The sequence below is a fragment of the Prenolepis imparis genome, unplaced genomic scaffold, assembly GCF_030444845.1.
Source record: "Prenolepis imparis isolate NDT839.2.m4 unplaced genomic scaffold, iyPreImpa1.0 SCAF_61, whole genome shotgun sequence".
In the NCBI taxonomy this organism is placed as follows: Eukaryota; Metazoa; Arthropoda; class Insecta; order Hymenoptera; family Formicidae; genus Prenolepis; species Prenolepis imparis.
Window position 1 is genome coordinate 111,405 of NW_028141219.1, and position 72,089 is coordinate 183,493.

The window sequence follows — 72,089 nt, forward strand, 5'->3', positions numbered from 1 at the left end:
ATGCGGGGGCTCCTCGCAAGCGAGTCCGTATTCGTCCCTTGTCCACGGCGACGGTGGCGTTGACTGTGGTCGGGGGGGGGAAGGATCGGCCCACCTATGCCTCGGTTCTGTCCGAGGCAAAGGAGTGGATCGACCTTAAGAAGATTGGCATCTCGGGGATGGGGATGTGTCGAACGGTAACCGGGGGTTCGCTAATGCAAATACCCAGTCAGGATGCGTTTGCCAAGGCGGACCAGCTTGCTGGTCGGCTGAGGCAGATCTTCGACGGGTCTCGATACGTCTGGATATCACGTCCGGTACGACTGGAGGAGGTGCGTCTAAAGGGTGTCATGGCCTTTTCTTCTCGCGAGGACATCCTGAGGGAGGCTGCTGACGTCGAGAATGCGATTTTGGGAACATCCGGGCTGGGTTAGTCCGAGGTACCCCAAAAACTGACGTCAGCACAATTTGGTTACGCTGCCCCGCTAAGGTGGCGCGCAAGTTGGTGGCGAAGGAAAGGCTTCGTGTGGTGTAGTCGGAACTGGCAGTAGTTCCGTTGGCCCGCCGCCCCATACAATGCTACCGTTGCTTAGAGTTTGGACACGCGGCCCTGAGATACAGTTCCCTCATCTGGATCGAGGGGACTGTTATCGCTGCGGCAAGGTGGGGCATAGGGCTGCCGGCTGTTCGGCGCCGCCACACTGCGTTGTCTGCGCGGGCAGGGGCAAACTTGCCAATCACAGGTTGGGCTTAGGGGTGTGTGCCAAGTTGGCCGCCCTTCCAAAAAGGCACGGTGAGGAGCGGATGGGTGCCGCTTCTCAAGATAAAAGACAGGCCTCGGGACGCCCGGATGGGGGTTCTTGCGAGGGCACATCCACCGAGGGAGAAGAGCAGGGGGATATGGAGGTGAACCCGGTGGACGTGGGTCTGCCTCCCTCTCCCATACTCGGTATGTAATGTTTCGTCTAATGTTATGGGGGCTGCGGCCTATGTTGACGGCTTCGGCCGGTCTGTATGGTCTGGTTACGCCCTTCGTTAGTTGGTCCATTTTTGTACGTGGTTATTTATTTATTTAATGTGGATAAGGACTGCGGCCTATCTGACTCGCCTCGCGGGTATGTTAGGTCCGGTTACGTCCTTTTAATGAGGTGGCGTTCGTTATCGTCGTTGTCCAGTGGTGGTCCTTGGACCATTAGTTGGATGCAGGGGTGATTGGCATAATTGCCGGTCATCCCTGCTCCCATTGTCTATGTGTAGGGAACATGGAGGATGCGGCCACTCTGGTCGGCTAAGGCCGGCATGCGTGGTTTCGGTTACACCTTGTGACGTGACGGTTTTACGCCCGTCACAGGGCCGGAACGGCCCGGCCGAGAAAGGATCGAGAGGGAGGAAACGAATTTTGGGTCGGCGAGCGACGAACTTTTCTTCGTCGACTCGCCTTTAGTTAGTTAAGTCCCGTAGGTTTACCGAGTGGAAGTGAGTGGTCGGAGAAGGCTCTAATGTATCAAAGGGAGCAGCCATCGTGGGATGGCGGAATTTGCAGCAAGAGTGGACGACCTGGGTGGAAGCGGTGCGCTCGGGGACGCCGGATAACACGATCAAGTAAGGTATTTATTGTCAAATAAATAGAATAAATACGCAAGGACCCGTTACTGCCGGATACGTTTTACAGCCTCGGATAGCGGACGGAACTAAGCGGAGCAGCACATAAAAAGGTACCGACATCTCGAGACAGGGATGGCTACTCCAGTGGGGCCGCCGGCATCGTCCCGAAGAAAGCGGAACCGTCGGAGACTGATCACCTCTCGGCGGGTTCCCCAGCAAGTCGACAGCCATTAAAGAAGGAGAGAAGCAGTTATTCGGAACGTGCAGCGAGCAGCTACATTATCCGCACCAACATTCCGAAAAGTACCGAGAGCAGTTCCGAAAATACCGGGGCCACGAGGCCCACAAGGATCGACTATCGTCGACAGAGGATCAAGGATCGATTATAGGCGGCGCGCGCAGCGCCACCGACGCCGGCTACCGGCGTGCCGTGAGTCGTACACTGTTCGACGAGACTGCGGCGTGCGAACCACGTGAGACACTGACGGACCTCCATATATTGTAAGGCCACCACTTTCGAAATCTCGGTAAGAGCGAACTCGGCGGGGACTCGCGTCTCTAGTAACACGGCAAAAATTGTTACCTAGGTTATTGTTAATTACTTTCGTTACCGAGCACTCGGGAGTGTGCAAAACGTGAGGCCCGTACCGAGATTCGCCATTAATGTAAGAATTGCGCCGCCTCTCTCTCTCCGTGGAGAGTCGTACCGAGTCGACAGTCCAGAATTTTGTGTATAAATGTTAGTCTAATTATTTATCGAGTTTCGTCTCTCTGATTGTCTTGTATCGAGTATTTGAGTCTTGTAATTTGGGAGATGTCTTTCTCCCTCGCCTCCTCGATTGAAATATAATACGGGAAATATAATATGTTCCCCTTGGTAGCGATAAATATCAGACCACAATTGTTTTGTAATACCTCGAGTGTCGAGGATCTACCGAGTCACGAGGCCGTAAATGAATAATATCAAGCATTAATCCATTTTCTTATACGAAATATATTTTCTTAATTTTTATTGAAAGATTCCGAGTTGCTGATTTAATGACTCTCCTTCTCTCCGAAGCCCCGAGTACGATTCCCCGCATTAAGAATCCCGCCCCTTTGCCAATTAAGAAACTGAGTTACCGAGCTTAAGCCGTCACTATCGTAGAATTAATTATCGTTATTTTGAGTGGTGCGGCCTGACCGTACCTGGCGCCTAAGCAATCTGTCGAATTTTTGTGTATAGAGATACCGAGAAAAGTGACGAAGTTGCGCGGCACTAGGAAGAAAAGTCCGTTGCAAATTTGGCGCCCAACGTGGGGCCCAAGGGAAAATTATTTTTAACTTCGGTTAATTAAGAAATTTGAGACTTGGCTTAAGCGACGGAGATAAGGAGAGGAGTCAGGAGAGAGATAGGAGATTTCTTTGCGTTGGCTATCGCCATCACACGGCCGTTCCGTATTTCCCAAACATTTTTCGTTTGCCTTATTATTTCCTCAAGATTTTTTTCTGTTATCTATGTGTATTTCCCGCCTGTATTTATTGATATATTTTGAGCTGGGAAAAAGATTTTCCTGTGAGACGGTTCTTGCCGAGACGAGTAAACCCCGAATTTAGAGTGCCATCGCGTATACATTGTTTCTCCCTCGAGGCGGAGAACCGCTGCGCGGGCTCGAGCACGCATTCCATTGAAGCTCGCGCGCGGCACGGTAAACACCGCGTATCAGTTACATACAATAATGTTGTGTATCCTTATACGTTTCCTTTGCGACTCGGTGTGTGATATAGATTATTCGGGTAAAACCTTTGCGGTGTCGGAGATTGTATAGATGTCGCACAGTGGTGCCATATACGTGAATCACGGAAAAAAATTATATAATTTATTAACTTTTAGAGATCGGGCTTTTTTGATGATTTTAATAGTTTTCAATTGCACACATATCAATATTGTTATATGAGAAGAAATAAAACATCAATATAGATCTGATAAAAATTAGTTATATAATATATTTTTATTTAATTAGTGATGACCAATCTAAACGCGTGTTCAAAACAAAAAAAAATATATTTTATAACAAAAGAGATATTTTATAATATCTTTGAACTGAGCCTACTAGCCCCGGTCTCCTCTAGTCTTCTCGTTATGCATTTATATTCAAATAAAACAAATATAAACATTTTTCCATTTTTTATTATAAATATAAATAATCGCACTAAATCGCAATTGTAATTAATTGCATACGATAATATAGTATGATTTTAAATTTATATAAATTTCTGATTGAAGGGAAATGTAGATAAATGGTGAGATTTATTCAATGATCAAGATTAGTAAGGGGATTTACGATTTTATAATATTATTCTTTGCATAAAAAAAATCCGATTTAAAAACGAAATAAATACGCTTTTATAAAGTTATTATGTCAAATTTGTGAATTCCGTACAATAATTTTCAATATAAGATCTTCAAAAAATTGTAGGAATATATGGAATAAAAGCATAAAAATTTCATATTCGATGATACTTTAAAATTTTCTTCGGAACGACTCTAATGATGTCCACAGTTTTATAAGCGTTGGACCGCTAACAATGCGAGTTCATACGATTAACAACGCCAAACTCATAAGTCTCGAATCTTCAAATGTATGCATGATGATGATCGAATCGACGTTACACCGTATGTTCGATCTCGATCCATGCATTGATGTATCTTTTGATCGATTGGTTAAAATTACCGAGACAGTCGATGTTAAATTTACACAATTTTCAAATATCGCGTCCAATGTAACGAGAATCCTAAAGAAGTATCAAATGTAATACGCGCTAGCGACGCCTTCAATAAACATCAACTCATCGATTGTGAGCTGGCAGCTTTCATTTTTAGTCCATAATATGTAAGAAAAAATATATAAATAAAGAGTTTTTAAAGTCTAAATTATGATGTAATTTTTGCATGCATTTCCATTCTCCATCTTTCTCCCACCCGTAAGCAGCTCTCATACATAACTTGTTGCGGGGTCCTTGCGGGGTCTGACGTCATACGGGGAAGGGGAAACGCCAGGCTAGAGATTGAGAGGTAGCGTGAGAGAGAAGAAAGAGATAGCGCATGTGAAGGAGAGATATGTCGCGGCGAGGTACACGAAAGAGTGACAGATAGCGCGAGACTAGGAACCGTGAGAGAGATAGCGCGAGAGAGAAGAAAGAGATAGCGCGAGGTGCATGCAAAGGAGATTTTTTTTTAAAATATTTTTTTCCAATATTAATAATAATAATTCTTTTATAATAATATTCTTAATATAAATGGGAGGAAGGAGAGGAATTATTCTAAAGTAAAATATGTGTTTTTATGTTTAAAATAATTTTTTTTTTATTCATAAAATAGGTATGTGTAATATTTATAATTTTGTGTGTGTGTGTGTGTGTGTGTGTGTGTGTGTGCGTGTGTGTGTGCGTATGAATATGTGTGTATGTGAATTTAAAATTTAAAATATAAGAATATATAAGAATATAATAATATAATATGAATATAATATAAAAATATAAAAAATATAATAATATAATATGAATATATAAGAAAAATACAAATAATAAGATAAATAGATAAACAATATAAATTTAAAATACAAAATATAAAAATTTTTAATGCGTCGGCGGCAAGCGGTTGAGCAGCGGCTGCGAGGTGGTGGGGCGGTGGCAGCGAGGCGGTAGAGGACCATTATGGGACAGCAAGGGATCCCTTCTGCATAACAGAAAATTTTTTTTTATTAATTTATAAATATTTTAATTTATTTAAATAAATACTTACAAGTATTACATACTACCTCCATGACAGGTTAGGGAGAATATGGTTCCTCAATATCTCGGTCTGAAAAATTATAATGGTTCCTCAATATCTTGGTCCGAAAAATCATAATCCGATGATTCGCATAATGCCGATGGTGATGGCATATCCATTCGACCAATATATGGGTCCTCAGATCCTTTAAAGTAAACCACACAGCTTTTATAACGACGTCGAAAGCATTTGATATTGTTGTGTGCTCTGAAGCATTTAGATAAACAAATTATTGCTGTCCATAAAGGAAAGTGTCTAACAATTTTTAATAAATTGCTGCCAACTTGAGGACACCAGTATGGATTCGGTTTTTCGCCAGTATCACTTGGTTTACTTTCAATTTGTATAGATTGCAAAAAACTTGTTATTTTCATACCGCATTTATCATCTAAATCATCTATCAAATCTTCATTTGTAAAGTCTGTATCATAATTAGTATCATAATTAGTATCATACATTTTATCGTTTTTTATTAATTGGATTAATCTTCGTTGTGCAGTAAGGCATCTAATTTGTTCGTCGGTAATTTCCTCTTCAGTATCTGATGCGCATACAATTAAAATGTCACGACAAATCTGACGAAATTGATATTAAGCCTATTGACTCAGACAGTAATATAGAAGATACTAGCGCTAACTTAAGTTTTACCTATCTTAATAAAATGGAAAATTGGAGAAGTAAAAATAATAGTCCAAAGAAGCGTGGAAAATATTTAACTGTGTGCCCGGACATTGAAAATATTCATCTAAAACCAAAATTCACAACCTCAGTACCCTTATTAAAAAATGGTAACACTTTAGCACCGGTAGTTCTTGGAAAAAATTCTACTATGCTTATTAATACATGCCCTTTTGATGCAATTGCTCAGACGTTACTAGTCGGTTATTATGATTGGACAAACTTCCATTGTTATGTAGAAGAAGCTCAAAGTGACATGTTCCAGTTTATTAAAAAATTATCGACATGTGGACTTTCCACAAAAATATATAAAGAAAGAGCACTAATATTAAATAAGTTTATCACTCCTGTACATGGAACTATGAATTGCTGCTATAATATCTGTAATTTAGTTGCAAAACATTTATTAAAGGACGAATTCTCCTTAAGCATAAATGTAACTTGTCAGAATTGCCAACACGCACAAAATAACAACTTTAATATTATAGATATTAATGTCAAGCCCTTTTATAAAGAAAATATGCGCGCTTTACAACATTCGATAAATGAAAAATATATTTACAAGAACAAAAGATGTATTCGTTGTGACGGAGAAAACATAGAATGTTCAGTTATTTGTGGTCAACTGCTTTTTATTGATATAGAGTGTTTACAATCGACACATCTAGCAAGAAACTTAAATATATCAGATTGGGAAGGAACATTCACATTGAGCCACGTACCCGTAGATCTCCTATTTCATGATTGCATGTATAAATTGCTTTCCGTTATAGAGTATCAAGGCACATCAGATGCAGAAAGTGTAGGGCATTATATTGCAAACATACGCAGGCTGACAGAAAAATGGGAAGTTCATAATGATCTCTGTAGAGATAAAAAGCCGCTACTGGCATCACAAAGAATGATGTTACAAAAAAGAAATTATCTTTATTAATATATATTAAAATATAAAACACACTATTATTATACATATGTGCCACATCTTAATTATTCATTTTAAGTTTGTTTAATGTCTATGAAACAAAAATAGTTTTAAAGTTTAAAAGGAAAAAAATTAAAAAACCTAAAAAAAAATAAAAAAAATAAAAAAATATATGTAAAGTTTTAACATATTATTTACATTTTAATATATTTATATATATTTACACTTCACAATTTACACACACACACACACACACACACACACACACGTTTTTATTTTACTATGTCAAAGCATTTACATTTAAGTTTTTGTTATTTAGTTCCGCAGAAGTAAAAAATGATTAACTAATAAGACATAAATTTTTAATCAAAGAATATTCATTTTTCAATTTTATTTTGAGTTTAATTAAAGTTTAATTTTAGTTTGAGTTCAGTTTGAGAATTTTAATTTAAGTTTAAATTTAGTTTAATTTTAGTTTGAGTTCAGTTTGAGAATTTTAATTTGAGTTTAATTTTAATTTGAGGTCAGATTGAGAATTTTATTTCAATTTAATATTTTAGTTCAATTTTAGTTTGAGTTCAGATTGAGAATTTTATTTCAGTTTAATTTTTTAGTTCAATTTTAGTTTGAGTTCAGATTGAGAATTTTATTTCAGTTTAATTTTAGTTTAATTTTATATCAAACCTGCAACTTATTTTTTTTACATCTATACCGTAGATTTGATATAAAAGATTCCGCAATTAAATATACAAACGATTAGAAGGCAACATCCGCTTCACAATTCAAATATCTTTAAAAATAAAAAAGTTAGCTCTTACCCCTACATTTAGAATCCGGTACTTCCACCCCCGTAGGGATACAAACGAAACGAAAAGCGGTACAAACGGGTACAAACGATTACGAAACAGCACCCGTTTACAGAATTAAAATATCTCTCAAAATAACAGTTGGCTCTTACCCCTATTTTAAAAATTTGGTATTTCCATCCCCGTGAGGGTACAAACGAAACGAGAGGCGGTACAAACGGGTACAAATGATGCTGAATCGAACTGCATCAAAAAAATTACGTTATCTTAAAGTGGGGTGCTGGCGATTTTTCAACCCTTAATAACTTTGGGGTACAAACGAAATCAAAGACGGTACAAACGGGTGCAAACGAAGCGTAATCGAATGCTTTTTAAAAAAATCCATTTTCTTAAAGTCAGATGCCAAGTTCACATAGGTGAGTAATACAGGCCAATCTTAACCACTCGGGGCCGGCGCAAGACCTCCTGCTACAATACATGGCGCAGGAGAACTGTGGCCTAGGGATCCTCTCGGAGCCGTACAATGCCCGAGAGGGTCCCAGGTGGGCCGTTAGTTTGGATGGCACGGCGGCCATCACGTGGAGAGGAGCCACAAACTCTTCCCCAATGGCGACGCATACCAGGGGGAAAGGATTCGTGGCAGTGACCTGGGGGCTCATCGCAGTCATATCTGTCTACCTTTCACCGAGTCTGTCGCACGAGGAATACGCGCGCAGATTGTGAAGGGTGGGCAAATCTTTTTAACTTTTTTTTTTTAATAATAAAATGCTATTATGACACACAATAAATACGATTAATGGATTAATACGTCTATTTTATTTTATTTTACAAAAATGAATCTTTTTATTTACGTTCTTTCTCTCTAGACACTCTACTTGTGGATTTGAACCCGCAATGTTGACGTTACGTGTCTGGTACTTAGCCGCTGGACCACGCGCTCTTCGAAAAAACGTTCTATTCCATTTGCTTATAACGCGCTCAAAATTTTCATTTTAGGTTTTCTCGTAAACGCTTGAGTATTGCAACTTATCCTTTTACCCAATATTACTCGACATCAATATCTATCGCTACAACGAGTTTCGTTCAAATCGATTGGTATCACGTCGTAGCCTCCCCTTGTAAGAAGGGCGTACTGGAAGAATTGGACGACACAAGCTCCGCTGGGTCATGGGCACCCTGGAGGCTGCGTGCGAAGCCTCCATGCCCAGGACCAAGTTCCGGCCACCAAAGAAAGCCTACTGGTGGTCGGAACAGATAGCGGAGCTACGACAAAGATTGGTCCGAGCCAAAAGACGGGCCAACCGATGCCGCAACCAGGAAGGACACGAAGAGGCATGGGAAGATTATAGGTCCCTCAGGGACGAACTCAGACTGGAGATCAGGGCAGCGAAAACGAAGTCATGGGGAGAACTGCTCTCCTCTCTAGACAGAGATCCATGGGGGCGCCCCTATAAGCTAGTGCTTGGCAAGCTTAAACAGGTGGCGTCCCCGGTCACAGAGACCATGGATCCGCTCTTCGTCCGACGGGTCATTGATACCCTGTTTCCAATAATGGAGGATGGTTACAATGACCCAATCCCCGAGAGGAATATAGAATGGGACGAGGAGCTGATGCACGTCTCTAGAGGAGAGCTGCGGGATGTCGTCAGGAAAATCAAGAGCGCCAAGGCGCCCGGACCTGACGGCATCCCAGGAAGGACATGGCGCCTTGCTCACAAGGATCTCCAGGATGATATGAGGAACCTTTATACCTCATGTCTCAGGGAAGGCAAATTCCCCCCAGTATGGAAGGAGGCAAACATAGTCCTCCTTCCGAAAGAGGGCAAGCCGCGGGACCAGCCCTCCGCATACCGGCCGATATGCCTTTTAGACGAGGCGGGCAAAGTCCTTGAAAGGATTGTTTGCGACCGCCTCGTCTGGCACTTGACTCGGGAGGGCCCGAACCTCAATAATGATCAGTACGGATTCCGGGTTGGGCGCTCGACAATTGACGCAGTCAAGAGAGTGCGCTCAATCGCGGGATCCGTCATGGAGGAGGGCGGGGTGTTGGTGGCGGTGTCATTGGATATCTCCAATGCCTTTAACACCCTGCCCTGGCGTCGGGTAGGGGTAGCGCTGGAACATCACCGAGTGCCCCCCTACCTGATAGCCATGGTTCGGGATTATTTCCGGGGTAGGAAAGTCTTCTGCTACGACCGGGATGCGGAGAGGACGGAACGAAGTATGTCGTGTGTGTTCCACAGGGATCCGTGTTGGGTCCGCTCCTGTGGAACATCACATACGACGGGGTTCTGCGAACTGCCCTCCCCTCCGGCTGTCATGTCGTCTGCTATGCAGACAACACTGTTGACTCCTAGCCGGAGGGAGAAACTGGGGGGAAGCAATAGTAAGGGCCAACTGGGCCACGGGAAGGGTGATAAACACCATAAGGACGGTAGGGCTCATGGTGGCGCCCCCTAAAACAGAGGCAGCCTTTTTCCACAACGGAAAACATGGGGCGCCACCAAGAGCCCGAATAAGGGTAATGGACACCCCGATCGAGGTGGGGGCCCACATTAAATACTTGGGCCTCCACCTGGACAGTCGGTGGACGTTCGGCGAGCATTTCAGACGAATCTCCCCCAAAGTAGAAAGGGCGGCCATGGCCTTGGGCCGCCTACTACCAAACCTTGGGGGACCGGCAGAAAATGTTCGTCGACTGTATGCTGGTACCGTGCACGCCATGCTCATGTACGGTGCCCCCGTTTGGGCGGAAAAGGTGGGGGCCACTCGACGCCTGCGTGACGCCTTAAGGCAATTGCAGCGCCGGGCGGCCAACCGCATATGCCGGGGGTACCGGACAGTGAGCTGGACGGCAGTGGGGGTGCTCTCCGGAGTGCCCCCTGCGGAGCTCCTGGCCCGCATGTACTCAGAGGTATACTCCAGGATAAAGGAGCTACAGCGGGCAGGAGTTCTCATCACCGACGGTATCAGACGTACAGTGAGGGGACAAGCCAGACGAGTCCTCATAGACAGATGGCGGGGCATGCTGGAGGATTCCACCCCAGCTTGCCCGGCCAGAGGACCGTCGAGGCTATTAGACCTCATCTCGTCCACTGGCTGGACAGATCCAGAGGAGGGGTGTCCTACAGGATGACCCAGGTATTCACCGGACATGTCATGTCGAAAAAGTCATGTCGCAGAAGGAGGAGAAGACGGAAAGGGAGAGGAAAAAGAGCGGGAGAAGGGGGAGACTTGTTCTCTTCCCTGAATCCCGGGACGACCCCTCCTGGCTGCCCAGGCGAAGAGGTCGCTGTGGTGGAGGCCGGGGGAGGGTCGGGCCCCGTCTCGCCCTAGATAGTACTGGGGTGGGATAAGGTCACCGGGGGGGAGTGCTGGACGTTTAAGTCTGGCGCTCTGCTCCCGGAGACCTCGAGGGAGGGATAAGGGCGGATTCCCACGGCGTAAGTCCTGGGGAGTCGCCCGAACCTCGAGGAGGGCCCTCCGGCTGACGGTCGGATCCGCTGCACCTTGTGGGGGACGGAGGGGGCCGCGGCCGAAGGGCGGGGGGCCGGGGCTCGAGCGGGAACACTCGAGCCCCGACCCCGCCCCCCAATACCAATGGGAGGGCGTGACGTGGAGCCGGTGTCCGCTCCGCGTCACAACCCGGTGGTATCCGCACGATGACGGACGGGGAGATGTCTTGGCCGCAAGGTTAAGGCATCTCCCTGGAGAAGGCTGGGCGGGGGGGCGTCCGGACGGCATGGGATACCAGCATCCCGGGCGCCCCCCAACCAACGCCCGAGAAGGACACCCGCTGGGGTTTTAGTGCGGTAATATTCTGTGATTTATCACGGGGAAAACTTCGGTTTTTCTTGGGATAAGCAGAATGAGTCCCACATAACCCATGTTCTCATCCCGGAGGCATGGGTACCTATAAAAGGTTTCCCCAGCGAGTAAAAAAAGGCGCGAAGCGACATCCCGGAAGTTATGCGAGAGCAGTTTCCGGGGTGTCGTCGCAAGCGCAAGGTTGCCACCGGTGGGGTTTAGTCGGTAAGAGTCCGGCACTACCCGAAGCCTCCCCCGAGGAAGAGGGTGTTCTATGCAGGATTCGAAAAAAAAACAAGATAGATAGATAGATAAATAGATAGATCCCCTCACAGGCATCTTAGACGAGTCTAAGATGTACGGGCATTAGCGCGCCCGAGATACCGGAGCTTAGATGAAGGAAAACACCGAAAAAACACCCGGAGTGGAGACTCCGTTAGTCTGGTAAGAGAATCTCCTAAGGGAAGAAAAACCCTGACAGAAAACCAATGTTTCAGAAACCATGATGGAAAAGAAACAAGAGAAGACTGCCTTAGAGTCACGGATGCTTAAGGACCGGGGGGTATTGTCCCGGCCACCTCCTCGTCGTCATCAGACGTCGAGCCATCTGGTACTTTGCCAGCGAGGGTGCCAGAGGAAGTGGCTATCGCTCAAAGCGCTGTGGAAGAGCAGCAACCCCGAAGTGCGGCACTACGGTGTTTGGCGGACAGCGGGAAGATTCCCTTTGTTGTTCTGGAAAGGCTCGCGGTTCATATGGGGAAGAAGTCGCCGCTTCCCGGACCGTCGACGGATATTTCACCATCGGTGAGCCAGGATGAGGAGGCTCCGATGGTGATTTCGTCCGACACGTTTCCGTAGCCAGTAGTGGAGAAACAAGCGGATAAGGGTGAGTACAACCTCCACTCTATTAAAAAAACGCGGTCGTTCGGCTAAGACCGGTGATTATGTTGGCATTGCCGAAGCCAAGGAGCGGCTTAACGTTGCCAAGAAAGAGGAGATCCTGCTTAAAGAGATTGAGAGGATTTTGGATCCGTCCACTGGTCCCGTCCTCTCCGCTGTGAGCCGGGGGAATATTCCATCTCGGGAGACGTTTCGCGGGGGTCTTGCGAACGTCTCCCCGCTGGATTTACGGAATCTGGCGCGGAAGTTTGTGTGCCAGATTGAAAAAGTATCTGAGGTATCCGAGGGTCTGGATAACTCCTTGGCTAGGGAGCTTTTGATCTCATCTTCCAGGCTGGATGAGATCGTGGGAGCTTTCGAAGAACGCCTATATGCTGCTGCGGATTCGCAGGTAAAGGGGTTATGGTCCGAAAATGAGGGCCTAAGGTGGCGCATATTAGGACAAGGAGGTCAACCGTGTTAACGGTGAACTAGGAGCCCTTCGGGCTAGCCTCCTTTCATTGGGGGCAAAATACGATGCTCTACTTTACAGTGGGGAGTTGCAGAGCGTGGAGCCGGCAAGGGGGAAGGAGAGCCCCCTCCATTGCTTGTGGAAGGGCCTCCTCTGACCGCTGCCATAGCGGATAGATCCCCGTTTGCGGAGGAGATCTCGTTGCTCCTGGATCGAAAACTTGTCGATCTCAGAGGCGATATTGTCTCGACGATGGCGGCCGCTTTTCGACTAGAGCCTGTCGGTGCTCAGGCTGGGGCTCCTCCTCCTGAAGGAGTTTCCAGATTTTTGGGTCCGACGGGCAGTGTTACGGGCTCTATTGCGCCCGTTGCTTCTCCCGCTCATGGGGGCTCTGTGCCCTCTGCGTTTGCGGAGGGGTCCTCGGATGCCCCTGGGATCGGGGGGAGGACTAGGAGGAGAGCCAGGAGGCTCCGTACAGGATAGAAAAGAATGCGCGTTGGCGCTGCGGCTTCGGATGCGGGGGCTCCTCGCAAGCGAGTCCGTATTCGTCCCTTGTCCACGGCGACGGTGGCGTTGACTGTGGTCGGGGGGGGGGAAGGATCGGCCCACTTATGCCTCGGTTCTGTCCGAGGCAAAGGAGTGGATCGACCTTAAGAAGATTGGCATCTCGGGGATGGGGATGTGTCGAACGGTAACCGGGGGTTCGCTAATGCAAATACCCAGTCAGGATGCGTTTGCCAAGGCGGACCAGCTTGCTGGTCGGCTGAGGCAGATCTTCGACGGGTCTCGATACGTCTGGATATCACGTCCGGTACGACTGGAGGAGGTGCGTCTAAAGGGTGTCATGGCCTTTTCTTCTCGCGAGGACATCCTGAGGGAGGCTGCTGACGTCGAGAATGCGATTTTGGGAACATCCGGGCTGGGTTAGTCCGAGGTACCCCAAAAACTGACGTCAGCACAATTTGGTTACGCTGCCCCGCTAAGGTGGCGCGCAAGTTGGTGGCGAAGGAAAGGCTTCGTGTGGTGTAGTCGGAACTGGCAGTAGTTCCGTTGGCCCGCCGCCCCATACAATGCTACCGTTGCTTAGAGTTTGGACACGCGGCCCTGAGATACAGTTCCCTCATCTGGATCGAGGGGACTGTTATCGCTGCGGCAAGGTGGGGCATAGGGCTGCCGGCTGTTCGGCGCCGCCACACTGCGTTGTCTGCGCGGGCAGGGGCAAACTTGCCAATCACAGGTTGGGCTTAGGGGTGTGTGCCAAGTTGGCCGCCCTTCCAAAAAGGCACGGTGAGGAGCGGATGGGTGCCGCTTCTCAAGATAAAAGACAGGCCTCGGGACGCCCGGATGGGGGTTCTTGCGAGGGCACATCCACCGAGGGAGAAGAGCAGGGGGATATGGAGGTGAACCCGGTGGACGTGGGTCTGCCTCCCTCTCCCATACTCGGTATGTAATGTTTCGTCTAATGTTATGGGGGCTGCGGCCTATGTTGACGGCTTCGGCCGGTCTGTATGGTCTGGTTACGCCCTTCGTTAGTTGGTCCATTTTTGTACGTGGTTATTTATTTATTTAATGTGGATAAGGACTGCGGCCTATCTGACTCGCCTCGCGGGTATGTTAGGTCCGGTTACGTCCTTTTAATGAGGTGGCGTTCGTTATCGTCGTTGTCCAGTGGTGGTCCTTGGACCATTAGTTGGATGCAGGGGTGATTGGCATAATTGCCGGTCATCCCTGCTCCCATTGTCTATGTGTAGGGAACATGGAGGATGCGGCCACTCTGGTCGGCTAAGGCCGGCATGCGTGGTTTCGGTTACACCTTGTGACGTGACGGTTTTACGCCCGTCACAGGGCCGGAACGGCCCGGCCGAGAAAGGATCGAGAGGGAGGAAACGAATTTTGGGTCGGCGAGCGACGAACTTTTCTTCGTCGACTCGCCTTTAGTTAGTTAAGTCCCGTAGGTTTACCGAGTGGAAGTGAGTGGTCGGAGAAGGCTCTAATGTATCAAAGGGAGCAGCCATCGTGGGATGGCGGAATTTGCAGCAAGAGTGGACGACCTGGGTGGAAGCGGTGCGCTCGGGGACGCCGGATAACACGATCAAGTAAGGTATTTATTGTCAAATAAATAGAATAAATACGCAAGGACCCGTTACTGCCGGATACGTTTTACAGCCTCGGATAGCGGACGGAACTAAGCGGAGCAGCACATAAAAAGGTACCGACATCTCGAGACAGGGATGGCTACTCCAGTGGGGCCGCCGGCATCGTCCCGAAGAAAGCGGAACCGTCGGAGACTGATCACCTCTCGGCGGGTTCCCCAGCAAGTCGACAGCCATTAAAGAAGGAGAGAAGCAGTTATTCGGAACGTGCAGCGAGCAGCTACATTATCCGCACCAACATTCCGAAAAGTACCGAGAGCAGTTCCGAAAATACCGGGGCCACGAGGCCCACAAGGATCGACTATCGTCGACAGAGGATCAAGGATCGATTATAGGCGGCGCGCGCAGCGCCACCGACGCCGGCTACCGGCGTGCCGTGAGTCGTACACTGTTCGACGAGACTGCGGCGTGCGAACCACGTGAGACACTGACGGACCTCCATATATTGTAAGGCCACCACTTTCGAAATCTCGGTAAGAGCGAACTCGGCGGGGACTCGCGTCTCTAGTAACACGGCAAAAATTGTTACCTAGGTTATTGTTAATTACTTTCGTTACCGAGCACTCGGGAGTGTGCAAAACGCGAGGCCCGTACCGAGATTCGCCATTAATGTAAGAATTGCGCCGCCTCTCTCTCTCCGTGGAGAGTCGTACCGAGTCGACAGTCCAGAATTTTGTGTATAAATGTTAGTCTAATTATTTATCGAGTTTCGTCTCTCTGATTGTCTTGTATCGAGTATTTGAGTCTTGTAATTTGGGAGATGTCTTTCTCCCTCGCCTCCTCGATTGAAATATAATACGGGAAATATAATATGTTCCCCTTGGTAGCGATAAATATCAGACCACAATTGTTTTGTAATACCTCGAGTGTCGAGGATCTACCGAGTCACGAGGCCGTAAATGAATAATATCAAGCATTAATCCATTTTCTTATACGAAATATATTTTCTTAATTTTTATTGAAAGATTCCGAGTTGCTGATTTAATGACTCTCCTTCTCTCCGAAGCCCCGAGTACGATTCCCCGCATTAAGAATCCCGCCCCTTTGCCAATTAAGAAACTGAGTTACCGAGCTTAAGCCGTCACTATCGTAGAATTAATTATCGTTATTTTGAGTGGTGCGGCCTGACCGTACCTGGCGCCTAAGCAATCTGTCGAATTTTTGTGTATAGAGATACCGAGAAAAGTGACGAAGTTGCGCGGCACTAGGAAGAAAAGTCCGTTGCAAATTTGGCGCCCAACGTGGGGCCCAAGGGAAAATTATTTTTAACTTCGGTTAATTAAGAAATTTGAGACTTGGCTTAAGCGACGGAGATAAGGAGAGGAGTCAGGAGAGAGATAGGAGATTTCTTTGCGTTGGCTATCGCCATCACACGGCCGTTCCGTATTTCCCAAACATTTTTCGTTTGCCTTATTATTTCCTCAAGATTTTTTTCTGTTATCTATGTGTATTTCCCGCCTGTATTTATTGATATATTTTGAGCTGGGAAAAAGATTTTCCTGTGAGACGGTTCTTGCCGAGACGAGTAAACCCCGAATTTAGAGTGCCATCGCGTATACATTGTTTCTCCCTCGAGGCGGAGAACCGCTGCGCGGGCTCGAGCACGCATTCCATTGAAGCTCGCGCGCGGCACGGTAAACACCGCGTATCAGTTACATACAATAATGTTGTGTATCCTTATACGTTTCCTTTGCGACTCGGTGTGTGATATAGATTATTCGGGTAAAACCTTTGCGGTGTCGGAGATTGTATAGATGTCGCACAGTGGTGCCATATACGTGAATCACGGAAAAAAATTATATAATTTATTAACTTTTAGAGATCGGGCTTTTTTGATGATTTTAATAGTTTTCAATTGCACACATATCAATATTGTTATATGAGAAGAAATAAAACATCAATATAGATCTGATAAAAATTAGTTATATAATATATTTTTATTTAATTAGTGATGACCAATCTAAACGCGTGTTCAAAACAAAAAAAAATATATTTTATAACAAAAGAGATATTTTATAATATCTTTGAACTGAGCCTACTAGCCCCGGTCTCCTCTAGTCTTCTCGTTATGCATTTATATTCAAATAAAACAAATATAAACATTTTTCCATTTTTTATTATAAATATAAATAATCGCACTAAATCGCAATTGTAATTAATTGCATACGATAATATAGTATGATTTTAAATTTATATAAATTTCTGATTGAAGGGAAATGTAGATAAATGGTGAGATTTATTCAATGATCAAGATTAGTAAGGGGATTTACGATTTTATAATATTATTCTTTGCATAAAAAAAATCCGATTTAAAAACGAAATAAATACGCTTTTATAAAGTTATTATGTCAAATTTGTGAATTCCGTACAATAATTTTCAATATAAGATCTTCAAAAAATTGTAGGAATATATGGAATAAAAGCATAAAAATTTCATATTCGATGATACTTTAAAATTTTCTTCGGAACGACTCTAATGATGTCCACAGTTTTATAAGCGTTGGACCGCTAACAATGCGAGTTCATACGATTAACAACGCCAAACTCATAAGTCTCGAATCTTCAAATGTATGCATGATGATGATCGAATCGACGTTACACCGTATGTTCGATCTCGATCCATGCATTGATGTATCTTTTGATCGATTGGTTAAAATTACCGAGACAGTCGATGTTAAATTTACACAATTTTCAAATATCGCGTCCAATGTAACGAGAATCCTAAAGAAGTATCAAATGTAATACGCGCTAGCGACGCCTTCAATAAACATCAACTCATCGATTGTGAGCTGGCAGCTTTCATTTTTAGTCCATAATATGTAAGAAAAAATATATAAATAAAGAGTTTTTAAAGTCTAAATTATGATGTAATTTTTGCATGCATTTCCATTCTCCATCTTTCTCCCACCCGTAAGCAGCTCTCATACATAACTTGTTGCGGGGTCCTTGCGGGGTCTGACGTCATACGGGGAAGGGGAAACGCCAGGCTAGAGATTGAGAGGTAGCGTGAGAGAGAAGAAAGAGATAGCGCATGTGAAGGAGAGATATGTCGCGGCGAGGTACACGAAAGAGTGACAGATAGCGCGAGACTAGGAACCGTGAGAGAGATAGCGCGAGAGAGAAGAAAGAGATAGCGCGAGGTGCATGCAAAGGAGATTTTTTTTTAAAATATTTTTTTCCAATATTAATAATAATAATTCTTTTATAATAATATTCTTAATATAAATGGGAGGAAGGAGAGGAATTATTCTAAAGTAAAATATGTGTTTTTATGTTTAAAATAATTTTTTTTTTATTCATAAAATAGGTATGTGTAATATTTATAATTTTGTGTGTGTGTGTGTGTGTGTGTGTGTGTGTGCGTGTGTGTGTGTGCGTATGAATATGTGTGTATGTGAATTTAAAATTTAAAATATAAGAATATATAAGAATATAATAATATAATATGAATATAATATAAAAATATAAAAAATATAATAATATAATATGAATATATAAGAAAAATACAAATAATAAGATAAATAGATAAACAATATAAATTTAAAATACAAAATATAAAAATTTTTAATGCGTCGGCGGCAAGCGGTTGAGCAGCGGCTGCGAGGTGGTGGGGCGGTGGCAGCGAGGCGGTAGAGGACCATTATGGGACAGCAAGGGATCCCTTCTGCATAACAGAAAATTTTTTTTTATTAATTTATAAATATTTTAATTTATTTAAATAAATACTTACAAGTATTACATACTACCTCCATGACAGGTTAGGGAGAATATGGTTCCTCAATATCTCGGTCTGAAAAATTATAATGGTTCCTCAATATCTTGGTCCGAAAAATCATAATCCGATGATTCGCATAATGCCGATGGTGATGGCATATCCATTCGACCAATATATGGGTCCTCAGATCCTTTAAAGTAAACCACACAGCTTTTATAACGACGTCGAAAGCATTTGATATTGTTGTGTGCTCTGAAGCATTTAGATAAACCTCCAGTTGTTCTTAAAATATCTTCATGAATTTCTATAAAATGGGCCAAATCTTTTGTTTGGGGTTTCTGTACACCGAGTTCACGATTTCGTAGAAACTGTACCACCGAAGACACCTTCGATATTTTCTGACTCGCCATTTTCACAACACTTGTAGAATTCTCACTTTAAGTGTCCCAGCACAATCTCCAAAAGTTTATTTTGTGCAAATAGGACACATATCACATGGAAATATCTGACACAATGACTTTCTACAATAGCAACACCATCGACAATCCACTGCATTGTGTAATTTAATCACATGCTTTCGTACAGCATACATGTGTCCGAAATCTTGAATAGAGATCATACATGAAGTACATAAAGCCAGAGCACCACCCGTAGAATAATAAAAGTATATGGCGCAAACTTTTGTACGTCCGTTTAGCGCAAGGATTTGTGAATTAGACACTACCTTGTCGTGAATATCCGTAAGGTCCTCACTGCGATCACTAATATAATTACTGTCACTCAACAACAATGATCTTCGTCAGATTCGTCTACATTGTTATCCGACAACTCGTGATCTTCATCAGATGACTCGTCTAATATTCTCTCGAAATTATTATTTTCCATTTCTTTTTAACTCACTACACTGTGCCACTGACACTTCGCACTTTCGACACTTTAACTCGTCGAATGCTAAAGACTTTTTGACGCGGAGACAGACTCTCTCCATAAGTTTCAACCCCCATCCCTCTCAAAATTATCGCAATTCTTCCTTAAAAAGATATTTAGGAAGATGTTTCGCTCTCGTTTACGACCGATTTTCTGCGAGGGTACAAAGCAGCCGAACGTTGGCGCCGATACGTTGCATTCTTCCTTAAAAAATATTAAGAAAAATGTTTCGCTCTCGTTTTTATGGGAGATTTTCCGCGAGGGTACAAAGCTGCCGAACGTCAACGCAAATAGGTAGAGGCCTATTAAATCACGTTTGACATGTTCGTCGCAGCGTCGGCTTAAAATCTTCATTCCTTTCCTAATGATAAAATGTCCATAAAATGAAAAACATAGTTTTAATGAACTCTAGAACGCTCCGTTGACAAGTTCGAGCAGCCGGACATCGGCGCTTCCGTAATAAAATTATATTAACGAGGGTACAAAATTGTTAATCATCGGCGCTTGTTCTATACCTTTTTGGGGAAAATGTCTAAGAACCCTCATAAAAAAGTCGTAAAGATACCATCTACAAATATTGCACTCAGAAAACTCCCCCTCCTTTGTCGAAACATCCCCCTCCACCCGCGTGACGTCAGCCCCCGCGCCTACGAGATACCCCCGCCCCGCGTGACGTCATACCCTCGCCACGGAGAACCCCCCGCGCCCCGCACCCCCCTCAGAGGACCTGAGTTAGAACTCTCATAGTATCCCTACTGACGGCCAAATATTTAAAGCGTACTGGTTCCGTCTCTTATCGCTCGGCGACGTCCATACTGGGTTTAATAACGAGAGATGCGCGTTGATTATCGACAATATTTCTTTCTCTCGCGATATTTCGCAACAATGACCACTAAGAAGAGCCTGGGATGGATATGCGCTCTTAAGGTGGACGAACTAAAGAAGGAACTCGCGGCTAGGGAATTGTCAGTAAAAGGGATTCTCCCCACTCTCCGGAGTAGACTACTTAGATTCGAGGCCGCGAACTTAGCCGGGAAGGAACACGTGTCTACCCCCGAAATATCCGATAATTCCTCCGAAGACGAACCGAAAGAGGAAGAGGGGGCGATCGGGGGGGAGCCTAGGCAGATACCGAGACGACCCCTGACACGGGTGGAGGTCCCGACACCTCCAGAGCAGTGATGCAAGATTTCACGCGCGACAGCCACTTCGCGACAGCCATCTTGCAGTGGAGGGGGTAGGTCGGCAGCGCAGAGCGCACCGAAAAGATGAGAACCCTTGTCCTTCGAACATATGTAGAAGAGGACAGGTATATATCTTTTGTCCTTTATTTTCTTTTGATAGAATAGAGCTCTAACCCCCCTACAGAATTATCAAGGCGAGAAAAATATAGATCCGAAAGTCGCTGAATCGGGAATCGAACCCGAGACCTTTCGCTTGCCGGGCGACTGCTCTCACCATCTGAGCTATTCAGACCCTTCGACCCTATATTTTTCTCTGCCTTAATAAAATAACTATTTGTAAATAACGCCTTTTTCTCGCCTATAATTCTGTAGGGGGGTTAGAGGGGATCTTTGGAATTAAAAATCTCGAATTGAGATTGTTCCTTAATAAAGTCTTGGCGGTGTACCAAGCAAAATGTGTGCCCCGTGCACAATTAGTTAATTCCAACGAAAAATTAATTTTCGTTGGAATCGACGCACCGACATCCGCGTACGGCTCGAATAGCCAATCTATTCCCGATTTATACCAATAAAAAAATCGCGTAAATCAATATTTAAAAAAGAATGGTTAGATATTGAAGAATTTAAACTTTGGTTGCGTGAAGTGCCACATGACGAAAGTTTATTTTTTTGTTTGATTTGCGATAAATCTATCGCTAGTAGTTTATCGCAAATCCATCGTCATGCAGAATCCAAAACACACATAAATATATATAAAAAATATCTAGAAAAAAATCAATCAAATTTAGAAGATTTAAATATGCAAAATAAATCTCTTTTGCCATTTAATGAGCGTAAAAAATCCGCGGAAATCAGATATGCAGCATTAATTGCTGATAAAAACATTTCTCATCAAAATACAACAGAGATTCTTACATTTTTTCAACAAATAGGAGAAGATTCTGACGTATTGAAAAGCATGAGCATGAGTCGAACGAAATGTAAAGGCATTATTACAAACGTTTTGTGTCCGATTGAGACGGATCGTGTCGTCAATAAAATTCAAAATACAAAGTTTTCAGTTTTTATTGACGAAACATCAGACAATGGATGACTTTTTTTGTCCGATGCGTTGATTCGGAGACATTAGATGTTCGCTCGCAATTAGTCAAATTAATCGATATTGATGCCAAAGATCCAAGCGCAGAAAAGTTGTTTCAGGCATTTAAATGTGAAATGTGGAAACTGCAGATACCATTTCCAAATATTGTCGCCTTATCGTGCGATAACGCATCTGTGATGACAGGGAAATATTTATCGTTCAAAAAAAAGTTGGAAGAACTATGTCCACGTTTACTAACTTTAACATGCCCTTGCCACTCCGCTGCATTAGCAGCGCATAATTAATTTCAACTTTAACATGCTGTATAGCATTCACACTGCCTTATTTAACATGAAATTCGTCACAATTCGGTGTGCGCGTGAAAGAAAGAGAAAGAGAGAGAGAGAGAGAGAAAGAGCGAAAAAGAGGGAAAGAGAAGGAGATAGAAAAAGAGAGAAAGAGAGGGAGATAGAAAAAGAGTAAGATAAAGAAGCGGAGAGAGATATACGATATATGATTTAATCATGATACTTTCTCATTAACGCGTGATGCGTATGAAGTGAAAAAAATCTATTTACGATACACATTTTATACATTTTCCGTCGCTTTATAAGCCTTTCGCGTTAATCAGAAAGTATAATGGTTAAATTATATATACCTACTCGTACATCTCTCTCCGTTTCTCTATTTCGCTTTCTTTCTCTCCCCCCCTCTCTCTCTCTCTCTCTCTCTCTCTTTCCTTCTATCTCTCTCTCTCTTTCTCTCTCTATCTCTCTCTCTCTCTTTCGCGCTCACGCCGAATTGTGACGGATTTCATGTTAAAATAGACAGCATGATTGCTAAACAGCATGAATTTACATGTTACTTACCTTTCTCCGTTTATCTATTTCTCTCTCTCTCTCTCTCTCTCTCTCTCTCTCTCTCTTTCACACGTACACCGAATTGTGATAGATTTCATGTTAAATTAGGCAGTGTGAATGCTAAACAGCATGTTAAAGTTGAAATTAAAATGTAGGCAAGTTGCGAATGGTAAATGCTTTTCGGCGTGATATCATATGTGGCGGCACATCAAAAGCGGTTGGCCGCATGCTTTGAGTGGCGAGCGAGGAGAAATGCGACATATGATACAGCGCCGAAAAATATTTGTCTTTGCAACTTGTCCACATATTAATTTCAACTTTAACATGCTGTATAGCATTTACACTGCCTTATTTAACATGAAATTCGTCACAATTCGGTGTGCGCGTGAAAGAGAGAGAAAGAGAGAGAGAGAGAGAGAGAGAGAGAAAGAGCGAAAAAGAGGAAAAGAGGAGGAGATAGAAAAAGAGAGAAAAAGAGGGAGATAGAAAAAGAGTAAGATAAAGAAGCGGAGAGAGATATATATGATTTAATCATGATACTTTCTCATTAACACGTGATGCGTATGAAGTGAAAAAAAATCTATTTACGATACACATTTTATACATTTTCCGTCGCTTTATACGCCTTTCGCGTTAATCAGAAAGTATCATGGTTAAATTATATATACCTACATCTCTCTCCGTTTCTCTATTTCGCTTTCTTTCTCTCCCTCTCTCTCTCTCTCTCTTTCCTTCTATCTCTCTCTCTTTCTCTTTCGCGCTCACGCCGAATTGTGACGGATTTCATGTTAAAATAGACAGCATGATTGCTAAACAGCATGAATTTACATGTAGGTAAGTTACAAATGACAAGTACATTTTGGCTAGGTACCATACGATATGTCGCGGCACATCAGAAACGGTTGACCGCACGCTTCGAGCGGCGAGCGAGGAGAGACGCGACATATGATACCGCGCCGAAAAATATTTGTCACACATTTGGAACTTGTCTACATAATAATTTCAAGTTTTACGTATTTAGCATTAACACTGCGTAATTTAACATGAAGTTCGTCGGAATTCGGTGTACGCGTGAAGAGAGAGAGAGAGAGAGAGAGAGAGAGAGAGAGAGAGAGAGAGAGAGAGAGAGAGAGAGTGGGAGAGTGGGAGAGTGAGAGAGAGAGAGGAGGAGAGAGGGAGCGAAATAGATAAACGGAGAGATATATGTATATATAATTTAATCATATGGTAATTTTTGATTCACAGATGATGCGTATAAAGCGACAGGAAATCTATAAAATGCCGGAGTTACAGATTTTCTGTCGCTTATTTATACGCATCATCCGCAAATCAAAAAGTACTATATGATTAATTTATACATACTTACCTTTCTCTGTTTATCTATTTCTTTCTCTCTTTCTCTCTCTCATTCTCTCTCTCTCTCTCTCTCTCTCTCTCTCTCTCTCTCTCTCTCTCTCTCTCTCTCTCTCTCTCTCTCTCTCTCTTTCACACGTACACCGAATTGTGATAGATTTCATGTTAAATTAGGCAATATTAATGTTAAACTACATGATCGTTGAAACAAATACGTCGACAAGTTGCAAATGATAAAGAGATCCACTTGATTATAAAACAATCTAGTATCATAAAGTCGTGCGTATATGAGCGTATTCATCGTTCTCTTTACTAAATCTAGAATGAAATCATTGTAAATATACATTGTTGTATATATATATGCAGCGGTGTCCTACACGCGACACGCGACATCGTCATAATTCTCACATCATTTTTCTACCGCCGGAAAAACAAATTGATAATACTTTTTCGGCGTGTATTATATGTCGTGCGTCTCTAATCGCTCGCCGCTCGAAACGGTAGACCGCACGCTTTGAGCGATGAGCGACGAAAGACACGCGACGTATATGATATCGCGCCGAAAAAGTATTATTACTTTGTTTTTTCGGCGATATGAAAATGATATGAAAATGATGACAATGTCACGTGTCGTGTATAGGACATTCTGCATTTACATACAATATTATATATTTATAATAATTCCATTTATGATTTATTCGAGAGAACGACGAATACGATCATGCACGCACGATTTATGCTACTAGATTGTTTTATAAACAGCGTGGAGCCTTTATTATTTGCAATTTGCCGACGTATTTATTTGAACATTAACATGTAATTTAACATTAACGCTGCCGAATTTAACATGAAATCTATCTCAATTCGGCGTCCGCGCGAAAGAGATTATTATACTTATTTCTTAAGATGGTGCAGGGAGAGAACAAAATAATATGTATCTAACTGTAACAGATTTTTTATATGGAAATCTCATATGTATTTCATAGTAAATACATGAAGGGAAAGATAATGTATAAATATGTAAAGATGAAAATAATGAAACTGAATGTTATATATATTACTCAATATCTTTTATTAAAGAGGTTATATTCATGTAGTATTTCATAATGATATGTGATGTAAGATAATAATATACATTTTTTGTTTTCTTGAATGGTTTTTCATAGAAATTTTACATAGATATTGAATTTGTGAAAAATATGTGTAGGTGTTCACAATTCCAATTAGATTCAAAAGAAACATGTGTATTGTGTACATTAAAATGACAAAATTACGGTGCTAAAGATTAAGAAATACATAATAATCTTAATTATACGTATTAATATAGTGTAATATAAAATTTTCAATTATAATAATCTGAAAATATTATTAAGATGTGTTTGTAATACCTCTAATCATATAAAGAAACAAGTAAAAAATGTAATAAATATAGTAATACAACAGAAAATGATAATTATACAACAGAATGGTAATTAAAATCATTGCTCACAATGTATGTAGAACTTATTTTAAGTAATTACTTATTCATTTTTATGACAACACAAAATTTGATATCTTTTCTCTAGTTATAAATAAGGAAACTTAATATTCTCGATTTCAGCAAAAATAAGAGAACCTTGATACATTAATCATGTTTACTTATTTATTTTTATGACAACACAAAATTTGATATCTTTTTCTCTAGTTATAAATAAGAAAACTTAATATTCTCGATTTCAGCAAAAGTAATAGGACCTTGATACATCAATCATGTTTGATTAAATTCGCAACATCCTTAAAGTTAAACTTTAATCCTTAAAATTTAGCAATAATATAAATCATAAAGAACATGTGATAAATTAATTAATATAATATAATATACGAGATCAGATTATTATAATATATTGTACTATAGTAACTACGCCTTCACAAGGTCCTTCTAGAATGAGGTAGTTAAATTGAAACCAAAAGATAGAATAAGATTTACTTATGAACATCTATAACATTGACGAACTAACGCACACATCTATATATTAGCATATCTCAATGTACAGGTGTACAAAAACAAAAAAAAGATATTGAATCAGAGTTATACTGTGTATAGTACATATAAAATTAATTTAAAATTATATATATATATTATATAAAGTATTAAATTATATAAATTTTAATTAAAAAATTTAAAATTTAAGTGATATGAAAACGTTTTATATTGTTTTAAAAAAAATCAGAATTTCTTTACAGGCGTTAATAAAATGTTTTGTACGAAATTGCAAACTCTTCCACTATTGTTGTTTCAGGTTTTTCTGCTTATTATGCAACCACGTTTTGATTTGCGGCGATGTACGACGAGCCAGAGAAATATATTTTTTCTTTACTTCTTGAATCTCTTTTAGAGACGGCAATGTATTATTTTCCATATGTTGTGCAAACGCAGAAAGAGCTGCTTTTTTCTCAAATTCTGTCCATCGTACTCTTTTTGTTTGTCCATAAGGAGATGCTAGAGGAGCATAGAGAATATTATTGAAATAATTTAACGAAATAACTATACTATTTGTTCTCGACTTTGACATAATACGTTTAATAAAAATAATACGTTGATTGCTATGATCATTCCTATATCCCATATTCAACGATAATAAATTATTTAAATAGAAATGCTATTTTATTTTACTTATTTACTTTTAATTTTGAATCGCAATTATAAATAGTTTTAGTATAAATATTGGCAAATGTTATAGATTATGTAAACAAAACTAAGTTCTGTATTTCGGTAATAAAAAAGGAATGACAAAATATAATTACTTGCAGGCACTAATTAAATAGGTAACTTTTAAGAGTTATATTACAAATATGTAAATGAGTATCATTTTTAAGAACAAATTGACATAATAAAAGAAACTGTATATTATTGTAATTCGTACAGTTATTGATTGAAAGCAGATATGAAAAATTACTTACTACTACGTTTCCGTTTTCCACCTTGTTCATCCGTTTGCTTGTCAGAATTTTTGAAATGATTTGATGTCTCACATAATGAAATATCTATAATAAACAGCAGTTATTAAAACATTTACGAAATTACAATATAGAAATTATAATATTGTAATGCTCGTTTTATTATCATGATATCATTACGATATCAAAATAATATACAAAAAGAATACTTTAATGTAAAATAAATAAGCATCAAAACAACATAAAACTAATTAAAAATGTAAATAATGTAAATCTTAATATTATAAATTCTATGTTTTACATAATGATTTAAGCAAATAACATTACTTCTTTCATCACTATTATTGTTAACTTCAACTAAGTTATCTTCTATTTCAGAATCACTGTCCGATATCGATTTATTATTCGTATTTTGTGCATTTCCTTCTGATACTGCTTCTAAGTAGCGGGAGATTTTCAGTATATCTCTGCTTGCTATTGGTTGCCTGTAATGATCTCTGTGTATTTTATCAGCATGACCCATAAAGGTGGCAAGATCGGAAACATCAGTATCATTCAGATTAAATTGAATGCAGTGTGTTGCAATATGTTTTCTTAATGTTGTACCGCGTAAAGTAGTTGATTGACTTGCGTTACATTGTTCGGCAAATGTACGCATTAAAACACAGGCTCTCAGGTATCGGTGTCTATCTTTGTCGACAGCAGGTAGTCCAAAAATATAAGGGTTTTTCTTTGGTACATTAGCTTCTTCACGATATTTCAAGATTAAAGTGATGCAATCAAATAACTCATTTGACAATAAAACAAGCACTGTGCGTCCCAGTTTTCCTCTGATGCAAAATCGAACATATTTCTCTGCAATTTTTCTATCTTCCATCGATAATGATTTATAAATATCACTGTACATATTTTTATTTACTTTTTCATAATTTTCAAAATCTTCTATCAGTGCTCGCTCAATTTCTCCTGCTCGTCGTCTATTAAAGACATGTGTTGAAGTTAATGTTACTTCTGCTAAAGAAATCCATTTCTCATATGAAAAGGACTCTTTTAATGCTGCATATGCTTCAGTTCTCATTTTTGCCAAATGTGTGTGTAATTTTTTAATATCTTCCAATGACGGGAGATTTATTTTCTTGTGCCTTTTATGTGCGGACTGCGTTTCAATAACTGTTTTGTTGACACTCGTACCTATATCCACAACTAACAGTTTTAAAAAGTCTTTAACTAATTTTTTCTTCTCTTCATCTTGAGTCTTGATGCATTCCATAATGAGAAGATTTCCTATATGCTTAATAAGTGTTGACAAGTTAGCCGCTACTGCAGGAGTTTTATAAAGTTGTTCTTCATTGTCATATCCTGCAACTATATTAATTGCTGAAATACAGTCGTCATATATTTGTGGATGATACAGCGACTGAAAATCTTCTATATTCGTATTTATCTCTTTTAACGCTATAAGAAAACGGCCTAGTAGACGCAATCGTGCACGAATCATATCATGCTGATGTTGGGATTTATATTTAACACACAACTTATTCGCATATATAATCAATAATTTGTCATATCTCACAATACGTGTTACATCATCTTCTCGCATAACAGGAAACACTGTTTTCCTTAAACACTCACTTGCTATTGAATGTATTCTACCAGTGATTTTTCTTCCCATAATCATAATATTTTTATTTTTTCGAAAATCTTTCTTAAGACAAGCTCGAGCATGATGACGTATTGTGCTTTTTGCGAAAAATCCTTTACATTTTACGCAAACAACAAAATCTTTAGCAGTCTTATTAGATTTCTCATTTGGACGTCTGCATACAATTAATTGCCCAGTATTAAATTCTGAGTTGGTGTTAAATTTAAAATTACCCATTTTTCGAATAGTCTCTATTATTTTCTTCCTTTCTGGGTTTTTTCTAGGCAGAATGGCAAATTTTTTTACATCAGGCTCGTTAGAGTGTACTGTTTCCAAATGTCGTGCAAGCTGTGATTGCAACTTCATACAAAAAGTGCAATAATTTTGTTTTGATTTTAAATTAGACTTTTGAACATACATAGCTTCATCGTTACATGCTGATGTACCAACAACATTTGTACTTGATGTATCAAAACTGGAAGTGGATGAAATACTTCTGTTAACAATTGGCACTTGCTTTTGAGGAGATTTGCTATATAAAGAACTGTGTTCTGAAGGTATATATTCTTCATCATCACTTTCGTCCTTATCATTATCTAATATCAAAGAAAAACAAAGAAATTATATAACTATGAACAAAGGACACAACTCCCATATCATTGAAAAATTAAAGCACACAATATTTGTATGTCAATGTATATATTACCAAAAGATAAAAAATAATGTTCAAAGTAGAGGTAATAAAATTGATTTATCTTAATTTTAATGTATTTCAAATATACAGAGCACAATATTGCATGAATTACATTACTTAAATTTATAATTAGTCTTGTAAAAGTTTAAATTTATAATTAATCTTGCAAAAGTATAAATTTATAATTAGTCTTTATAATTAAAATCACTAAAAGCTTAAGATAAAATTAATGAAACAAAACTATTGCGCTTTTTGCATGAAGTTGCAATCGCAGCTTGTACGTTATATGAAAATAATAACAAGCTTGATGTAAAACAGTAGCAACGTCAATGTTATAAGAATTATGTCCATTAATATATATATCATATATTACACATATAATATTGTGAGATTTATTAATTTATAAAGAAAAAGAAAACAAAACTACATACTATAAGACACTGGCACATCAACAATTTCTGGATCAGGCATATCATCTCGGCAAGGAGATAACACACTTACACGTCCTGCATCAGTTTCTGTATGATTTATTGAAGATATAAAAATAGATTAGTAAATAATATCTAAAATAATCCGTGTTTACAAGATTATACTTTAAACAAATCTTAAAATGTCAGTTTATAAATACTTAATAAAAACTTAAATTGTATTACTGTATTATCATATTTATTTTTATTTTGTCTAAAATTTTATCATTTCTTATGTGTATTTGAAACTATAAAACCTGTTTTCTCTAAATTTATATAACTGGAGATACAATCTTTTATCTCTAAAAAATATAAATATACATAAACATTAATGTTTATATTTTAATTTAAGTGGTTTTCTATTACTTTTGTGATATGCTCAGTGTTGTGCTTAGATGATTTTAAAATTAGCTAGATAAAGATGAGATAAAAATATTTAAATTAATTTTAGATAAAATGATAATTTTGTTTTAAATATATGTATCTAAATAAAAGGTAAAATTATATGGCAATTCATCTAGATAATTTTCAAGATAATAATTTTTAAGACTGCTTATATAAACATAGTTTAAAAAAATGTAAATTATAAAAAGGATATAAAAATATATGTATTTATATTTCTACTTATAAATTTTTATGACTTATTGCTTAAGTTCTACTATTTAAGTATTTTTATGTGCTATGATTCTAAATCAAAATTATCTGAAAATTATTCAAGATAATTTAGTAAAAATAATAGTTTTTCTCATCTATGATGCAGATATACATAATACATATTTTTATTATCTATATCTATATAAAGATAAGATGACGCCAAAGTTTCATCTAGATGATCATCTATATAATTTTATTCAGATAACAGCAAACACTGGACATGCTTATATATGCATATATATATATATATTTTTTATTGCATTTATTCCTTATTTTTTTATAGTTTGTGTATATTTATATTTGTTTATGAGTTTATATTTTTATATAAAAATAATTCAATTTCTACATACCAGTCATGTTAAAACTTAATCTCCTAACACACTCCTTATTGATTATAACAGATCCATTAAGTGAATCTGCAAACAAAACATAAGATTAGACAAACGGACAAATACATTTATTCAACAATGCAATAAAACATTGCATATTATTTAAAATGTAAAAATATGAAACAATATTTAAAATTTAATTTTAACAATAATGCATACCAGATAAAGAAATATTTGCGTCTGCTGTTTCAATATTATCATTCATGAAAAAGTTATTCGGCATGACAGTTTCAATGGTCTCATTTTGATTTGTAAAGATTATTGTGCCAATATCTAAAACAATATATACATATAAGAAAAAATATTATTTCATACAGATGATAAAATAGCGCTTAGAAATATAGTTGATAACATTATCGAAACTTACCAAAATTTGCTGAGAGATCTGTACTCTCTTGATAATCACAGTTATCAATAATCACGGTAATTTCTTCTCTCGCACATTTACCAGTATTTGATGTAACATTGGTCATCTCCTCACAATCTCGGTTTGACACAGATTCATTATTTTTATCGCTTTCATCCATAGAAACTATTATGTGAGATTCATCAGTATTTGATGAAACATCAATCTTTTTAGCAACAGACTCCTTTATCACAGAATCAATGCCTTTGTTTTTATCTATAAGACTTATCGAATTAATATCTACGAGAGAAGAAATACAGATGATTATTGCATACATATGATATATAAAATAAGTATTACAAATATCATTAATATGAGCTAAACTAAATAATTGGAAATGTGCACATTTACCAGTATTTGATGCAACATCGGTCATCTCCTCATTACAATTTCTGTTTGACACAGATTCAATATTTTTATCGCTTTTATGCATAGACATTATTATGCGAGATTCACCGGTATTTAATAAAACATCATTCTTTTTAGTAATAGACTCCTTGTTTAATATCACAGACTCATTGCCTTTGTTTTTATCCATAAAACTTATCAAATTAATATCTACGAGAGAAGAAATACATAATTATCGCATACATATGATAAAATAAGTATTACAAACAACATCGATATGAGTTAAACTAAATAATTAGAAATGTGCACATTTACCAGTATTTGATGCAACATCGGTCATCTCCTCATTACAATTTCTGTTTGACACAGATTCAATATTTTTATCGCTTTTATGCATAGACATTATTATGCAAGATTCACCGGTATTTAATAAAACATCATTCTTTTTAGTAATAGACTCCTTGTTTAATATCACAGACTCATTGCCTTTGTTTTTATCCATAAAACTTATCAAATTAATATCTACGAGAGAAGAAATACATAATTATCGCATACATATGATAAAATAAGTATTACAAACAACATCGATATGAGTTAAACTAAATAATTAGAAATGTGCACATTTACCAGTATTTGATGTAACACCGGTCATCTTCTTATTATAATCTTTGTTTGGCACAGATTTATTATTTTTATCGCTTATTTCATTTATAGACATTATTATGCGAGATTCACCGATATTTAATGAATCATCAATCTTTTTAGTAGTAGACTCTTTGTTTAGTATCACAGAATCATTGCCTTTGTTTTTATCTGTAAGACTTATCGAATTAATATCTACGAGAGAAAAAATACAGATGATTATTGCATACATATGATTTATAAAATAAGTATTACAAACATCATTGATATGAGTTAAACTAAATAATTGGAAATGTGCACATTTACCAGTATTTGATGTAACATCGGTCATCTCCTCATTACAATTTCTGTTTGACACAGATTCAATATTTTTATCGCTTTTATGCATAGACATTATTATGCGAGATTCACCAGTATTTAATGAAACATCATTCTTTTTAGTAATAGACTCCTTGTTTAGTATCACAACCTCATTGCCTTTGTTTTTATCTATAAGACTTATCGAATTAATATCTACGAGAGAAAAAATACAGATGATTATTGCATACATATGATTTATAAAATAAGTATTACAAACATCATTGATATGAGTTAAACTAAATAATTGGAAATGTGCACATTTACCAGTATTTGACGTAACATCGGTCATCTCCTCATTACAATTTCTGTTTGACACAGATTCAATATTTTTATCGCTTTTATGCATAGACATTATTATGCGAGATTCACCAGTATTTAATGAAACATCATTCTTTTTAGTAATAGACTCCTTGTTTAGTATCACAGCCTCATTGCCTTTGTTTTTATCTATAAGACTTATCGAATTAATATCTATGAGAGAAGAAATACAGATGATTATTGCATACATATGATATATAAAATAAGTATTACAAACATCATTGATATGAGCTAAATTAAATAATTGGAAATGTGGACATTTACCAGTATTTGATGCAACATCGGTCATCTTCTCATTACAATTTCTGTTTGACACAGATTCATTATTTTTATCGCTTTCATCCATAGAAACTATTATGTGAGATTCACCAGTATTTGATGAAATATCAATCTTTTTAGCAACAGACTCCTTTTTTAGTATCACAGAATCAATGCCTTTGTTTTTATCTATAAGACTTATCGAATTAATATCTACGAGAAAAGAAATACATGATTATTACATACATATGATAAAATAAGTGTTACAAACATCACATTGATATGAGTTAAACTTACCACAAAATTTTAGAAAATTAGTTCTTTTGCATAATATATGTGGTTTATTTGTTATAATATTTTTTTTAATATCTTGTGTTACGTCCGGCGGACTTCACGATTCTTTTCTTTCCCACGACCAAGGCGAAGTTTGTTGTTAGGTAAATAAAAAAGGAAGAAAAAAGATAATAATAATCTAAGCGGCACGTATATAATAAAACGAAAACGTGCCCAGCGAAACGGACAGCTGCAGATATCGTGAGCGACCGATAAATATTACAAAATCGGTAAATAAAAGAGACCAGGCGGAAAGATGCCGAAAGCGGATTCTTGCCGACACCCTCGCGAATAATAAGTTAAAATCACATATCGGCAAAACATAAAGACGGCGAGAACGCGCCGAAAGCAAATCCTTCCCTAGTAAAATTAGGGGAAAACAAATAATGAAAACGAAAGTGTGCAAAATAAGATAGCACACCTGCGGGTATTCTCGCGAGAAAGCGGCGAAAAATATAAAGATTAAAAAGATGCCACACGCATCGCCTCTCAGCAAACAAGCTCTAAGCCACACGCGAGGGCAATAAAGCGAGAACCCGCCGATAAAAGCGGCACTAACAAACGACAAATATCGCGATATAGGAAAAACTAACAACAAACACCGCCGCCGATATCGAAATCTCGAGAGGATAATAAAAATATAAACCTCAACAAATTCTCCATTGGTCAAAACCTAGGGCCCTAAACAAAAGCCCTGACCAATCCCGATAAACTTTTAAAGTCAAGAGACGCCTCCGGGACTGAAAGGGCGTTATTGAAAAATTCCCTATTCGTCAGGAAATATTAACAAACTAACGGGAAGGAGGAGCAAGAAGGTATATATACCCGTGACATCTCTCAGAGAATATCAATCTTTTCTCAAACCTACGCTCGCGGATCAATCGCGAAAAGTTGTATCACCATCCTTCGAGTGAATCTCGAACTCGTGAGCATTCGCAGTGACATTTGTGAAATCATCGTGTGCCCAGTGCTCACCGAGTACGACGATTTTCGCGAGTGAACAACTGCGAGTGGAACACCATCCTCACGGAGGAGTCCGTAGCCAGATTCACACCTGGAATAATTAACACCTACCCGCGCACTCCATAAGTAGTAAGTTATCAAGCACGCTACATCTCCACCCTTACTAATAATACTTAAAATAATTCTGGGACTTCAATTAAATTATAATTGTTTTCCTTTTTAATTTATTAATTTATTATCCTTGTTAAATTCTAACTTCGAAAAACTGTCCTTTCTTCCCCCATCCTTATCTCTCTCTCTCTCTCGAAATCACTGTGGATTTCCCGCGATAGCGGAGCAATCCGTGATTTCTATCATCCCCTTACCTTTTGAAATCACTCCGGATTTCCCGCGATAGCGGAGCAATCCGTGATTTCTTCCATCTCCTCTTTCTCTCGAAATCACTCTGGATTTCCCGCAATAGCGGAGCAATCCGTGAATTCTATCATCCCTTTATCTTTTGAAATCACTCCGGATTTCCCGCGATAGCGGAGCAATCCGTGATTTACTCTCTCTCACTCTCTATTTCTCTCTCTCTCTCTCTCTCTCTCTCTCTCTCTCTCTTGAATGAACAAATAAGTAATACAATAACTAACTAAATTATTAAATAATTAAAATATCAAAATTATATAAAAATAAATATATATATATATATTTTTTTTTTCTCTTACAAGAACTCCCAGAGTTATTTTTCAGTAAAAACTCTTCTTGCCCGGTTACTTTATTATTCGCTCTCGTAGTGGAAAATCCAAGGAGACGACCCTCGCGAACCGCTGTTAAATTGGCGCGAAACCGGCGTAATAGGCGGTTAAAGAAAGCGTTGGCACGGAGTCTGGCTGCGGGCGAAACCTTCGGCTCCCTAGAAAAAATTAACACACCGATCCATACAGAGACAACTAATACATATCACCCTACGGTCTCTCCTATTTCCTCACCCGAACATATAGAAACCCCGCTGACGCCGTCTCCCGCTACCTCTGCTTCTGCAGAATTTTTCGATTCCCCGCGAACTCCTTCTCCTCTTTCTCCCGAACCCGCTATACCTCAGCGGGCCCCTTCCCCTCACTCCTCTGTTTCCTCTGAGGACGCCGATTCTCCGCGGAGCCCTTCTCCCTTTCTTCCCCCTGCTTCTCCCGAACGCCCTGAGCCACCTAGATCTCCGTCTCCGGCTCCCTCAACAATCACCCTTGAAGATTCTCCTCCCTCATCCCCAACGTCCTCTGTAAATAGGGAACATCCGGAAGGGTTTGAGGTAGTAGATATCAGCGACGACGATTCCGAGGAATCAGGATCGCCTGCCAAGCTCTCATACGAGCAATTCAGAGCTTGGCTGATAAACCAGCTCCCAGGGATACGAGAAGTCCCTGAGGAAGCTTTCACGATTGGTCCAGGCCCCGTAGACCACGAGGCCTTACGCGAATTTCTAGAGACCACCGATAGGAATAACATCATCCCCTGGTATGTTCCCGGGCGAAGATATCCTTTAGCCGTCCCTGCACACCTTCTCCTACGAACCTATCCCCCCTCCACCGCCATAATTACCGAACTCATATAACCTAGAAGTCTCTCTTACACGCACACACATGGACACTAATTTTATATACCTATTACCATTTAAATTATTGTAACCACCAATCGGGACCCTAAAATTTAAACAATAACTCTTACCCCTTTCTGCCCCGATTGAAGACCTCCGTACTAATGTATCACCCGCGACACATACACATACATTCACTCTTCATTAGCAACTAAGTCCGTCAATAATATTATTATGTATATAAATTCTTTCGTCTTTATATTAGGAATAAATTTATAAATTTCAAAATAAATGATTTTCATTTATTAATAACCCGTTCCCACTTATTCCCGTAAACCAGGATCGCACAAGGTCCCATCCTGCGTAAAAGAGATTAAATTCTCTTGCCAAAAAGGGACCACCGAGCGAACGGCCCTTTAAATAGAGTAAGAGCGACCCTTGCGGTCGTTGACCTATTTGGGCCCAGACGTTCGTTCGGGTCGAACAGACGGATAGTCTGCCATCGTTCGAAAAGATAAATTTAGTTACGTCCTTCCTTTCGACTCTTCCTTCCTTGAGTCTGGACGTAACATAAATAAAAATTTGGGGGCTCGTCCGGGATAGAAATGTGCGATTCCTGGTAGCGGTAATGAGTAAAGGAACAAGAGGTCAAACTGATAAAGATCAAATAGAAGAACTATATAAAACTGCATTAACAACACCACATAGAACACGCAAATCTAAATCTAAACCATCTGATTCCGAATTAATTCACACATCCACACCTTTAGTACCTTCAACTTCGACATCTCGCCAAATAAATTTTTTGTTAAAAGATCCTTCCTCAGAATTCGATTTAACTGAAAATACTTTAGTAGCCGAATCGCCCGAGCCAGATTCCGACGATTCCGCCGATATAACTACTGAAACAATAAAAGATCAAATCGAAAAATTTGATATCGAAAGCGATCCCGAAAATTTACTTTCTTTTAACATGGCGCAACCTAACCCCTTTGCTACCTTAAAATACGCGGTAGACGCCGTCCCCTTTTTTGACGGTAGTAACATTCCGCTAAATTATTTTATCGAGGGTTGCGAGGAAGCGAAAGCTATGCTTCCTAAGGAAGCAGAGGCTCAATTTACTAAAATTATAAGAACTAGAATAGTGGGAGAAGCGCGTCGAACAATTCGGGATGAAGATTTTGATACTGTATTGCAATTAACTACTTATTTAAAGAAAATTTATGGACCCACTAAAAATGTATATCAGTTACAAGGAGAACTAGGATGTATTTATCAAAGGAATGAAGAGGATGTCGTCACTTACGCAAATAGAGTTAAATTACTTGGAAAACAAATATTGGAAGCATATCGAAGTTCCGGTCACATTTTACCCAATCAAAATATAAAAACAACGGTAGAAAAAGACATGTGTAAGTGTTTTATTAGAGGGCTAAAGCCTGAAATAGAGCAAAGAATCGCTAGAGATTTAGACGTACAAGAAACTGTAGCCGACGCCCTAAGGATAGAAAGAGAGCTTCGAGAGATGACAGGTTTGCGCCAAGGCCAAGGCGTTAAAACAGGCCAATCACCGTACACTAATCAAGTGCGGGAAATCTGTCAGATCTGTTTCAAAGAGGGACATGCCGCAAGTAGTTGTAGGAAGCTCGTTCAATTTTCCTTACAAGGGCACGATTTTCAAACGAATAACGGAACGGAGATTTTAATTTGCCAAATATGCAAAAAACGCGGCCACAGTGCGGATAAATGTCGCCAACGCGATCCTCGCGCTCGTCAGTCAGTAAACGTAATTCAAGAAAAAATTACTATATGTCAATTATGTTCAAAAACCGGCCACGACGCCAAATCATGCCGACAAACTACTTCCCAACAACAAATTAATAAATCGGTTACTTGTCAATGGTGTGAAAGGCCTGGCCATTCGGCTAGTAATTGTTGGAAAAAACAGAACGAGGAAAGAAGTTTGGAAAGTAGACCGAAAGTTTCATGCCAACTTTGCGATAAATTCGGACACTCCGCTAAGGATTGTCGTGTTAAAATAAATCAACAACTGACAACGAAGAACGATACATTCTGCAGATATTGTAAAGAACAAGGCCATCTCCTTGAAAATTGTCAGTTACGCAACGCAAGTAATAATCGTCGAAAAGAAAATAATCAGGGAAACTACACAGGTCCCTCGGGGTCGGGTGCACAACGGGGGACCGGACAGACTTCACACCCGTCGACATCTCAAGAAGTCAAGTAGGCCGTCAAACCATCGACATACGACCCGTAACAGTAAACCTCGATAAACATAGTCGCGTGCCTACTGTTCAGGTCCAAATTAACGAAATACCATCGCAAATAACCTTTCTATTAGACACGGGATCCGGACCAAATATAATCAAGGAAAATTTTATACCTAAAACTCTAAAAATTAACTATACAAATATATTAAAATTAAATGGTATAAATAATCATCCCGTATATACGCTCGGAGAAGTCGCTTTAAATCTCCTTGGAATTCCGATATCTTTCCATTTAGTATCTCGCGACTTTCCGATTCCACAATCCGGAATATTGGGAAATGATTTCTTTAAACAAACATCATCGAAAATAGATTACGCTCAAGGATATCTGACCGTATCCAAAGTTAACATACCGTTTTTCTCACCGGAATCTATAATAGTGTCTCCGAGATCCGAATCATTATTTTATGTAAGGATAGAAAACCCCGAAATAAAGATGGGATATATACCAAAATTAAAAATAGAACATGGAATTTACTTAGGAGACACTATTGTAGAGAACATCTCCGGAAAAGCATATCTCAATGTTATAAGTACTTTAGACGAAGAAGTGGAAGTCCGCGTACCCACTTTGCGTTTAAAGCCGTTGGATCAATTATTTGACGACCATAAATCCGACTGTCCGACGATCAACAATTACGATGAAGTTTCATCTATAAACGAAGAACCAATGAACACCAACGAAACTTATATTGATATCGAAGACGAAGAAGAAATTTTCGAGGATGAAGAAAAATTTACGGAAATAACTCGAAGGACAAACAAAATTAATGTTGACAAGGGGAATAAAAATTCTCCTGAAAATTTTAATAATTCAAAAATCCTTGGAGAGGGAAGTTACCAAACCTCTCCTGAAAATTTTAATAATTCGAAAATTCTTGGAGAGGGAAGTTACCAAACCTCTCCTGAAATTTCATATAATCCAACAATTAACGGAGAGGGAAGTTACCAAACCTCTCTTGAAAAATTGAATAATTCTAGTAAAGGGAAAAATTATCAAATCTCTCTCAAAAATTTAAATGATTCAAAATCCCTTGGAGAGGGAAGTTATCAAACCTCTCCTGGAGGGGATATTTCTAGAACTTCGGAGGGAAATTTCCAAACCTCGACAGAAAATTCTAGCTCCGTCAATTGCGAGGAGGGAAGTTACCAAACCTCACTACGCGATTTGACACAATCTTGTTCTAATTTAAGAGAGAAAAATTCCTTATCAATTCTAGATATCAAATTTCCGAAAGTTGGATTATTCACAGAAGACCACAATGACAAATTAAAGTCATCTCATGTCACTATAAAAGACCTTCTTGAAAAGGCACAAAAATATTTAAATATTGAAAAATTAAACATTAAAAACTCTAAACGCATGAAAAACAGAACCAAACCGTCTTCGAAAGTTTCGACGTCTTTATTAAATAAATCGCAAGAAATTATAGATAAATTTATGCGAAAACGAAAATCTAAACATAAAAGAAAACAACAACAAATTAACGATGCAAGCAACGATTTGCATAATTGCCTGGTGGTTTCCGAGAAAAAGGAGAAAGACCGCTTTATACAAATTACCGAATTATTACGATTGGAACATCTAAATGAAAAGGAAGAAGAAAGTGTAAAGAAATTAATAACAAACAGTCAAAACCAATTTCATATTCCCGGAGAAAATTTAACTGCAACTCATGTACTCCAACATCAAATACCAACCACAGATGATCGACCAATTAACACTCGTCAATACAGATTCCCGCAACTACATAAGGAAGAAATAAACAAGCAGGTAGAGGAACTGTTAGAAGGAGGCATCGTAAAACCCTCACAATCGCCATACAATACGCCCATATGGATCGTGCCGAAGAAAGAGGACTCCAAAGGAAACAAGCGCTGGAGAATGGTCCTCGACTTTCGGGCTTTAAACGACAAGACCATCGGGGACGCATATCCATTACCTAACATCATAGATATATTAGATCAATTAGGGGGCGCGCAATATTTCTCTGTATGCGACTTAGCATCTGGGTTTCATCAGATAAAAATGGATCCTGCTGACAGTCACAAAACTGCATTCACTACTCCCTTCGGTCACTACGAATTCGATCGAATGCCTTTTGGATTAAAAAACGCTCCTGCAACATTTCAGCGCCTAATGGATTTAGTATTAACAGGATTACAGGGCGAAGAATTATTTGTTTATATGGACGACATTGTTATTTATGCTACTTCCTTAGAAGAACACGAACGAAAATATAACGCATTAATAGAACGACTTCGCGAAGCTAATTTAAAACTACAACCTAATAAATGTGAATTTTTAAAAACCGAAGTAACTTATTTGGGACACGTAATTGGCAGAGATGGAGTAAAACCAGATCCGAAAAAATTAGAGGCAGTACATAAATTTCCCCGACCGAAAACCCCAAGAAATATTAAGCAATTTTTGGGACTTGCCGGATATTACCGGCGCTTTATTCCAAATTTCTCTAAACTAGCAAAACCATTAACAAATCTATTAAAAAACGACACTCGTTTCGAATGGACATCAATTCAAGAAGAATCCTTCGAGATATTGAAACAAAAATTATGTGAAGAGCCAGTACTACAATACCCTGATTTCTCTCGACCATTTATTTTAACTACGGATGCGTCAGGTTTAGCCGTAGGAGGAATACTCTCACAAGGAGAAATAAACAAGGACAGACCTATCGCATACGCTTCCAGAACACTCACGGACGACGAAACGAAATACGACACTTACGAAAAGGAAGCACTAGCCATAATATATTGCGTTAAACACTTCAGACCATACTTATATGGAAGAAAATTCACCCTAGTTACAGATCATAAACCTTTAATGTGGTTTAAAAACGCGCAAGACGCAAATATGAGAATACTTCGCTGGAGATTAAAATTAGCGGAATACGATTACGACGTTGTTTTTAAGGCAGGAAAAACTAACGTAAATGCGGACGCATTATCAAGAAACCCAGTAGATCTTGAAGAAATTGATTGCAAAATAATAAAAGAACGAAAAACATTAAATCCAAATAATCCAGAAGATGCAGAAATAATTTCCAGAATGCTGGAAGAAACCGATGACGAAGAAGAAGAAGACGACGATTTTCAACTATATCTGTCAGATACCGAAGAAATTGAAGGACCGATACTCGAAGAAGAACCCCCTGATAATAATGCCGATCCTATACCTTTTACCCCCGAAGAACTAAACGAACCTCCAGCGTCACAAACTATCGAAAAAGCGCTAATACATGATCCTCCAAAACAAAACAGAATGCAAACAAGAAGTCAGGCGACAAAACGAAATATTAAGAAAAATAATGAAAATCATAATAACAACAAAAACAATACTGAAAAGATAGAAGAAAGAAACGATCCGCCAGACAAAGATCAGGATAACAAAGAAACAGATGGAAAAGAAAGGGAAGAAAGCGATGACGACGAAGAAGAAATTATCAATAAAAATTTAAAATCAAGAAAAACAAAAATGAAACCTACTATCATTGAGAATAAAATAATTAAAAGCAACGTTATAGATTCTCGCGAACTATTATTTCTGCGAAAAGACAATGTCGCGTATTTTGTCGACATTTACGGAAAACCTTTAGACTCAGGATCTGAAAAACTCTTCGAAAGAAACGAACTCCCGAATATAGGACCCCTGGAGTTAGGTAAAGCGAAAGCAATAAAATACAAAACCTACTACCACATAGTCTTACCCATCAGTGAGACGGAACGAGAAGGCCCCACAGCGACTCTCAACCAAATTATCGCGGTCATACACGACTTACGAAATTTGACTGAAAATTTAAATTTAGGAACACTCAGCATTGCAAAAACAGAAATTATCAACAACGTTCCATGGAATAATATCAAATCGCAACTGCAATTAAGATTCATTAATTCCACTACCAAAATAATCATTTGCAACGGACAAATTAAATATCCACCGAAAGATCTACGATCCGTTATAATTGGTGAGATGCACTGTTCGCCGACCGGAGGACATCGCGGCGTCACTAAGGCATACAATAGAATAAAACACAATTACTATTGGGAAAACTTAAAACTAGACGTTCAAGGATACATACAACAATGTTTGCAGTGCCAACTGAGAAAATTAGTACGCGTCAAAACAAAACAGCCTATGATAATCACAGACACACCAGGCTCTTCTTTCGACAAGGTAGCCATGGATATTGTCGGACCTTTACCCAAGACAGAAAGAAATAGCGAATACATTTTGACCTTACAAGATCAGCTGACCAAATACTGTATGGGTATACCATTACAAAACCAAACCTCCGAAACTATCGCAGAAGCTTTCATAGATCGTTTCATCTGCATATTCGGAGCGCCAAAGGCAATATTAACGGATCAAGGAAGAAATTTTATCAGTGATTTAATGAGGAAAATCGCAAAATTATTTAAAATTCGTAAATTTCGTACTACTGCCTTCCACCCACAATCTAACGGATCTTTGGAAAGATCGCATCACGCATTAGGAGAATATTTAAAACAATACGCAAACGAACAAAAACAGTGGGATAGATGGATAAGCCTTGCAATGTTCAATTATAATACTAATGTACACGAAGCAACCAGACATACACCGTACGAATTAGTCTTCGGAAAAATAGCCAGAATTCCTTCGAACGAGCTTTTACCTCCAAGCGACCAATTAGCGAATTACAACGATTATCTAGTAAACCTCGTTACACAACTTCATACAATTCAAGGAAATGCTCGTGAAAACGTTATCGAAGCAAAACACAGATCGAAGAAATATTACGATAGAAAGATTAACCCTCAAACCTTTAAACCAGGAGACCATGTATTTCTCTTAAAGGGGCCAAAACCCGGAAAATTCGGGGATCACTATACAGGACCTCATGAAGTACTGGAAATATTAAATAAAAATAATGTAAAAATTAGAATAAAGAAAAATAGCCGAATCGTGCATCCTAATCGATTGCGAATTTCCTACATTAAAACCACTAAATAATCAACAAAAAGGATTAATTTTCCACAAAAATAAATGTTTTTTTTTATATATATATATATATATATTAAAAATACAAAATATAATATTAATAAAAATAAAGTAGAAATACATAAAGGTTATAAGAGGAAAAAGATACACACACCTACAAAAATAATTAATATTTCAGATGGATCGCAAATTCAGACGAATAATCGCAATATTAATAATACTAGCAGTATACCTGCATCCAACACATGGGCTAATAGGATATGACTGTGGATCTTCCTCCGCAAACCTAACCACGCTATCATTGTTAAACATCGAGGAATGCGATATCCCTCGTAAAGAAATTAAACCGGATCAAGTTTACGTACAGCTGTTACAAATTAATGAATTCGAAGCAGTGCACGTAATACAGTGCAAAGTTGAAATCGACCGATTAGTCAAGAAATGCGGAATGTTTTCTCACACAATGGATGTACATAACGAAAAATATTCATATATAGAAGAAATAACTCGCGAGGCTTGCAGGCGAATGCATAGTTACGGAAGTTATCAAGTAGGACGCACTCTTATCTCAGGACTTAAATCCAATAGCACAATAACCAGACCGATTACGTTAGCTGGTCAAGTAGACAACTACGGCGAATGCCACGGAGGAGCATACTCAGATCCTTACGGAACATGGTCGGACGTCATTGTAGTCGGAACTGTAAAAATCACATTACAGGATTACACTGCCGACGTACGCATCAACACTAATAAAGTACAACTCAGATCCGGCATTACTTGCCAACTCGGCTCTACACATTGCATAGACATCGAAGGAGGAGACACGTATTGGAATACCGTACCTGCAGGTCCCTGTAAATTTAATAACTATGGAATATTATTCGAGGGGTACGCCTACAAAATAATTGACGACGAGCAAGGCCAAACAGTATATTCTCTCACCACACAAGACACAATATTCGCTCTAACCAGTAAAGGCAAACAAGATGTCTGCGGATATTCGATAATACGTACCGAACATCCTAAATTAATGATTTTCGAAACTGTACGAGGAACCGTCGTTTTCAAAAAACAATCGCGCGTTTCAAATCTCGATATCTTCACGTACATGAATTCTAAGTTTGTTTACGTGGAAAAACATATTCGCACGCAAATTAATCAACTTTACCATGACATTTTATTACAACAATGTAATTTAGAGCAACGAATGCTACAAAACGCTTTGGCCATAGCCACACAATCTCCAGATATTTTTGCATATCATCTAATGAAAGGGCCCGGCTATATGGCTCTACTAGCTGGAGAGGTTATTCACATCGTAAAATGCGTACCCGTCGAAGTCAAGCTCGCTCAAACAAACCGATGCTACAACCAACTACCCGTGCTTCGGGAAAATCAAACGTATTATTTAACTCCACAAACGCACATATTATTGCAACAAGGAACGCAAACCACTTGCAACACATTAGCACCCGCCATGTATCAGCTAGGAGATTCTTGGTACAAATTTATGCCAAGACCAGTGGATACCATACCGCCGGTCACTATAAAACCATTGACTAAGCCTGTATGGAAATACATCAGCCCAGGATCGCTCGCCACCAGCGGTATATACACGGAAACAGATTTAAAGGACCTACGAGATCATATAATGTTTCCAGCCGAACGACCTGCCGTCCTCAACTCCCTAGCGAGAGGGGTGATGGGAAAAACCATATCCCTGGAAGGGGGATCAATCTCCAATTTACTTGATACAAACACCATAGAAAAAATAGCAATATCTACATGGAACAAATTCTGGAATAAATTTCTATTTTTCGGGAATCTCAGCGCTGGACTAATCGGAATATACCTGAGCATCAGAGTCATAAAACTGACGCTAGACACAATAGTACACGGCTACGCCTTACACACAGTGTACGGGTGGTCCTTGTACCTGCTAGGAGCCCTATGGGACTCCCTAACACATCTACTAATACATTTGAAAACAAGGCAATCGAAAAAATCGAAAGCCAGCGTGCCGGTTCTCTATACCCAAAATAACGAGACACCTGAAACCATCCACACAGAAAACAACACAACTCCAACAGCTACCTACCCCCTCCTCCCCCCACGGGAAGATACTACATATACCTTGGAGCTTAAAGAAGCGAAATTTTAACGAGCAAGGCATACCGCCAATTACAATAACCCCCCCCCCCCCGGTTTTCTTCACATATCAAGCAAGGCATACCGCCAACACAATAAACCCCCTTTTTGGATCTCCCCATGCACCAAAAACAGTAAAATTTTTTTTTATATACAGAAATGGAAACCTCTTACATCGACACTGAATTCTTGACTCGCGGTCGCCTGAAGGTGACCGTGGTAAGAGCGGAATCACCCTTGCTGTTTTGGGTACAACTAAAAAATAGCGCAAGGGAACTCCTGGAAATGGAAGAAGAAATCCAATTCCGGATGGATAGGAGAGCCAATTCATTGCTCGTATACCCTCACCATATGAAGGAGGACTTAGAGGTCGTGGTTAAAGACAAGAAAGGATGGAAGCGAGGGTTTATACAAAGCATAAATAAAAACACTTGGATGGTCAAAATAATGCTCGGCGACTGGGGAAGAACAGTGTGGCGCCGTATGAGCGAAGTGTATCACCTAGAAGACCGTTTTAAGGGGGTATCCTGGCAAGCCATAATATGTGGATTAGCCCACACCGCAGCCCCTAATGGTAGGCAAACGTGGCCAATAATGACACGAGACCTGTGTCGACTCCTTTTAGAGGGACAAGATGGATGGATAAATATAGTCCATCCTCTAAGAAAGGGTGCGGCCCTGGTGAAACTCCATATGGAGACCACCAAAATGTTCGATAGAGCATATAACTTTAGGGACGCGCTAATTCGGATTGGCCACGCCGAACTTTGCACAAAAATCACCGCCGACGTGGAACCCTCAGTCTAAAAAAAAAAAAAAAAAAAAAAAAAAATATATATATATATATAACCAGAATTATGTATTAACTTAGAGTTATTGTAGCATTTAAATAATTCTATATATTCTAAATTTTTATTACTCCACTATTCATTTGAAATCTGAATTGTGTATTAATTCAGAATTACTCTAGTGTTTAACAATAAGTATTCCTATAGACCCTAAATTTTCTTTACCTTACTACTACTTCGTTTGAATTTTGAATTATGTATTAGTTAGAATTACGCAAGCGTTTAAGTACTCCCATATATCCCAAATATTAATTACTATTATCATTAGTCACTATGTCACCCTACCTTTCCTCTTTATATTATGTACTTCTTTTGCATATTATAATTATAGCGTCATTATTGATGCTACACATTATCATATCATATTATTTTTTTTTGTATTAATTACTATTAGACCATATATATATATATTGAATCGTTATTGGTAATATTTCAACATTTGCGTTCTTAGATTTCAGTTGTTTTGTATACTTATCATGAATATATGTGTTTCTTCTTTAATTACATGCGCAAATTTATACCTTATACTTAACCTCATAATAATAATACTTTGTAAACAAGTGGAACCATTTTCTATCTTAATTACATCATTATCGTCAAAACATACTGCCTGATCATCGGTTGCAGTATAACAATGCCAGTATATCACCATCTTCAATGGACACCCGAGATGCCGGAAGAAGTACGCCAAGGCCCAATCGACGGTGTTAAACCAGGAGACCACCCCGAAACATACCGAAATCTAACAGAACTCCGGTGTGTTACATTAATGGAGGGTGAAATCTATCAAGATACGACTGACTGCAGCAAAATTTGTCAAGAATGCTATGATAAAATATCAGCCGAGGAAAACCAAGAATATGCAACAATACCACCGCATAATTTGGTCCACGAAATATCAGCTGGCGACCAAACAAATTGCACTAAATGCAATAAAGTAATAGTAACAATCAAACCGGCGATAAACTGCAGGGACTGCATAGAAGAATATCTATACGTTGACCAGACATACTTGGCCGAAGGCTGGGGTCAAGCTGTGATCCCCAGAGGGGTAGAAGAGCAATAAAAGGAAGGGACCTGCTACTTGACACCAGAGAACTGACATTTACTACTGACGAAAATCAGGCAGATAAAAACGTGCCTAATTCTTTTCTTTTCTTTATATATAACATATATATATTTTATATATATATATATCCCTCTATTTTCATTAGAATTTTCATACGATAGAAAAAGGGCTCCACACCAGCGTTACATGTATTAGCGGTACTAAATTTAAATAAATAAGTACAATTAAAAATAAGCTATAAGTAAATTGTATAAAAAGCGAGGAAAGGACGAAAGAACAAAGGAAGGGGTTATGGTGGTCGCCTTTTCTTTCCTCCTTTTCTACAAAATATTTAAATAGTAATTAGGAACTCAAAGAAACACATTTAATAAAAACAGAATTAAATGTGAGTCTTTCTACCAAATCGGCAAGTCGTGGCAAGAAAAGAATCGAATTATTCCTCACAGATTCTTTTTGCAAATGTTGTGTTTTTACACTCCCAACATTTGTCTAAGGCGGGGGGTGTTACGTCCGGCGGACTTCACGATTCTTTTCTTTCCCACGACCAAGGCGAAGTTTGTTGTTAGGTAAATAAAAAAGGAAGAAAAAAGATAATAATAATCTAAGCGGCACGTATATAATAAAACGAAAACGTGCCCAGCGAAACGGACAGCTGCAGATATCGTGAGCGACCGATAAATATTACAAAATCGGTAAATAAAAGAGACCAGGCGGAAAGATGCCGAAAGCGGATTCTTGCCGACACCCTCGCGAATAATAAGTTAAAATCACATATCGGCAAAACATAAAGACGGCGAGAACGCGCCGAAAGCAAATCCTTCCCTAGTAAAATTAGGGGAAAACAAATAATGAAAACGAAAGTGTGCAAAATAAGATAGCACACCTGCGGGTATTCTCGCGAGAAAGCGGCGAAAAATATAAAGATTAAAAAGATGCCACACGCATCGCCTCTCAGCAAACAAGCTCTAAGCCACACGCGAGGGCAATAAAGCGAGAACCCGCCGATAAAAGCGGCACTAACAAACGACAAATATCGCGATATAGGAAAAACTAACAACAAACACCGCCGCCGATATCGAAATCTCGAGAGGATAATAAAAATATAAACCTCAACAAATTCTCCATTGGTCAAAACCTAGGGCCCTAAACAAAAGCCCTGACCAATCCCGATAAACTTTTAAAGTCAAGAGACGCCTCCGGGACTGAAAGGGCGTTATTGAAAAATTCCCTATTCGTCAGGAAATATTAACAAACTAACGGGAAGGAGGAGCAAGAAGGTATATATACCCGTGACATCTCTCAGAGAATATCAATCTTTTCTCAAACCTACGCTCGCGGATCAATCGCGAAAAGTTGTATCACCATCCTTCGAGTGAATCTCGAACTCGTGAGTATTCGCAGTGACATTTGTGAAATCATCGTGTGCCCAGTGCTCACCGAGTACGACGATTTTCGCGAGTGAACAACTGCGAGTGGAACACCATCCTCACGGAGGAGTCCGTAGCCAGATTCACACCTGGAATAATTAACACCTACCCGCGCACTCCATAAGTAGTAAGTTATCAAGCACGCTACATCTCCACCCTTACTAATAATACTTAAAATAATTCTGGGACTTCAATTAAATTATAATTGTTTTCCTTTTTAATTTATTAATTTATTATCCTTGTTAAATTCTAACTTCGAAAAACTGTCCTTTCTTCCCCCATCCTTATCTCTCTCTCTCTCTCGAAATCACTGTGGATTTCCCGCGATAGCGGAGCAATCCGTGATTTCTATCATCCCCTTACCTTTTGAAATCACTCCGGATTTCCCGCGATAGCGGAGCAATCCGTGATTTCTTCCATCTCCTCTTTCTCTCGAAATCACTCTGGATTTCCCGCGATAGCGGAGCAATCCGTGATTTCTATCATCCCCTTACCTTTTGAAATCACTCCGGATTTCCCGCGATAGCGGAGCAATCCGTGATTTCTTCCATCTTCTCCCTTTCTCTCGAAATCACTGTGGATTTCCCGCGATAGCGGAGCAATCCGTGATTTCTATCATCCCCTTACCTTTTGAAATCACTCCGGATTTCCCGCGATAGCGGAGCAATCCGTGATTTCTTCCATCTCCTCTTTCTCTCGAAATCACTCTGGATTTCCCGCAATAGCGGAGCAATCCGTGAATTCTATCATCCCTTTATCTTTTGAAATCACTCCGGATTTCCCGCGATAGCGGAGCAATCCGTGATTTACTCTCTCTCACTCTCTATTTCTCTCTCTCTCTCTCTCTCTCTCTCTCTCTCTCTCTCTTGAATGAACAAATAAGTAATACAATAACTAACTAAATTATTAAATAATTAAAATATCAAAATTATATAAAAATAAATATATATATATATATTTTTTTTTCTCTTACAAGAACTCCCAGAGTTATTTTTCAGTAAAAACTCTTCTTGCCCGGTTACTTTATTATTCGCTCTCGTAGTGGAAAATCCAAGGAGACGACCCTCGCGAACCGCTGTTAAATTGGCGCGAAACCGGCGTAATAGGCGGTTAAAGAAAGCGTTGGCACGGAGTCTGGCTGCGGGCGAAACCTTCGGCTCCCTAGAAAAAATTAACACACCGATCCATACAGAGACAACTAATACATATCACCCTACGGTCTCTCCTATTTCCTCACCCGAACATATAGAAACCCCGCTGACGCCGTCTCCCGCTACCTCTGCTTCTGCAGAATTTTTCGATTCCCCGCGAACTCCTTCTCCTCTTTCTCCCGAACCCGCTATACCTCAGCGGGCCCCTTCCCCTCACTCCTCTGTTTCCTCTGAGGACGCCGATTCTCCGCGGAGCCCTTCTCCCTTTCTTCCCCCTGCTTCTCCCGAACGCCCTGAGCCACCTAGATCTCCGTCTCCGGCTCCCTCAACAATCACCCTTGAAGATTCTCCTCCCTCATCCCCAACGTCCTCTGTAAATAGGGAACATCCGGAAGGGTTTGAGGTAGTAGATATCAGCGACGACGATTCCGAGGAATCAGGATCGCCTGCCAAGCTCTCATACGAGCAATTCAGAGCTTGGCTGATAAACCAGCTCCCAGGGATACGAGAAGTCCCTGAGGAAGCTTTCACGATTGGTCCAGGCCCCGTAGACCACGAGGCCTTACGCGAATTTCTAGAGACCACCGATAGGAATAACATCATCCCCTGGTATGTTCCCGGGCGAAGATATCCTTTAGCCGTCCCTGCACACCTTCTCCTACGAACCTATCCCCCCTCCACCGCCATAATTACCGAACTCATATAACCTAGAAGTCTCTCTTACACGCACACACATGGACACTAATTTTATATACCTATTACCATTTAAATTATTGTAACCACCAATCGGGACCCTAAAATTTAAACAATAACTCTTACCCCTTTCTGCCCCGATTGAAGACCTCCGTACTAATGTATCACCCGCGACACATACACATACATTCACTCTTCATTAGCAACTAAGTCCGTCAATAATATTATTATGTATATAAATTCTTTCGTCTTTATATTAGGAATAAATTTATAAATTTCAAAATAAATGATTTTCATTTATTAATAACCCGTTCCCACTTATTCCCGTAAACCAGGATCGCACAAGGTCTCATCCTGCGTAAAAGAGATTAAATTCTCTTGCCAAAAAGGGACCACCGAGCGAACGGCCCTTTAAATAGAGTAAGAGCGACCCTTGCGGTCGTTGACCTATTTGGGCCCAGACGTTCGTTCGGGTCGAACAGACGGATAGTCTGCCGTCGTTCGAAAAGATAAATTTAGTTACGTCCTTCCTTTCGACTCTTCCTTCCTTGAGTCTGGACGTAACACTTGCAATATATCTTTATTATCTGTAATGTTGAAGAAATATCTGTTAACAAAAAAAGAAATTGAGAATACATTAAAATGTATTCTCAATTTCTTATTTCATTCGTAGATATATTTCTACGTTTATATTTTATTATATCATAAACAATCGCATCGTTACTGCTTACTATTCAATCTGCGATTTATGTATATATTTGTAATGTAATATAAATGTTAATGACATGCAATAATAGTAATATAAAATATTGATATGAGACATATATTTAACTGTAGATCCTTGTCTTTCCCTGCTGCTTCCCGCTGCTGTCAGTGCCTTCTTCATATCTGCTTCACTTTCAATTGTAAATTTCTCAAATGGGCCAGGACACGACACCAGTTAGCGATTTCTATCATAAATGTTATGTTTACTTGCACATCCTGGATGATAAAACAGTTTAATACAAGACTTGCATGCAACAACCTGATTTTTTATTGCCTTCTTACATGCCGAGCATCGATACTCGTCATATTCATCGTTCATATCGATAATTACCGGCCGAAGCTGTTAATACCAGCATAGGCGGTCAATTACCTTTGTCCAAATTCACACGTCAGCGCTTTGTGTCCACCTTTAATGTCTACCTGTCGCGTGAAATCTCGATGCCTCATACACGAAATATAACTCTCACGCTCACAAATCAGCATATTCCTGTTAGATAACACTCATGTCTATTCCCGGTCTATGCAACTATTACTTCAATACTTTTTCGCCACTCTCCCTCACTATATAATCACTTAAAAGTTATCACTTTTGCAGAGCGATGTTTGACACGTCTTCTCTCAGAAAAAAGAGAGAGAGAGAGAGAGAGAGAGAGAGAAATTGATTGATTTGATATTTATTAGCTTTCTCAGCTATTTGTAAAATACAAGTCTAATTTACATTAATTACAATATACTCCTTTAACTCTCGCTTAAACGCTTCCAGTTCTTCGATTCGTCTTATTTCAGCTGGTAAGGCATTGTACATTTTCACTCCCTCATAAAACATACTCTTCTGTGCACTCGTTATCCTACGAAATTGTACCACAATGTCCCCAGCTTGCCGTGTCTGTCTTTCATTCTCTTTTCCCACTATTGTTAACTTATTTCTTAATTGATCCGATAACATATTCTTTAAAATCTTAAAGATAAATATACATACATTATAATTCAGTCTCTGTCTTATGGACATAAACTGCAGCGCTTGCAGCATACTCTCCACTTTGGTATATCTATCACATTGCAATATGACCCTCATGGCCCGGTTTTGCGCTTTTTGCAATTCATTTAGTTGTGTTTCTCCCATATCAATTAACAGCGTCGCACAATACTCAAAGTGAGGCGCTATGATTGACTTATATATAATACATCTAGTGTATGCCGATATGTAGTTACCTATTCTATTTAAAAAACTCACTTTTTTCCCTATTTTCTTTAGCATATAATCACAGTGGTCCTTAAATCTTAACCTATCGTCAATAATTAACTTAACCATTCTAAAGCTGTTCCTCTAATTCCGTATTGATATAATTTCTCTAACAGTCTTTCTCTATCTATCGTTTCAAATGCTCGCTTGAGATCCATGAAAATTACCCCCACCATTTTTGCCTCACTAACTACCAGTTTCCATTCGTCAATGACTGTTTGAATCGCTGTTTCACACGAATACTGTTTTCTAAAACCTGACTGATGTTCTGTTATGTTCGATAACAATAAAATGTAATTTTTGTACGTACCGAACGTAACTTCTTAACTCTTATTCCAAGATTAATATCAATTCTTTCTATATTCTTGCTATGTATAATCCTTCCTTGTTTTACGACGTTATTTCATATTATGTACAGGACTGAATGTAGTACAGGTTATATAGGAGTTGTCTTCATCTTAGAAACAGGAACCAGAATATTTATAGGATTCAAAACAGGAACCAGGAAATATATATATATATATATATATATCTGTAAAGAATTCCTGCGTCTCTAAAGAAATTAGGAAATATAATTAAAATATGAATTAAATGATATCACCGTAAGGCAAGATAAAAATGATTATGGATAATATCACCGTAAGGCAAAATATGAATAAGAGTTTTATAGTTTTCAGTTATCACCTTTTAAGGCAGAGAAAATATTAATCAGCTTTGATAAGATTAGATTGATAAAAATATAAATCACCATAAGGCAAAGATAGAATTAATTTGATAAAGATATAAATCACCATAAGGCATAGATATATTAATCACCATAAGGCAAAGATAGAATTTGTTTGATAAAGATATAAATCACCATAAGGCAAAGATATATTAATCACCATAAGGCAAAGATAGAATTTGTTTGATAAAGATATAAATCACCATAAGGCAAAGATATATTAATCACCATAAGGCAAAGATAGAATTTGTTTGATAAAGATATAAATCACCATAAGGCAAAAATATATTAATCACCATAAGGCAAAGATAGAATTTGGATGATCACCTTATGGCTAGCCTCAAATAATTGGCTTGATGGAAGGTATCGACTATCATGATATGTACTTACATGATGTCCCCAATTGGACAAAGTCGACCTTCCTAACCAGATATATGTAATTAACCAAATATATTTCGATGTATCTCTGATGATCTTGATATTTCCGTACGATGCGCATCGTGTCGATTCAAACATAAAACGAAACACGATAAACAGCTGCATAGCAACCAGATCTTTTTCTTTTCTCACGGCACTCTATGAAAGATTCGAATAGACTTTCCTATACATTTTCTCCGCCCGCATTCAACAATAGATTTGTTGAATGAATTTCAGGATCAGTTGGGATAATACATAATTTTGTTATAGGTCTCTTGTAAATAGAGTTTGCAGTTTTCACTGTAACAACTCTGGTTAAACCGTCTGGTCCTGGATGTAAATGTATGACTCTTGCGAGGGGCCACTTTCCTGGCGGGTAACGCTCATCCGTAATTAATACTAAGGATCCTTCCTTTATTTCATTCGAAGGGCGATACCATTTAGAAATGGCTTGATACCTTTGTAAACACTCTATAGACCATCTTGACCAAAAATGATCTACTTTCTGTTTAAGTAATTGCCAGCGTGAAAGCAAAGATGTCTTTTCAGTTAATAGACTCGGTTCCGGTAATGTAGTTGGTGCTTCTCCAATAAGAAAATGTCCTGGAGTCAGGGGTGAATAGTCAGATGCATCATCTGATAAAGGACATAATGGCCTTGAATTTAACACTGCTTCTATTTGTACAGTTATCGTTGTCATTTCTTCATACGTTAATATAGTATCCTTTAAAATTCGTTGTAAATGAAATTTAATAGATTTTACAGCTGCTTCCCACTTTCCTCCAAAATGAGGGGTTGATGGAGGATTGAATTTCCATTCAGTGTTATCTTTAGCGAGAAGATAGGCAAGGTCACGTAATTCATTAGAAGATGACTTGAAAAAACGTCTTAAAGTTGCATCTGCTCCAACAAAGTTTGTTCCACAATCACTTTGTAGCGTAGCACATATACCTCTTCTACCAGTAAACCGTTTATAGGCAGCTATAAATGCATCAGTGGTATAATCCGTAACTACTTCTATATGTATTGCTGATGTTGTGAGACAAACAAATATAGCTAAATAGCCTTTATAAGTTTTTGCCGCTCGCCCTCTCCAAGTCTTCATTATCACGGGACCAGCATAATCTAAACCTGTGTTATAAAAAGGTCTTGCTGGAGTCACACGTGATGATGGTAATTGACCCATGAGCTGTTTCGCTCGAATTCCGCGATACCGTGCACACCTTCCACATCTTAGGATGTAAGAACGTACAGGTGCTCTTCCACCGATAATCCAATATGAACTTCGTAAAAAACCGAGAGTAACTTGAGTACCTCCATGTAGCGTCCTTTTGTGAGCATCATCAATAATCAAAGTACTTAACGAAGATCTTCTTGGTATAATAAGTGGATGTTTTGTGTCAGACTCTATCTGTGCATTATGGAGACGACCTCCAACACGAAGTAATCCTTCATGGTCTATAAAAGGTGTAAGGCGAATCAAAGGGTTGGATTTAGGCAAATGCTCTCTATTAGAAATTATACGAATCTCGTTCGAAAACCATGCTTGTTGTACAATTCGTACCCAAAAATTACGACTCTTCTCGATTTCCATGGGTGTTATGGGATGTTTAATCAGTGTTGATTGTGATTCTCTACGGAGACAACGAATAAATCTGCGACAAATAGAAGTAATTCGTAATAATTTCATGAGTGAAGAGTACTTATCCAACAATTCCCAGTATAAAGGTTGATGGGTGACAGCAATCATGACTTGTCTGGATCGTTCTTCCAAACCAGTTTCCGGTAACTCTTTACACTTGAAAGAAGGCCAAGATGATGGAGACTCAGAAAGCCAATTTGGTCCTTTCCACCATAGATCAAATTTAATTAATTGATCTGGCCTTAAACCACGAGATGCACAATCCGCAGGATTTTCTTTCCCAGGAACAAAATGCCAAGATCCATAAGGTAATAATTCTTGTATAGTAGATACACGATTACGAACAAAATCTTTCCATTTGGTTGGATGAGCCGAAATCCAAGAAAGAGTTACAGATGAATCAGACCAACAAAACACCGATACGTCAGAAAGTGCTAGTGCTTTTAAAGTATGTACAGTTAATCGCGCTAATAACAAAGCCGCAACAAGTTCAAGACGTGGAATCGTAAGCCGTTTAATTGGTGCAACCTTTGTCTTGGAACAAATCAGTTGAGTAGATATTTTACCATCGTTACTGGAAATTCTTATATAAATCACAGCTGCCATGGCTAATTCTGATGCATCTGAAAATCCATGAATTTCAACAGAAGTACTGGAATGAACATAACCAAACCATCTAGGAATTGCTAATTGATCTAGATGCTGAAGTTGTTTTCTAAAATTCTCCCAACGATATTGCATGTCTTGAGAAAGAGGTTCATCCCATTCAATCTTTCTTAACCAGAGTTCTTGAAGAAAGATTTTGGCTGTTATGAGAATAGGTGCGATAAGTCCTAATGGATCATATAATTTTGCGATTTCAGAAGAAATTATTCTTTTAGTATATTTTGTAGTAGATGTTGGTAAAGCTGAAAAATGAAACGTGTCCGAGTCGGGTCTCCAAATAAGACCTAATATCTTGCAAAGTGTAGATTCAATTTCCACAGCAGATGACGATTCTTCACATTCTTCACCCGACATCGACATTGGCAGAATCTCTCTACAATTACTACTCCATTTTTGTAAAGGAAATCCACCCGCTGCACATAATTGAATAAGTTGATTGACAATCTCTTTAACTTCCGAAATTGAATCCGCTCCTCCAAAGATATCATCAACATATCTTCCCTTTGTCAAAGGAATAACAGCCTTAGGAAAATGATGACCTTCGTCGGTTACTAATTGTTGTAATGCTCGTAATGCAAGAAACGGAGCACAGACAAGTCCATAAGTTACAGTTGTGAGTCTAAAAGCTACCAGTTGATTTTCAGAACCTCGCCACAATATCCTTTGTAAATCCCAATCGTCAGGATTAAGAGCAATTTGTCGAAACATTTTAACTATATCTGTAGAAAAAAGAAATCGATGTGTACGAATCCATATAAGAATATCTGAAATATCTGTCTGAAGTTTTGCGCCTGCGTGAAGCAGATCATTAAGAGAATAACCACTGTTTGTACGGCTAGACCCATTAAAAACAACTCTTAATTTTGTGGTACGACTGCTTTCTCGAAGAACTCCATGGTGTGGTAAATAGTGTATAGGAGAATTATTATTTCCGGAAATATCAGCTAACATCATATGACCCAATGTTTTGTATTCTTCTATGAAATCAACATAGAGTTCTTGAAACTTGGGATTTAAAGTAAATCGTTGAAATAATCTATTGAGACAACATAGTGCCTTTTGTTTTGAATCACCCAGAAGTGAAGGATTTGATTTTAGAGGAAGACGTACAACATATCTTCCAGTAGCATCTCTTGTATGAGTAGACAAAAAATGTCGTTCACACTCTTCTTCTTCCTCACTTAATTTAGATTCCGTTGTAGTAGGTAGTTCCTCTTGATTCCAAAATCTAGCAATAAGATCTTGTAAATCATGATCCAAAGTACAATGATACGTTCTTGCTGAATTAGATAAATCATTTTCTGATATTGGTCCTGAAAGAACCCATCCGAAAATAGTTTGCTGAGCAATAGGCGTTGACAAATCCCCTCGTATTAATCCTGGCAGAATTACCGAGCCATAATTATCTGAACCTAAAATGATATGAATATGACCAGAACAAAAAAAATCAGGATCTGCAAGTTGAAGTCCAGCAATATGAGACCAAGTATGACAAGACGCGTTAAAAGGCGGTAATTTAGTTGTTAGACGAGGTAACACGTAGGCTTCGATTGTACAATTATAAGTTGGATCATAGATGGACTGTAATTTTATTGTAACACTTCCTTTAGTGTGACCGGAATATGTACCACCGACTCCAAGAAGTGGTATTGAAGCTGAACTGCGTTTTAGTTGTGCATGATTTACTAAATTTTCTGAAATAAAAGATAATTCTGATCCTTGATCTATTAATAAACGTACTGCAAAATTTACATCTTTATTTTTATGTAATATGGCTCTACTCGTAGCTAATAACGTAAATTTTAGTAAAGAATTTGCTTGTCCAGATTGATGAGCACATAATTTGTTTTGTCATTCTATTGAAGGTTGTGACTGAGGATTTTCTTTAGATTGAGTAGATTGAGCATTATCTATCTTAGATGATTTTTCACCAAAATGTTTTGATGAAGACACGTTGATGTCATGAATTGAAGTATGATGCTTCTTTCCACATTTGAGACATCTTTTTAAAGAATTACATTTGCTTGCTACATGTGGGCCAAGACAATTAAAACATCGTCGATGCTTCATAATAATATCCCTTCGTTGTTGCTGAGTTTTCGAATGATATTGATCGCACTTTGCTAAAAAATGTGAAGATCCACATAGCGGGCAAATGAAAGAATTAGTAAAAGAATTTTGATTAGATGATGTAGCTACATGAGCAGCTATTTTTGTACGAGACTTTCCAAAAGAGGAATGATCCTTATCCTTATGTGATCCAGAAGAAAAAGTATTATTATGTAAATTAAGATTCTCTAAAGCTCGTGTCCTCCCAATAAGAAATTCTTCAAATTGTAAGTAAGTCGGATATGAAGAGGTTGAACCAAGTTTAACCTCCCATGCTTCTCGAGTTTCAGGATCAAGTATTCTTACGAGCTGATGTAATAATAATGGATCCCAATGATCTACTTCACAGTTCAAAGCACGTAAAGCACCAATAACTTCTGATATGGTTGTCAAAAGAGTTCTGAGACCTTGAGCGCATTTTGTTTTAAGCGGCTTTAAATTTGTAATTCTATCCAATTGAGTAGTAATCAAAAATCGTTTATTCTCATATCTTGAAACTAATATATCCCATGCAACAGTAAAATTTTCATCAGAAATAGGCAAATTATACATTAACCGAGCCGCTTCACCAGTTACACATGTCTTCAAATAATGCATCTTTTCAACGTTTGATAAATCTTCATTATCGTGAATCAAAGAAACAAATAAATCATGGAATGATCTCCATGATTGATAATCTCCTGAAAAGCTTGGTAATTTTATACGAGGCAATGCACTACGAGGTAATTGTGAGGTAGATGATGCTACATGTTCCGAATGAGTAGGTCGAGATTGCCGATCTACCGTTTCTAAATCATCTCGATATGTAAGTAATTTAGCACGAGAATATACATAAAACGCTTGACAACGTTCATACACGTGTTCTTTAATATATGATTGATCATTATTCTCAGAAAGTATCTCAAGATATAAATTTTCATGTTCTACTTGAAATTTAGACCAATTCTGATCAAGTAAATCCAAACGTGTATTAATTAATTGACGATTTAAACGTGAAATTTCTACGATATCAAAATCCGCTGCATCTTGTATTAGATTAAATCGACTTTTTTGTAAAGCGATCTTTGCTTCTATATTAGACATCTTGAAAAGCTTGGTATCCGGCTCGAAGGACCAAAAAATGTTCGATAACAATAAAATGTAATTTTTGTACGTACCGAACATAACTTCTTAACTCTTATTCCAAGATTAATATCAATTCTTTCTATATTCTTGCTATGTATAATCCTTCCTTGTTTTACGACGTTATTTCATATTATGTACAGGACTGAATGTAGTACAGGTTATATAGGAGTTGTCTTCATCTTAGAAACAGGAACCAGAATATTTATAGGATTCAAAACAGGAACCAGAAAATATATATATATATATATATATATATATCTGTAAAGAATTCCTGCGTCTCTAAAGAAATTAGGAAATATAATTAAAATATGAATTAAATGATATCACCGTAAGGCAAGATAAAAATGATTATGGATAATATCACCGTAAGGCAAAATATGAATAAGAGTTTTATAGTTTTCAGTTATCACCTTTTAAGGCAGAGAAAATATTAATCAGCTTTGATAAGATTAGATTGATAAAAATATAAATCACCATAAGGCAAAGATAGAATTAATTTGATAAAGATATAAATCACCATAAGGCATAGATATATTAATCACCATAAGGCAAAGATAGAATTTGTTTGATAAAGATATAAATCACCATAAGGCAAAGATATATTAATCACCATAAGGCAAAGATAGAATTTGTTTGATAAAGATATAAATCACCATAAGGCAAAGATATATTAATCACCATAAGGCAAAGATAGAATTTGTTTGATAAAGATATAAATCACCATAAGGCAAAAATATATTAATCACCATAAGGCAAAGATAGAATTTGGATGATCACCTTATGGCTAGCCTCAAATAATTGGCTTGATGGAAGGTATCGACTATCATGATATGTACTTACATGATGTCCCCAATTGGACAAAGTCGACCTTCCTAACCAGATATATGTAATTAACCAAATATATTTCGATGTATCTCTGATGATCTTGATATTTCCGTACGATGCGCATCGTGTCGATTCAAACATAAAACGAAACACGATAAACAGCTGCATAGCAACCAGATCTTTTTCTTTTCTCACGGCACTCTATGAAAGATTCGAATAGACTTTCCTATACAGTTATAATACAGTTATCTTCTAAATACGCCTCAATTTGCTTTTTAACTACTAATTCTAATACTTTCTCGAATATTGGTAACATATTAATAGGCCTAAATTCACTTGCTTTTCTGGCTTTTTCTATTTTTGGAATCGGTATTATCGTAGACGTTTTCCAACCTTCTGGACAGCAACCTTCCCTCAAAGAGTTATTTATTATATCAATAAATTCCTCTTTTATTACGTAAAATACTGCTTTAAGTATATCACTAGTTAATCCCTCCTCCGTGCCTTTCTTTTTTGGTAGTTCCATAACAATTTTTTGTAAATGCTCTATTCTAATCATCTCATAATTTTCCATTATTCCCTCGCTTTCAATAACAAAAATAATTCTTTTACCTGGACTTCCTAACTTATCTCTACTTATAGATTTTACTATGTTCTCAATACTCTGTATATAATATAAATTAAATTTATTAGCTATATTGCACCCTTCAGTATTATCTAATATTTCAAAATCTATATTCTCTATTTTTTTTGTAACCGTTGGTTCGCCCCTTATTATTTCTTTTAAGGTTTTCCACATAGATGTCGGATTTCCCTTGTTATGATCTATCATATTTTCATAGTATTCTTTTTTCTTTGTCCTGATTAGTTTAACCACTGCATTTCTTTCGATTTTAAACTGTGACCAATTTTTATCCGTGTCATCATACAACGCTTTACTGTACGCCTCATCCCTTTTAGTCGCTGCTTCCCTTATTTCATCTGAAAACCACTTTTTCCCTTCCCATATTTTCGGAATTCTAAATTTTTTTCTAGGTGCTGTAGCATCCAACGCATCTACTATATTATCGACAAGTTTCTTCGCTCTCACACTGACATTCATATCTTTTTCCTAATTTATTTTCCACTAATTTAATAAATTCATCTACATTAAACTCTTTAAAATTCCTAGCATTAAATTCTCTGTATTTATTATCAATTTTATTCGCATTAAGATCAACTTTTAACCACGCATGGTCCGTTATTTTAGGTTCATGAATTACTTGCACTTCTATTTTATTATTAGCGTAAATTAAATCTATAATTGTCTTACTATCTTTCGTAATTCTCGTCGGTTTATTTACATATTGTTTCATGCCTAAGCTCAACATTGTCGTTTGTAACTTCTTTGTATAAAACGAGTCCAACATAATATCTATATTAAAGTCTCCTATTACTATACATTCTCCCCGTATTATTAATTCTTCTATTATATCCTCCAGAAATCTCACGAACTCACCATGCGATGAACTCGGTGAATGATATATTACTGTTATCACTCCTTTATACAATTTATCTTTCACCTCAATCGCAGCACACCAACAATTCGCTTCTAACTTTTTTACTAATACTATCTCATATTTAATATCGTCCCTTACATATAAAAGAACCCTTCCTGTATTTCTGTTTTCAGCATCACATCTAATCATACTATACCCCGTTACGTTCACTTCACAGTCTTCAATTTCAGCAGTCACTCTGGTTTCTGATAACGCTATGAACGCAGGATTCATTTTCTTCATAATCTGATGCTGCATCTCGTCTTTATGCGCCATCAAACTTTGCGCATTTGTATACAGTATTAATTCCGTTTCCTTCTGTAGTTGCTATTTATCTTCCTCCCATCCGGCCCTCCTCTTCTCCTCCTGTATCGCCCTCTTGAAAGTCGGACATTCCGGATCAAGTGCGCCATGCTCATCATTTATTTTCAAATTGTATGTTTGAATCTTAAACATACAATTTATACATCTTTTCTTTGTCGCTGTACATTCACTCACTTTGTGATTTCCTGCACATTTGTGACATGTTTCATTACGCGCTCAATTCTTTGCAATATGATAATAACCCCAGCATTTAAAACATCTTTTAATGTTAATGTGATTGAATACAGGACACTTTCTCCATCCTACATTCAGTTTCCCTTTTCTTAACATTACTTCATGAGTCTCTTCATCTGCTTCAATTATTACGATACCATCTTTTCCTCTTCTTCCGGACTGATATTTCTCATTTATTTTCTCTTTAACTATTCTCTTCACTATTCGCATATGAATTCCTTCATTTTTCACGTCAATTTTGTTCTGCTTCTTAATTGTACCTATTAAATCATCATCATTCAACTCCATTTCTTCCTCGCCAATATTGACAATTTTTATCTTAGGTTTCATCCGCGGTGACTCAGTAACGTTAAAGTTCTCGCCCAGCTTGGCTTGTACTGTCGCCTTTAGCTTTTCCATTTCTTCTCCAGTCTCACAGCCGAGAATCACTGTTCCCTTACTTCCTTTTTTTAACTTCGTTATTCCCATAGCCATATTCTTGATATCTACCTTTTCTTTTATCAGTTTTTTAGTTGCTTCACTCTCCTGTTGCACCTTGGGTTTGACAATTATAATATTTTCTTTTTCCTTCTCTTTAACTGCTTCACTATAACATCTTTGAGCTCCCCCTGCCAGTCCACCCGCTCCTCCTTGTATAATTCTTCTCAAGTCTTCCAGTTCTTGTTTAATACTTCCAAATTCTTTTCGAACTATTTCCTTAACCATCATTTTAATTTCCTTCTTACATGCTGTTTCGTCTTTTATTTCTTTCACAGTTTTTACAAGCCAATCTATTTTTACGTCAATACTCGATGATCCACTCGCTCCTGATATTCTATTTCCACTGCTTGATGTCGTAAACGAACCCGTAGATCCTGTAGATCCTTGTCTTTCCCTGCTGCTCCCCGCTGCTGTCGGTGCCTTCTTCATATCTGCTTCACTTTCAATTGTAAATTTCTCAAATGGGCCAGGACACGACACCAGTTAGCGATTTCTATCATAAATGTTATGTTTACTTGCACATCCTGGATGATAAAACAGTTTAATACAAGACTTGCATGCAACAACCTGATTTTTTATTGCCTTCTTACATGCCGAGCATCGATACTCGTCATATTCATCGTTCATATCGATAATTACCGGCCGAAGCTGTTAATACCAGCATAGGCGGTCAATTACCTTTGTCCAAATTCACACGTCAGCGCTTTGTGTCCACCTTTAATGTCTACCTGTCGCGTGAAATCTCGATGCCTCAATACACGAAATATAACTCTCACGCTCACAAATCAGCATATTCCTGTTAGATAACACTCATGTCTATTCCCGGTCTATGCAACTATTACTTCAATACTTTTTCGCCACTCTCCCTCACTATATAATCACTTAAAAGTTATCACTTTTGCAGAGCGATGTTTGACACGTCTTCTCTCAGAAAAAAAAGAGAGAGAGAGAGAGAGAGGGGGAGAGAGAGAGAGAGAGAAGATCCACTGACAAAAAAGTATGTATACGGCGCTGACTTGATTATTAAAGTAGTATTAATATTCGAAGACGAGCGATAAATTAATCTTTTCCATATTTCAAAAGTATATTGTTTGTACAACATTTTGCTGCGAAGCAGATGTCGGCTTGCACACTTTTTCAATTTTTGCCTCGTCTTGAAATATTGAATACCGCCAATAGTCGCCGCGCAATTAATACGGCGCTGATTTTATTATTAAAGTAGTATTAATAAAAGGCTAGCGATAAATTAATTATAGATAAAAAAGCTATAAAGCATTTAAAGCATTTGAAGTTCACGTAAAGTTCATGTATAAACCGCGCGGCGACATTGGTCAGTATTTAATAATTAAATACGTGGCAGAAATTAAAAGACTGTGCAAGCCGACATCTGCTTGGCAGCAAAATGTTGTCCAAATGATATACATTTAAAAAATGTAAAATATTAATTTATCGCTCGTCTTTAAATATTAATACTCTTTTAATAATTCTTTAAATATTGAACACCGACAATTGTTGCCGCGTGTGGTTTTACAGCGCTGACTTGACGATTAAAGGAGTATTAATATTTAATGGCGAGCGAGATAAATTAATCTTTTTCATATTTAAAAATTATATTGTTTGGACAACATTTTGCTGCCAAGCAGATGTCTTCCTGCAAATTCTTAATATTATTATTAATAAAGAAATAATAAATAAATAATATATTTCAGGTTATAAATAGTTAAAAAATAAGAAGAAACAATTAAAAACAACAAAAAATAAAAAAAGAGAAATAGAATAAAGAAGAAAATAAAGAAAAGATTTTCATCGAGAAAAAAAGGGGCAAAGAGAGGGAGAGAAAGATATAGAGAAAGTGAGAAGATACATAACCGATAGAGAGAAAATACACAGATAAAAAAGTATGTTATTGACTTGATTATTAAAGCAGTATTAATATTTAAAAATGAGCGATAAATTAATCTTTTCTATATTTCAAAAGTATATATATATATATATATATATATATATTATTACATATATATATTTATTATATACACATATATGTATATTTATATATATTATATATATATTATTACATGTGTATATATATTATAAGTATTCATTTATGCATTGTACGTATAAATATGTATCACTTTATTTTATTATACAAAATCTAATAAATAAATAATTTATTACAGCTAATAGAAAAGCCTAAAGAAGAGGGGTTAAAAACAATTAAAAGAAAAAAAATAAGAAAGAGAAATAAAAAAGATATAGAAAAAAGAAGATTTTCATCAAGAGAAGAAGATAGAGAGTGGGAGATTGAGTTAGAAGGGAGAGAGAGAGAGAGAGAGAGAGAGAGAGAGAGAGAAAGAGAGACAAGATATAAAGAAAAGAATAAATATCCTTTATTTATATCTTTTTTTATACCAAAATTGTCATATAGTTTGTTTCAAATAATTATTTAAATTTTATATATGTATAAAAATGTATTATTCTGCTTTTATATATATTACATTTATCAATATATATATTATCAAATTTAAGTTTTGTGACGTGACGCCTTTTGAGCGCCGTCACAAGGGCAATAGCTCGACCGGGGAGGGAAGGGGAGAGCCGTCCTGGGGTTGCTTCTCACACCCTGAGAGATAGCGACCTTAAAGCGAAAAGATTATATTTTATTGTTATTTTTGTTTGTATAATATTTCCTGCGTTACCGTATTGAGCGAATGTGGGTTGAAATAACCGTGACACGACTAACTGAGTGGAGGATTCCTCAACGAAATGTGCAGCAAGATTCCGGAGATCCAAGGAGGAAACTACCGTAAATGGATACCGTGCCAAAGGTCATGTATCGAGTTCCCGTCGCTACCGCCATCCCGAGATATTATCTAAACTATAAACTGTTCTAGAGATCTGATGGAAGCGCTAAAGGATACCGAGAGGCCCCCTCATGCTGCAGAGTGAGGAGAGGGCCCTATATCAGCCCATAAACACCTGCGGGAAGGATTGGATGACGGCCCGGCCAGCCTGCCAATTCAAACCCCGGAAATCAAGAATTATGAGGTGATACCGCCACGATACCGGAAAGAACGGGAAGCGAGTCTCCGAAAATCACGGGTACAAGGACGAGGGCGCCGAAGGATCGATGGGCGGATCCCGGCGGCCCCACGGCGACCGAATATCGATAGGATGCGCGAGAAATCGGCGCGGAGCTCGAGGGACCTAAGGACTCTCTCTCGGAGAGTCACTTCTGTCTGGCGTACGGAACAAGTGAGAGGGACTCCAGGACGACAATCGATCAGCCTTGCGAACCTATTGTAAGCCGCCACTCGGGTAGTTCGTGAGTAGAAATTGTTCCCGGTCCAGCTAGTGTCGTGTATTACCGTGCTGTGGGTTAAAGTCTGTCGAGTAAAATCGACAGCTTTATACCGAATTACCGTTTCCGTTTAGCGGAGCATAGTTGCTCCAGAAAATTGTTACCGCGATACTGGCTCATACCGGGTTCCGCGAAAGTGTCTCTCTCAGGGAAGTTGCCGCCGACAGTCGTCATAAGTTAAGACTCGAGAATTATATTGTATTGTATCGTATCGTATCGTATCGTGTTTTTGATGGAATTATAAGATCGCGTTAAATAACCTCGGAATTTGTGCGTGGTCGCTCTCTGCGAGTTACCGTTACCGTATCTATTGCGAGGAACTCGGCGAGAGTCGTACATATAGCGCGAAATTACCGTTTGTTTCATTTCGTAAAGATTCCGTAAATATCGTCTCGTCCCGCCTGTTCGAGGGACTTTCATGGCAAATAACGTTATATATCATCGTGGTGAGCCATTGGGGACGCCTCGTTAATACCGTAATTACCGTTCCTTAATATTCCGACATTTCGAGATATCGATTGTGAAGATTGTAGTCTCGCGCGCGTGAGGAATGCTGCGACCACATTCCGGAGTTTTTGTATACCGCGCTTACCTTCTCGCACCTATTGTTCGCTACCGGAGCTAGTTTCGATTCGAATATGTTTATATACCGTGTGTACCGATTACCTCGCACGTGGATTCCCACCGTAAGGTAATCGTTTCCTGTAATTTCGAGATTATTACTGTATCAATTGTATATGTCCTTCTAATGTTATGTGTTAAATATATTTGTTAATTAATTATTGAATATTGAGTGTCAAATAATTTCCCTCCTCTCCTCCAGAATCTCTCTCTAGCGTTACCAAAGAATCGCGCCCCTCTGCCATACACTGAGCTAGGCGCAGCCGGACCTTTATATCAAGTTTCTTAAGAGATTCTAGTTACCGTGGCGCGAGAAATCGCGCCTGGCGCCCATTTATTAGCATAGAGTTTATACTGTAAAGTACCGCATTACCGTTGACTACCTATCTCGTTACCGTATCACCTACCTACGTTTCGATAGATATCGCTCCCGATTTACATTGCACGTCGCTTTCTCGAGAGCGGCGTTCTCGAGAGAGGCAAAGACGTCGCAGTTTATTTAGATTCAGTTAAAAATAAAGTTTTTTTAATTTTTTGTTATTATACTAAAATCGATTTTAATATTAATTATTAAATTAAAATTAACTTACTAATTTAATTGTTGGATTAATTACAATTGATTCTAATTTAAATTTTTAGATTAAAATTTATTTTATTATAAATTATTATATTAAAGTTTTAATTTTAAATGATATTGAAATTAGTTGTGATTAAATTTATTGTTAAATTAATTAGTTTTGATTGTTATAATTATTTAATTAAAATTAATTTAAATTATAAACAATTAGATTAAAAAATTTTTTAATTAAATTAAATTAAAAAATTGAAAAATATAAAAGTAAAAAAATAAATTAAAAAATAATAAAAAGTAAATAAAATAAAAAAATTAAGATTAAAATTTAAAAAAAATTATAAAACTAGATTTAATTAAAATTGTTTGGTTGAAATTAAATTAATTTTTATTTTTACCAAAATTGAATTTTATTTGATATAAAATTGAATGGCAATTTGACATTACTTGAATTGAAGTTGGTTGTGACTTGGATTATTGGACTGAAATTAATTGTAATTTGGATTATTAGATTGAAAATAAACTTGAATTGAAATTGGTTGTGAGTAGTTATTGATTTGAAATTATTATTGAATTGAAATTTGACTTGTGAATTGAAATTGGTTGTTACTTGGATTGTTGGACTGAAATGAATTGAAATTTGATTTGTGAATTGAAATTGGTTGTTACTTTGATTGTTGACTCAAATTGATGATTTGAATTATTAGCGATTGAAATTTGATTGAATTAAAATTAATTGTGATTTGGATTAGTGGATTAAAATTGATTTTGAGGCTTGGATTGTTGGATTGAAGTTTGACTTAAATTGAAATTGATTATGATTTGAAATTGATTGTAATTTGGATTTTTTATTAGATTAAAATTTGACTTAAATTGATGTTAGTTTTAACTTGATTCAAATTAGTTAAATGATTTAAATTAGTTAAGTGATTTAAATTATTAAATTAAAATTAGCTTTTATTTAAATCGTTTTTATTTACATCTAGATTAAAAGTAATTTTTACTTCGATTAATATTAATTTTAACTTATTATTAGATTATTAAATTAAAATTAATTTTAATTAAATTATTAGTTTAAAGTTAGTTTCGATTCAAATTAATTAATTAAAATTATGTTTTAATTTGAATTAATTTTACTTTAAATTGTTGAATTAAAAATAATTTTTATTAAAATTATAAGATTAAAATTTTTTTTTATTTTCAAATTAATATTAAATTAAATTAATTATACTAATTTAATTAATTTTAAACTGAAATAAATAAAAACTGATAAAGTATTATTATAATAATTATTATTATTTAATTATTATTTATTGATACAAAAATTAAAATTGATTTTAATATGGAAATTGACAGTGGTTGTCTCTTAAAGTTGGCTCTAATTTGAACTAAAATTGACTTTGGTTTGATGTTGAATTGAAATTGACTTTGATTTAGATTATTTAATTATTTTATTAAACTAATAATTAATTATACCTCGAAGAAAAGTAGTTCGAACTGCTGAAGAAGAAGAAGAATTCCAGTGTAATAAACAAGAAAGAAAAGCAAAATCTGGAAGAAATGGAAAGACGGAAAATGAAACGAATGATAACTAAAAAAGATTGTCAATCTTTATCAAATAGCAGTGAGATTTGTCCAAATATAGCGCAAACTTTAACAAGCTTCTCGAGAAATATAGTAATAGATCATGTTGTTTCACAATTGGTTAATTCACCTATGAAAGTATTATCTCCAACGAATAATTAATGTTAACGATGATACTGATATAATTAGAAATGTTCACAATTCAACTACAGAAACTTTATTAAATAATGATATTACTTTCTCTATACCTAGCACATCAAATAGTACAAGCTTCTCGAGAAATATAGTAATAGATCATGTTGTTTCACAATCGGTTAATTCACCTATGAAAGTATTATCTCCAACGAATAATGTTAATGTTAACGATGATACTGATATAATTAGAAATGTTCACAATTCAACTACAGAAACTTTATTAAATAACAATATTACTTTCTCTATACCTAGCACATCAAATAGTACAAGCTTCTCGAGAAATATAGTAATAGATCATGTTGTTTCACGAAAAGATTGAGAAATGAAAACTTTCGGCGAGCTTACACCTGCGTCCTCCACCTCTCGCTCCTTCCACCCCTTTTAGAGCATAAAGCAAGGGGATAAGAGGCGAGATAGCCGACAACCCGCGCGGAAAGACGTAAATAACCCACAAAGTCGTGAAAAAGAAGCAACGACAGCGCCCAACGGTAGCCGCAATCACGGAAAGTGGCCGAGTTTCAGCAAGTTTTCCATAATCCTCCCTCTGCAGCTTTACCGCGTGTCTTTTACGGTCATGACAGAAAGATGAAGATCATGGAGCCGGAATAAACGGTCGCGCGCGCGGAAAAGTCAGCTTTCGAGCTTGCACGAGAGATATATAAAACCTAATCGCCGGATGTGTGTTCCGATCTCTCGAGAGGATTGCTCCGCGCGGCTTTCGGATTCTGATGAATTTTTCCCTACAAGCTATAACCGAGATCTCGAACTCCGGCGTTTTGCCTGTCTATGTGTACAAACGGAAAAACCTCGTTGTTTTATTTTCCGCACGAGCGTGACGCGTATCATCAGCTCCCGGGATGGCGAACGAGGTCAGAGAGTGAGAGAGGGGTGACGCATCAAACATTTAGCGCATACTTCGCGCGATAACTTTGACTACGTCCGCATCAACGCGGCTGTTAGTTATCCCGGACAAAGAGAGCAACACAATCCCGCGCGTAGAGCGTGGATTTAACGTGGTAAAACAACCCTACCTGGTGAATATCGCGCGGTGGGCAAAATTTGCGCGAAACCGAATTTCTACCGTTCCTAACCGTGCAATGCACCTAATTACGCAATACATTAACAATACACGTACTTCAAACGCGCTCCGCTCCGGCCTCTCTTTCTACCGCGCTGGATTATTATTAGTCCGCACCACACAATACCGGTTGTAATGTCCATGAAAATCTCCTTCTCTGTCGGCGGCTAATATTTAGTCTGTAATTAAATCAGCGCTGAATAGGGGATCGCGAAAGGCCGTATAAAGATAATATATTCCGAAAAATCGCGGTGTGCGTGAAACTATTTTTTAATAGATATCACGAAAATGATACATTTCGGCTACAAAGATAAACGAGTTATAAGAAATATTGCGCATTATATATGTGTGTATTTTATACTCTGATATAATTCTCGTAAATATCTATTACCATCAGGACTGTCATTTTCATAAATAATGTATATATCACTCCTGTTACGTCCTGGCCTGCACGAAGGAAAGGCCGCTCGAAGGTCGTAACAGCGTTTTCCCGAAATCGGAGTGATTTCGGGTCGAACGGACTGTCTGGCCCTTTTGCAGGTCAACGACTGGATAGTCGCTTTTACCTGGCTTATTTCAGGGGTCCGTTCGTCGGTTCTTTTCGGTAAGGGAATTAAATCCCTTTTACGCGGGATAGGACCTTGTGCGATCTCGGGGGATATATGAAGGAACGCAGGGGTTTAAATAAGACTTTAAATTCGCGTAATGTAAATAATTATCATTTATTCAAAAAAAATAAAATCTTAATAATATTCAGAGAATTAGACATTTGAATTTGTGGACATGTATAAACAATTATATATGAGTGTGTGTGTAACGTTGATGTGCTATGAGGCGGTTGAGGATTCGCGTTGGCTTTTGATCGTCCCGTTTCAATCGGAGAGCGCGTTTCAATGCTCGACGGGCAGCGATTTCCACTACTTATTAAGTTTAGTCGCGATTCCGGGGATTTATTCACTTCCGTGATCGTAGAAGAATGAAAGTACTCACTGTTGGCTGTATATTATTTGGTGAGCGGGTTGGCAGCTATAGGTTGATCCTCAGGATCGATAATTCCTTCGAGTGGTGTGGGCGAAGGTGTAGGTTGACTGATAGCTGGTTGTTGAGCCTCGATGGTCACAATGTATGTTTAATGCGAGGATCCAGAAGTGTGTAACTGCCACGATGTAGGCGGAATTAATAGTACGTTCTTGGAAGATTCGCTGCTTTTATACTATTCGTCTGCCCTTCCTATAGGGCAAAGGGCGTCCTCTTTTCTTGTGACTCATAGTCATACGTTCGGTGTTTAATCCCCTTTGCGCAACGTATTGCTTCCTTGTATGAAGAGTTCTTTCCTAATTCCGATCTTTGGTCTACTGATAGCGTGTGTCGATCGTGATATTTCAACATTACCTATGACTTATTGATCAAAGTGTAGGTTTCGTAATCTCACCGATCGAGTTGTTTCACAATCACTGTCTTTCTCCGTTTAATTCTTATAACTAATTTCGGTCTTATAATTAATATGTTCGCGGAACGCGAATCTGCGTAAATCGGGGAGAAAAGAATCGTGCAGTCCACAGGACGTAACACTCTAAATACAGTTTTTCATTAATATCTCGAGAACGGAAGCAGCTGGAGGAGCCGTCGAGGTCTCGGACGAAAGGTTTCGTCGAGCCCTTTCGTCCGAGACCTGGAACGTCAATCCATCTCTTTTGGTTCGCGAGATATTAAATTTTTAATTATCTCTAGAGATG

At 38.1% G+C, this 72,089-nt stretch overlaps 4 protein-coding genes across 4 annotated transcripts; all 4 read right to left on the reverse strand.

The window, feature by feature from the left end:
- Positions 1-26,141: 26,141 nt before the first annotated feature.
- On the reverse strand, positions 26,142-31,491 carry LOC145947292 (uncharacterized). Its single transcript, XM_083057100.1, has 7 exons — positions 31,386-31,491; positions 31,178-31,291; positions 30,980-31,045; positions 29,940-30,026; positions 27,500-29,410; positions 27,176-27,259; positions 26,142-26,714 (listed from the first exon to the last, which is right to left on the reverse strand). Exons 1-7 carry the CDS (start codon positions 31,489-31,491, stop codon positions 26,500-26,502), a joined length of 2,583 nt encoding a protein of 860 aa, XP_082913226.1. The 3' UTR covers positions 26,142-26,499.
- Positions 31,492-31,537: 46 nt separating this feature from the next.
- LOC145947294 (uncharacterized) lies at positions 31,538-33,713 on the reverse strand. The gene is made up of 9 exons (XM_083057102.1): positions 33,648-33,713; positions 33,357-33,563; positions 33,039-33,245; positions 32,721-32,927; positions 32,400-32,609; positions 32,088-32,294; positions 31,776-31,982; positions 31,607-31,664; positions 31,538-31,550 (listed from the first exon to the last, which is right to left on the reverse strand). The coding sequence occupies exons 2-9, from the start codon at positions 33,436-33,438 to the stop codon at positions 31,538-31,540; spliced, it is 1,191 nt and encodes a 396-aa protein (XP_082913228.1). The 5' UTR covers positions 33,439-33,563; positions 33,648-33,713.
- Positions 33,714-54,187: 20,474 nt separating this feature from the next.
- LOC145947295 (uncharacterized) lies at positions 54,188-54,703 on the reverse strand. The gene has a single exon (XM_083057103.1). The coding sequence runs from the start codon at positions 54,701-54,703 to the stop codon at positions 54,188-54,190; it is 516 nt and encodes a 171-aa protein (XP_082913229.1).
- A 209-nt stretch (positions 54,704-54,912) lies between these two features.
- On the reverse strand, positions 54,913-56,701 carry LOC145947293 (uncharacterized). The gene is made up of 2 exons (XM_083057101.1): positions 55,568-56,701; positions 54,913-55,461 (listed from the first exon to the last, which is right to left on the reverse strand). The coding sequence occupies exons 1-2, from the start codon at positions 56,669-56,671 to the stop codon at positions 55,411-55,413; spliced, it is 1,155 nt and encodes a 384-aa protein (XP_082913227.1). The 5' UTR covers positions 56,672-56,701; the 3' UTR covers positions 54,913-55,410.
- Positions 56,702-72,089: the final 15,388 nt, after the last annotated feature.

Bases quoted from the DNA above. Each gene is read 5' to 3' on its own strand.
- LOC145947295 (XM_083057103.1), bottom strand. From the start codon at position 54,703: ATGACAACGATAACTGTACAAATAGAAGCAGTGTTAAATTCAAGGCCA.
- LOC145947294 (XM_083057102.1), bottom strand. From the start codon at position 33,438: ATGGATGAAAGCGATAAAAATAATGAATCTGTGTCAAACAGAAATTGT. The intron at 33,246-33,356 runs GTAAATGTCCAC...CTTCTCTCATAG, and splicing joins CGATGTTGCATCAAATACTG to ATATTAATTCGATAAGTCTT. The intron at 32,610-32,720 runs GTAAATGTGCAC...TTTCTCTCGTAG, and splicing joins CGATGTTACATCAAATACTG to ATATTAATTCGATAAGTCTT.
- LOC145947293 (XM_083057101.1), bottom strand. From the start codon at position 56,671: ATGTCGATGTCGGGTGAAGAATGTGAAGAATCGTCATCTGCTGTGGAA. The intron at 55,462-55,567 runs GTACGAATTGTA...CACCTTTTATAG, and splicing joins AGAAGAGTCGTAATTTTTGG to ACCATGAAGGATTACTTCGT.
- LOC145947292 (XM_083057100.1), bottom strand. From the start codon at position 31,491: ATGACCAATGTTACATCAAATACTGGTAAATGTGCGAGAGAAGAAATT. The intron at 31,292-31,385 runs GTAAGTTTCGAT...ATATTGTTTTAG, and splicing joins AGATCTCTCAGCAAATTTTG to ATATTGGCACAATAATCTTT. The intron at 27,260-27,499 runs GTAATGTTATTT...TGTTTATTATAG, and splicing joins CAATAATAGTGATGAAAGAA to ATATTTCATTATGTGAGACA.